Source organism: Phaseolus vulgaris, chromosome 10 (genome assembly GCF_051622355.1).
Source record: "Phaseolus vulgaris cultivar YP4 chromosome 10, ASM5162235v1, whole genome shotgun sequence".
NCBI lineage: Eukaryota > Viridiplantae > Streptophyta > Magnoliopsida > Fabales > Fabaceae > Phaseolus > Phaseolus vulgaris.
In genome coordinates, this window is record NC_143507.1 from 6,019,381 (window position 1) to 6,090,907 (window position 71,527).

Below are 71,527 nucleotides of genomic sequence, written 5' to 3' on the forward strand. Positions count from 1 at the left end.
ACTTCAGGGGTATCCCAATCCTTATACAAACCATCACAATCTAGCCTACCAAAGCTTTAGAAAAACAGGGTAGAGAAAGTACAGATAAGACCCTATAAAACAACTACCCAAACATAAGCTTCTATGTGAAAAAAGGGAACACAACACATATGAAGGAGCAGAAACATATGCCCACTTTCTCACCACAGCAGCATGAAAAACAATCCCACTTCACCACAACCACCATACGGGGTCAACTCTTCACACACCTTGGCACCTTGAACTATCCCATATTACATGAGATAGTCTCATCCTACCCCGGACATCACACCGAACCACCACCTTCAAACCATCAAGGTCCAGTTGTTGTACTGCTGGTGTCAAGTTTGGTGCAGCTCTAACTTCAAATACAATTCTCTCCTTTCCAATTCACTCCTCCAAGACTTCCCTGCTTCGGCACTTACCTCTTAGAAATTCACAGCTTTAAGAAGCACTCAAGAATTAAAATCAGCTCCACGTACAAGCTCACTTTTCATGACATAACCAAATTACTGAACCCAACTTTGGTACCTCAGCAGCTGCATCACACTTCAACAGATTCAAAAAATACGTACTCCAAAGAGTGGCCCCTTCCTAGCAGACAACCCCTGAATTCACCACTAAGAAAGAATAATAGTCTCAGCAGTGCCACCACTTGTCCCCACATTAAAAAGCCAACACACCACCGCTTACTGTCTTAGTCCTAGGTCCATAGATAGAGAGTAACTACATAGGTTCTTTTGACTTCATCAGGACCTCCTTCTTCCTTTTTATACTACTAAACAACAGTGTTTATCTTTCTTCCGCTCTGCTTTCCTTCCCCTGCACCACTGACGCTCCTTTGTTTACATATATTAGACTCCTTGAGCGCCTGATAATCCCATAGTTCCGCTTCAATGGCCCCTGTGAACATCAGAAGACTTGTTGCCCAATATGTTCCTGCACCAAAACTGGTTCTCCGCTGTGCACAAACCATCCGAACCTCCCAGTTTTTAAAAACAATCCATAACCAGGATTCCACTCCAACATATCTTGATTTTCTTCCATTCTAGTTATCCCCTCTCTTCTAAGTCATGTAACAACAATCTACAGTTCAGTTTAGTAACCTTGTAGGCACAGAATGGGGTTAATAATCCAGTCAGAAAAGGATAATTAAAAACACAAGTCCCATGTTTCAGCCTTAACCACACAGATAATTGTGCTGAATGAAATATTTCTTCAACATCCACTACCCCTTGTTTAAACACAATCAGGTTTCTCTGTTCCCATATACTCCTGATAATCGCAACCCATACTCCCTTCCAAGCCTGGTTTTGTTTGTGGTTTAAATGAACTAGGTGAAAGCTCTCAAAATGGTTCAGAAGATCCTTATGTTGAGCAGACAAAATACCTATCCACCTGAGACAGAGAGACCACACTTTTTGTGCAGAACAGTAAGATAGAAAGATATGATGACTTGATTCCTCCGCTGCCTTACAAAAAACACAAAGCGTGGGACTGACGACCATACCTCTCCTAGTAAGATTGTGAAGTCTCCCAATCACAACCCTCCATGCAGTGTACAATGCCTTAGGTAGTGCTTTAGCTTGCCAAAGGAGAGAAAACCCGTTATGTGATATACCAGTGATAGAGTGACATAAATACTGGTATGCAGATTTCACTGCAAAAACTCCATTTGGATCCCCGTTCCACACCATTACATGCTCGGTTTCCTTTGTCAGCCTCTTCCTTGTAATCAGATTCATCAAATCTGCCTCCATAGTACTTTTCCACTCAAATCTAGGCCTTCTCCACCTTAACCTCCATGACCACTCCATATCCTCCCAATAGCCTACCTCACTCACCTTCTTTCCTTGATCTAAAGAAATGGTATGCAACCTGGGAAACAGCTGTTTAAGCTTTTTATTGTCCATCCAGACATCGTCCCAAAAACTGATTTGCTCCCCTGAACCAACTTTCCATGCAACTTGATTATGAAACCAACCCTCACCCTCTTCCTCTCCGCAAGCCTTGGAAAGATCCCTCCACCACCAAGAATGACAGTGGCCATAGTCTTTATTCCTGTTATCTCTACTATAATATTTGGACTCCAAAACCTCTTTCCATAACCCTTTTTCCTCACTCATCAATCTCCACTTCCATTTGGCTAGCAGGGCTCGATTAAACAACCTAACATCCTTAATTCCCAAACCCCCTTCCTCTCTTACTTTGCACACTCTGTCCCACCGAACCCAAGATATATATCTTTGTTCTTTCTCTGCTGCCCAAAGTAACCTTCTCTGAATGCTAGTAATTTTCTTAAAAACTGATATCGGGGCTTTATAGAATGAAAGATAGAACAAGGGTATAGCCGTTAACACTGATTTGATCAAACAAACTCTTCCTGCAAACGATAAACATTTCCCCTTCCAAGCACTAAGTCTAGCTTTAACTTTGTCCACTACCGGTTCCCAAAACTGCACTCTCCTTGGATTGCCCCTAACCCTTTAATTTTGTTTTTTAATAAATCTCAAACCTGCATAAAATTTTCAATTCCAGAAAATAAAAACATTTAAAATCATAATTTAAATGTAAAAATTACATACAACAAATTATAACATTATATAAAAAAGTTTTGCTACTATATGAAAAAATTTGTCATTTTAATGATTTATCTATACTAGAGTGTTATACATGGTTACAAAATACTTTGACCATGTTGTTCTCACATACTCCAATACTCGTTGAACAACTGTGACATTTGAAATTTTTTAAATTAGTGCATGAATAATAAATCTCAAATTTTAAAGTGTTTATTGTATTAACCTTATCCCAACCTTTCTTAATATCAGCTTGCAAAATAGTCAACATCCACTGCATAACATAATAACCGCACTCATAATTTCCACGTTGCCTGTTGGACTGCATGTGAAAATAAATGTATTAAATGAATGAGTGAAACATATTAAATTAAGTGAACAAATATACTTTAAATACCTTAAGGGACATCCAAGTGAGTTTTTGTGCGTTTGAAGTTCTCCTCCCACACAACATATTATATCCAGAGTAAGCACTAAAATAATAAGATTTCATGTTAGAATACATAACATTATATAATATATAAGTAATAATAAATGTTAAATGAAATTGTCGTACCTATCTATAATGTTTTTAAAATAGGTAGGAGGTTTTTTATGCAAGGAGCAAAACCATGTAGCGGTATGATCTTGAACAGACATGATCAATAGTTGCCAATGACTCCTGTATAACAAATAAGTTAATTAGTTTCTCTTATTTCAATAATTTATTAAAACTTATTTAATAAATAAGAACTTACTCATGGATGTACGAGGCAAAATAAATGTGTTTTCCACCATTCTTTAAGGCAGTGGTGATGTATGTTTGTGTTTCCGACTTCATGTTTCCAATTGATTGAGTGATTTGAGGGTTTAAAAACCCATATATATTGTGTTTCCCCTCATCAAAGCATAATCTAAAAAGATACCTAAATTTCAATAAGTTAGTACTAATATATTTAATAAATCAAAAGTATAAGAATTTTAATATTTGAACTTACATCATCCATAATTGCATAATTGTTACGTTAATCTCTTGATCTCTGGCTGCAAGGTCCAACAAATCAGACATGTGAACATACAACGGTAGATTACTATGCCTTCCAAAAACATTGGCATCCCATGGAACCTCTAAGACGATTGTATCTAATTTTGTAGCAACTTCCACCAATGCCGCCACAGGATCATCAATGGATAATATTTTCTTCTTTCGCAGAGGCAATTTTGTCTTAGGTTCCTGCTACTCATCAACAAACAAACAAATACTTAAATTAGTTAGAATGTAATATATCTAATATATAATTCTATTAGAATTAGTGCAAAGATATACCATAGAGTCTATAGGTCTGACGAGATGTCTAGGCAACGAAAGTATGTAATGCCTCTGCTACAATTGTGACCTCTGATGTCGGCACAGGAACTGCAAGATCACCATTAAGGACCTTCTCCATTGTGACCTTCATGAAATTAGAAGGAAGAGACACATTGTGTAACATTTTGACCCCTTCATAACACTTACCCAAGGCAACGAATCGGGTCAAAGAATTACACTCAACATATAACTCGCATTGGCTAGTTGAGCCAAAGTCATCCCCTGATAGATCAACCGCCGAACAACTCCCTTTAGTGTTGACTTTCTTAATAGGAGGCGCAGCTGGTTCATCTTCTACCATAGTAGGTGGTTGCTGAGGGAGTCCTAAACCCTCCTACCGCTTTTTGAACTCCATTTCCATTCGCACATTAAACTCCTCCATGAAACTTTCTTTAAGCTCTTGAGTTACCTCAGCCTTTAACTGCTCACGTAATTGTAGAAAATACTCTTGGCTAGGTTGATTGGACGATTGTTCCTTGCTATGTGATGAAGGTCCAAAGTATGAGTGAATCCCAACCCCATACCCAGCTACACGAACACGTCCAGGGTGCTCATGTCGTCCACGGTGCTCATTAAGAACACGTCAAACACATCAACCCTTTCATTCCACAATAACTTCAAATCTTCAATCAGTGGATTAAGATAAACATCTATGTCATTTCCAGGTTGTTTTGGACCAGAGATCAGCATAGATAACATCATGTATTTGCGCTTCATACACAAAGCAGGAGGTAAGTTGTAAATCACTAACAAAACTGGCCATGAACTATGATTACTACTTAAATTTCCAAAGGGATTCATTCCATCAGTTGCCAATCCAAGTCTTAAGTTTCTTGATTCTTTTCCAAATTCAGGAAATTCTTTATCAATATTCTTCCACTGCAAAGAATCAGCAGGATGACGAAGTAGTCCATCACATTTTCTATTATCTGCATGCCACCTAAGGTTTTTAGCGTTATTTGCATTTGCAAACAAACACTTAAGCCTTAGAATTATTAGAAGATACCAAACAACCTTAGCAGGAGGACCTTCCTTTGTGAATTCATCAATTTCATCATTCTGACCAACTTTAACCTTATAACGTGACAAACCACAACTGGGACATCTTCTTAAATCTTCATACTCATTTCTGTATAAAATACAATCGTTAGGACATGAATGTATTTTTCTATACTCTATACCCATTGGACAAAGTATTTTTTTTGCCTCATAATTTCGATTAGGCAAGGTATTTCCTTATGGAACCATGTCCTTAAGCAATTGAAGCAATTTTGTAAAACTTTTGTCAGTCCATCCATTCATTGCCTTCAAATTCATCAACCTTAACACTGCTGATAATCGTGTGAAGTTAGTTGAATCAGGATACAAAGGAGTCTCTGCATCATTAGACATATTTTCGAAAACTGCATTAGCAAAAGATTCTGCTCCCACATCACGAATCATGTCTTCTAATCTATCATCCATTGAGAAATGAACTTCCTCCGAAGCTCCACGCACACTTGGCAAGTCTAACAATTCACCATGTCACGTCCATGTTGTATAACTTTTCAAAAATCCATCAGACAAAAGATGTTCTCTTATTTCGGAAACACTCAATATCCTTCCATTTAAACAATTGACACAAGGACACCTTATCTGTATTCCATTCTTACAACTAACGGCATTATGTTCTGCAAATTGTATGAATTCTTTCACCCCTTTTTCATAAGTATCACTTATTTGTGGTGTATTAATCCAACTTCGATCCATAGAACTGTTAAACTAAGAACCAATACTTTCAATATGTAATGAAATGGATACTTTTTTTTTTGGTTAATCTTGACACATGGAATATGAGAACTTAGGCCAATTCATCCCTCCATTCCTTGCAATGTTCTCTTGTAATAGAGGACATTCACTGATGCTAAGGAAAGAAAGGGAAAAAGGGAGCAATTCCTTTTGTGGCAACAACTTAAGGTTCAATCAGTTTGCAATATGTAGATTTTCAAGAGAGATCAGATATTGAAGCCCCACACCATTCAAGAAAGAAATGTCTTTGATGCACAGTGACAAAAGAGAAATTGGAAGCAATTGCTTTTTCATCAAGCCATGTACCACATCATCTCCTCCAATGGTTATTGCTCTCGAACGAGGTTGGAACCAAGAGAACTATTCAGGTTCCTCCTTCGGTCGGCCTGTCTGCACCTCACTCCTTTTCGGCCGAACCTTCCCACTCACTATTCCACACCTCCTTGCTTGTTTCGGACTCGGATGATACGTGCAAAATTCACTTCGACCCTCAAGTTAATCTTCAACACTCGACACTCAATATTTAGGATTAGATTAATGCATACCTGATTTCTTGGGATTTGTGCTAATTTATATTATTTTTATGGGCTTATTGTTGTTAATGGGAGTAATAAAAGGAGATTATCCAACGCTAGGTTAGCTAGTCTCGTTGTTGGTCATATCGGTCGTTTTGGACCGGGTGTTGAGTCATAGTCTCGGTCGTGCTGATTGTACCGATACACTTGTCCCCAGGCTCGAGGATGTCTAATCCGAAGAGTCTTTATTTAGGGTCGGTGTAACGGTTGGGATTCCCGAGGTGGGATGTGAAGTTGGTGGCACCAAATGCGTGAGATGATCTGTAATGATGACTTAATATTTTGGCGCCATTCATTGAGGGTCGTTGGATAGGAAGATCTAACGATTGAGATGAAGGTGATGCTCCGTCTCCCATCCCTTGTAAAGGCTATAAATAGTGGTCCCTCACTGTTTTGAGATATTGCTTCCTTGCTTAGAAATTTGAAAACCGAATCCTAGCGCGTTGTTTTCCTTACCCGAGAGGTTAGTCATGTCTTCCTTGTCTTCTTCTTCGCCCTCTTCTCTTTCGTCTTCGTCTCCTTCTTCTTCTGACTCTTCCACGATCGAGCCCCTGTCGGTCGGGGCAATCCAAACATTACCCCCATGGAGGATGTTGTAAGGGTAGATGACCCGAAAGGTGTTGTCGATCAGTCATATCCCTTGGAACAGTCGTCCCATCTCTTGGGGCTCGACTGGGTAGACCCTAAGGTGACTGGGTTTGCTTCCACTTTCCTGGACCGACGTTCTGTCTCTTCTTTTATAGAGAAGTATACCATTATGAAGCCAGACGCCAGTGATGGTATCTTGGCTGCTGATTATTTTCGAACGACTGATACCATATGTATGGGTCGGTCTCCTACAGAGGGTCCTTTTTCTTTGTTTATTGATGAATTTATACGGCAAGTGCACCGCATTGTCAGAAGTAATAATGTGTCCCTAAGGAAGAATATCGATTCCACAAGGAACAATTGACTAATCAAGTAAAATATTCGTTAAATATAAAACAAAACAATAAAAAGTGTGTTGAAAGTGGTTGTGTTGGCAATGATTAATAAGAAAACATGCAAAGAATTGGTTGCTTCAAGTTGGAAAAATAGGGATTAGGTTTCATCTTTCTCACTCTCATGTATTTTGATTAGCATGGTAAAATTATGTTCTTTGATGATGTCGATATAAAATTCATTTATATCATATAAAATTCATTTATATTGATTCCTCGCATATTTATTAAAACAACTTAGAGTCAATCTCAGACGTTGACAATTAACATTTCAAGTTTATTCCTAACACTCAAATATGTTAAGTATTATTGTTTAGGTCAGAACCATAAAAATACTTTCCAGTCACATTTAAGATTCTAGATCAAGAGTTAGAAACAAAACAACAATACCAATAATCAATCAAGAACAAAACATTATACTATATTTAAATATCACCTCAATACGTAAGAGTTGGAACAAATTACTCCTAATCCTAAAGGGTGAAATTAGCCACTCATGATGACTAGTACACGCAAGGATGACATGAAAAGAAGATTTAGGATGTTTCTCCTTAACGGTTGCCTCCTCCAATATTTCCTACACCTCCTATTCTCCAATTAGATTACAAGTCACTCAATGGTGTTTTCCTCTTGATCTGGCACACTAGAGTTGTGCCTCAAGCCCCTATTTAACCTAATTTGCTAGGGTGAAGTGACTTCTTGCATCGCGCCGATGGACTTGCTGCTTAAAACATAAAATGGCTCAATGTTTCTGACACTTTCTCGCTCAAGCGACATGTAGCTCACTCAAGCGAGAAAGGCATCAATTTTTTATAATGCCACTGGAGCATTCTCGCTCAAGCGAGAATGAGCTCGCTTAAGCGAGTTGCTCTGCTGTTGAGTTGGACTTTTTGTGCTTTTTGTGTGTTCTAAACCTTCTAACTTTATCTTTTTAACTTATATTATTCCTGTTTTGCCCCGTCATCTCCATTCTTCCCTATAAACCTGAAATTAACACCAAAGTTGGGAATAAAATTTCAATTTCCAAAGGGAAGAATTAACCACTCATGTTGGTCATTACAAGCATGGGAAGCAATAAAAGAAGATTCCAGATGTTTCTCCTTAACGGTTGCCTCTTTTAAGGTTTTTTATCTCTTTCTATTTTCTCAATGATGTCTAGGATTATGCCTCACGCCTTATACTTAGCCTAATTGGGCTTGGGTTAAGTGAAATCTCGCTTATGCAAGATATTACTTGCTCAAGCGAGTTATGCGATAAAAAGTCCAACTTCACTGGAGTGAACTCGCTTAAGCGAGCTTTGGGCGAGTATTGGGTGAGTTTGTGGAGAAAAAAAACAAACTTTGTTTTCAAACTCACTCAAGATAGATATTACTTGCTCAAGCGATTTTCACGGAAATAAAAAATAACTTCGTTGTCAAACTCGCTTAAGCGAGCCTGTGCGAGTTTGAGGAAGTTTTGACGAGTTTTCAATTTCCAACTTTCTTTTTTCATGTTGTTCATTCTCATTTTTTCCCTTTTATCCCCATTTTCCCTTAGAATCTTGAAATTAACACAGATTTGAGAATATATCGTCACATTCATCATATAATAAAAAATATTTAAAATGGTTCATATTTTTTTACGAGTTTGGGGGAGTTTTGACGAGTTTTCATTGTTCCAACTTTATCTTTTGATCTTGTCCATTTTCCTTTCACCCTTTTATCTCTATTTTCTCCTAGAATCTTAAAATTAACATAGATTTAGGAATAAATTGTTCACATTCATCTTATAATAATAGAAAATATGTAAAATAATTCATATTCTTAAGTGTATATCTTTTTATATGTAATATTACACTTATCAGTAAATTACATTAAATTACATTAAAAGGTTAAGTTGGCAATTAAAAGTAGCTGGTTAGTAATTGACAACAGTAAACTTCGGTAAAAATAGTTTACTTACTAATATCAAATCCTTAAATCTTCATATAATCTTGTCTGAATACTGCATTTGTGCTCTCCATCATACATTTAAGTGTAACTTACACTAATTTTTATCGGGACACACTAATAAATAAATTGTATTGTTGCATTATTCTTCTTACATTCTTTTTGTTTCAAGGCGCAGTGACCAATAAATTGCACCATTGTGCATTTTATGCTTTATCTTTCTTCAAGACACACCGATCAATAACCTATACACACATCATAAATCTCACAACCATCAATGTTTTCATAACACATACATTATTTCATTGCCTAGAATCTAGTATACGCCTATTATGGTAGATCTCATCTATACCAATCATTTAAATTTACCACTCATGCTTACGTATCACCTAATTATTTTTCTTTTGTAAATTCAACCTACTATCAAATTACAACCATTGAGTAAAAAACCACAATCCACACTCTTTGACATTTATCAAAGATGAACTTGAACAAAAACCTAGTGAAGAAAAATGAAAGCAGAGCACGTGAATAGAAGGAGAGAAATTTATGAATTGAATTGTTTAATATTATTTACATTATGCAAACGTTGTATATGCAACCTTACATACATGCAAAGAGAAAATAGAAGATGGCCACGTATAATGGGATGGCCCAAAAGAGGTACAAACACAGAAAATGGCAAACACAGAAACAAAGCAAAATGCAAAACCTTTTCTCAAGATGGAGTGTAAATACTTAACACTCGAAGCTTAGAAACAAGCTTATGAAACACATCATTATCCAAATATTTTGTAAACACATCAACGGGCTATTCAACAGATCTTATGGGAAGAAGGTGGAATAATTGTTGTTGAAGCTTTTCTCTAACCACATGTTGTTGTGTGCAATGTGTCTTGCTAATTGATTGTTGCAAAAGAAGCTTGCAATACGCAGGGAGTATACACAGATCCTCAAGTAAGTAGACCAATCCTTGTATCTCATGGTAGGTGGAGACTAAGGCCTGATAGGAAGACCTGGATCTTGGTTCTCTAGGATATAAAAGGATCACAATTGAACCAACAAACACTTTGACTTACTTTCTTTTGCAATCATAACAAACTTTATTATTTTGTTTTCTATTTAGTAAATCTTTTACTTAATTATTCAACGGTTCCTTGTGGGTTGAATATTCGTCCTTAGGGACAAATTATTACTTTTGACAACAAGTGCACTTTTCGTAAGCATTCATCACTTGGCCAAATAACAATGGGTACAAATGTTACTCCTATAATAATGTATATTAATACAATTTTTGGAAAAAACATTTGATGACTATTTTACGTCAAGTGTACCATGTCAAAAATAATAATTTGTCCCTAAAGATGAATAATGAACCCACAAGGAAAAGTTGAACTATCAAGTATAAGATTCACTAAATAGAAAACAATAAGTAAAAGTTTGTGGGATGTTTGGTGTGTATGAATGCAAGAATTGTAAATAAAGCAAAGTAAAGAGTTGTTGATTCAATTGGAAAAATTGGGATTGGGATTCATCCTTCTCAGTCTTTTGTATTTTGAAAAGCATAATAATATTCTATCCTTTGAATTAAATTGATGCCCATATAAAATTTATTTATATCGATTTCTCTTAAATAAAATTATTAAGATAGTCTCCTAAATATCGATTCATCGCATATTTATAGAAACTTTTTATCCTTAGAATTAGATGTTGATAGCAATTAACATTTCAAATCTATTCCTAACATTTCAACATATTAAGCATTATCATTTAGGTTAGAAACTTAGAAATTACTTTCAATCAAATCTTACGTCATAGTAAACAAGCCTTACGAATAAAATGACAATATCAATCATCAATTAAGAACAAAATATTATAATTAAATATCACCTAAATACAGAATTTGAATAGATTACTCTCAATACCAAAGGATAGAATTAGCCACTCATGTTGGCCACTACAAGAATGGAAAGAAAGAAAAGAAGATCCATGATGTTTCTCCTTGACGCCTGCTTCCTCTAATGTTTTCTATCACCTCCTATTCTCCCAATGATCTCTAGGATTGTGCTTCATGCCTCATATTTAAACTAGTTGGGCTTAGAATAAGTGACTTCTCGTCTGGGCAAGTTGGACGAGAAAAAGTACAACTTCTCTGGAGTCATCTCGCTTGGGCGAGATTGAGATTGGGCTCGCTTGGGCTAGTTCTTCTAGAATGCTTCTGGCTTAGGCGAGTTTTTGGGCGAGTTTTGAGCGTTCCAACCTTCTCTTTTCATCTTGTTTATTCTTCTTTAGCTCTTTCATCTCCATTTTCTTCTAGAATCCTAAAATTAACACAAATTTGGGAATAAATCATTCTTATTCACATTATAATCACAAAATATGTAAAAAAGGTTCAAATTCATAAATTAGGAGTTAAATTATAGTTATTTTATCAATAAATATTCATAAGTGTCTACCTTTTAATGTGAAATATGACACTTGTCAACCTCTCATTTGAGAGGATCATGAGCATGAAAAATGTGATGTCACTTGTCACCTTGCCAATGAAGAAATTTTAGGTTGAAATTCCCATTTTAGACTGCATTTCTCTTGTAATTTTTAACTTTGATTTGAGTAATGAAATATTGTTTGAGACCCTTCTATTTGTTAAAGTTCACACTATGTTATCACATCTTGTAGTGACTTATTGCTGAAGAAAAAAAAAATCTTCTTGTGACTAACCTAGGTACCTCTTGAAGTTGACCTCACCTCTTCTAGAATTCTTTCTCCACTATTTTCACCTCATTCTTTTGCTCGAATTACAATTCTTTATAGCTTGTGCAAGTCATCTTCCACCTTCATCCAAAGACTAAATTCGAATTTAAAACCGTTACTAACTAAATCTTGATAGCTAATGTTAGATATCAATTTAAAAACTAGTTTATAATTTTTTATTAATAATAGAAACTATTTTAGATATCAACAATTGTTTAGTTTATAAAATAATATCTAACTTAGTCAATATATATAGTAACTAATTATTTTTTGTCCTTAAAATTATTTTTTATTTAAATATTTGTTTGTAATGTATGATACCAAAGATTTTTGTTCAACTGAGAATGTTTTACGAGATTGAGCCTAATAGAATAAAAAATTATTTAATAAAAATAAAATCCACAATTTAAAATTTTATTTCTATTCTTATAAACTTCTAGTAATGATGTAACATAACAGGTATTATTTCTTTGCGGTTGGAAATTTTCAGTTGTACCATTTGAGTCCTCAGTTTGACCCTTCAGCACAGACGTTGACTTCAATTATGGAATGTGTGGTTTCAGCTTCTGCTGCTGCTTCTTCTTCTTCTTCATCATCAAAATCCAAAACCCATTGGAGATACGATGTGTTTTTGAACTTCAGAGGAGGAGACACTCGTAGCACCTTCGTATCTCATCTCCACAGTGCCCTCTCAAACGCAGGAGTCCACACTTTCATCGATGCGGGACTTGACAAGGGGCAGAACCTGGGGCCAGAACTACTGCGAGCAATTGAAGGGTCTCAGATAGCAATAGTTGTTTTCTCCAAAAACTACGCTGAATCAGGCTGGTGCCTTGACGAGTTGGCAAAAATTGCAGAATGTCACAGAAGTCAAGGGCAGGTGGTTGTGCCCATATTTTACGACGTCGCTCCATCGGTTGTTCGTAAACAAACAGGTGCTTTTGGAAAAGCCATGGAAGCAGTTGCTGTGAGAACATTCCCGAGTAAGATCTTGCTAGATTCGTTGGTGAGATGGAGCGATGCACTCTACCAGGTTGCAAATTTTACTGGTTGGGATATGAGGCAATGCAGGTAATAGCTCAGTTTTCTTCCATTTCTTTACAGAGATCTCACATTAGTTAAGATCATGTCAAATTATAACATATTAATCACTGTAATTCTGATTTTAGAACACTTTTGCTGAAGTAAAGATAAGTTTAAAATTTATTTTGTGAGATCAATTTAGATTTAAATCTAACTTTTTAAAATTTTTTTTTTTATCTAACTTGTTCACTTAAAAGTCTAAAAAATGTGAAAAAACGTATATGAGGACTTTTTTTTATATTTTTATGTATGAGTTTATTTTTTATTTTATTTTTATTTTTTTATCAGCATGACTTTATTTCTTTGTCATATTGTTTTAAATTGTTTTGGAACTCACTCTAAGAAATATCATTTTTTTTAATGACTATCATTTTTACTTTTAGAAGATTTAAATTTTTCGATTCACATCTTTTTATGCAAACTTAAATTTGAATATATATTGTTGCTTTTTTGTTTAATGACAGTAGAGTTAAACTAATTCTAAAATCTTGGAGAGAAAAAAAATACAGCTTATCTTTTTACCTTTTAGAGGGAATTTTATTTTAATTACTAACAAAATTCTAATTATATATACATATATATATATATATAACCCTAAACCCTAAATTAAAAAGTTTAATTAATCTTTTATGGAACTAATGTCGTAATAAATAATTATTTTTTGATTTAATTTTTTCAGTGGTTAATGAGCTAAACTCTTTCTTTTTTATATATAATTTAAAAAATGTTTATAATTATTTAATATATTATAACAAAATAAAATCGTGGCTTATTTTAAACAAATGAAAGTCATGTTTTAATTTACGAATTTAGTTAAAAGTAAACTACAGTGGTAAATTAAAACACGATTTCAATAAAGTTAATATATAAATTATAAAACATATATGAAGAGATATTTTAGAAAAAGGTAATGTTTGTGAAACACAACTTAACCATTTATTTGATTACATGTTTTAAATAAAAAGAAAATTATCGTTGTTCTAAACAAAATCCAGACATATATAGTCACTTGTATCAGATTTCTACGGTTAATTAATTTTTCTTGTGATTTTCAACTGTGACTTGGTTTCCTTATTTGTTTAATGAAGTGACACAAACATCATATTTTGATTAACTAAGTGATACTAACTCCTGCTATATAACGAGGTTTAATTACTATTTTTGTACTTGAATTTATTATTAAAGTTTCATTTAGTCTTCTATATTTTAAAGATACTTCAATTAGATTCAAAGTTTCAATTATTGGACCCCTTATTATTAAAAAGAATTCTATTTCGTCTCATTTAAAACCAAATTTAATCTTAATTTTCAAAAAAATTGATGAAAGAAAAATGGTATCAAAATTGAACTTATTTAAGAAAGAGGAACAATTTTATCAAAATGGAGCTTTTTATATAAGGACTTGTTGAAGCATTTTAACCATAAGAACATCTAATTGAACTTTTTAATAAAGAGGAACAATTTGAACATTATAACTAAATTAAAGGATCCAAATATATTGTAATTAAACCATACCACAAACATTACTCTATTAACAAAGCCATCCAAAGGAGTTTTTTCACAACTCTACCCTACAATTCACAGAACAAAAATGTTTGATACACATCCCATCATCTTTTTGAGATACAGAAATATATACATGATTGGTGGTACATGTGATAAGAGGAAAGAAAAAAAGAAATGGTATATTGAAGTATATAAATTATGTAAAAGAAAAAGTAGTATTTGAAATGAAGAAGTGCTTATGGAGCTCAAAATCAGTGCTAATGTTTTTAAGATACACAGCACCATATTCTGTGCCAGCAAAATTCTCAACCGTTCTGCTATAAGTACTTGTTCTTTCTTTCTGCTTCTTCATTTATCTTTCCACTGCGTGGTCTTTCGTGAATCCGGGAGAGTGATTTGTTTATGGATAAAGAGAACAAGTGAAGAACCTGCGATTTTCCCACAATCTTTTGTATATAGAGATTTTTGGGTGGTCACTGCAATTTTCTGAAAATCTTTTTTGTGTTCATTCTGTCTGATGAAGGGATGAAGCTGAAGAAGTGAAGAAAATTGTAAAGGGAGTTTTGGCAGAGCTAGACAACACATTACTATCTATTACCCAATTTCCAGTTGGCTTAGAATCTCGTGTGAAAGAAGTGATTATGTTTATTGAAAATCAATCAAACAAAGGTTGTAAAATAGGGATATGGGGGATGGGAGGATTGGGTAAAACAACAACAGCAAAAGCCATCTACAATCAAATTCGTCGTAAATATGTCCATAGAAGTTTCATTGAAAGTATTAGACAAGTTTGTGAACAGGAGAGTAAAGGGTATATTCATTTGCAAGAACAACTTCTTTTAGATGTTCTAAAAACAGAAATGAAGGTAAATAGTACCGCAGCAGGGACCACTTTGATTGAGGAAAGACTTCGTGGAAAAAGCACACTCCTTGTACTTGATGATGTGACTAAGTTTGAGCAAGTCCATGCCCTATGTGGAAATTGTAAATGGATAAGCTCAGGAAGTGTGTTTATGGTTACATCTAGAGACATACGATTACTTCATTTGCTTGAAGTTGATTACATTTATAAAGTGGAGGAAATGAATGAAAATGAGTCTCTTGAGCTTTTCAGTTGGCATGCTTTTAGGGAAGTAACTCCGACACAAGACTTCATTGAGCTTTCAAGAAATGTAGTTTCTTACTGTGGAGAACTACCACTAGCACTTGAAGTGCTTGGATCTTACTTACACAAGAGAACCAAACAGGACTGGAAAAGTGTATTATCAAAGCTAAGAATAATTCCCAATGATCACGTTCAGGAGAAATTGAGAATAAGCTTTGATGGTCTACAGGATGAGATGGAAAGGGATATATTTCTTGACATTTGCTGTTTCTTTATAGGAAAAGAGAGAGGCTATGTTACGGAGATACTGAATAGCTGTGGACTGCATGCTGATATTGGAATAACAGTTCTTATAGAGCGTAGTCTGGTGAGAATTGAAGAGAATAATAAACTTGGAATGCATGATTTGGTACGAGACATGGGAAGAGAGATTATTCGTCACAGTTCACCAAAGGATCCTGGGAAACGCAGCCGATTGTGGTTTCATGAGGATGTTCTTGATGTATTGACAAATAACACTGTAAGAACGTTCTCTATAAACACTTTTGAAACTTTTCTTTAGAGAGTTTTCCTTTCATTTCATAAGAACGTTGTACTTCATTTTCTTGTAAACAAACAAAAGTGGTTTACTTTTTTCTGCGCTTATTCATTTCAGGGGAGAGACACCATTGAGGGATTGGCATTGAAATTGCATGGAACTGGTAGAGATTGCTTTGAAGCAAGTGCTTTTAAGGAAATGAAAAGGTTGAAACTGTTGAAACTTGATTCTGTACAACTCACTGGATCTTTTGCGCATCTTTCTAAGCAGCTGAGATGGATCTGTTGGCGAGGATTTCCTTTGAAATATATACCTGTAAACTTTTATCAAAGAAGTGTTGTTGCCATAAACTTAAAACACAGTAATCTGAAACTAGTCTGGAAGGAAACTCAGGTATATATATATTACATGCCAATAATTATTATTTGTTGCCACTTGCCACCACAGTTCATTTTCCATTTTCTTTCTCTAACTTCTGTATGAAAATATTTGTCTTCTGTAGCTGCTGGAGTGCCTAAAAATCCTCAATCTTAGTCATTCCAAAAACTTGACCACCACCCCAGACTTTTCTAAACTACCTAATCTTGAAAAGCTCATTCTCAAAGATTGCCCAAATTTGTGCAAGCTTGACAAGTCCATTGGAGATCTCTGCAAACTTCTGCTGATAAATTTGAAGGACTGCACAAGTCTTAGCAATCTGCCAAGGAGAACCTACAAGTTGAAATCTGTGAAAACTCTAATCCTTTCTGGTTGTTTGAAGATGGACAGGTTGGATGAAGACATAGTGCAGATGGAATCCTTGACAACTTTAATAGCGGAAAATATTGCTGTGAAACAAGTTCCCTTTTCGATAGTAAGATCAAAAAGCATCGGATATATATCTCTGTGTGGACATGAAGGATTATCACGTAATGTTTTTCCATCCATCATTTGGTCTTGGATGTCACCAAAATTAAATCCCTTATCTGGTATTTACCTATGTTCGAGCATGTCATCGACTCTAACCTCCATAGATGTGCAGAGTAACAATATGGGTGATCTAGCATCAACCCTTAGAAGCCTTTCAAAACTTCGTAGTGTTTTGTTGCATTGCGACACGGAGTTTCAGCTATCTAAAGAATTAAGAACAATTCTGGATGATGTACATGACGTAAGTTCTATTAAATTAGAAACAAGGTCGAATAAATCACAGATAACAATGCATTCCTTGAGGCCTTATTTGATTGGAATAGGAAGCTACCATGAAGTCTTCAATACTCTCAACAAGAGCATATCAGAGGTTCCTTCTGTCAACTTTCTTTTGATCATTAGTATTAATCTTGGTAAAAAATATCTATAGGAGATCCTTTGCATGCTTTCTTCTAGAGTCATTCCCCTTCTATAATCACATGGCTCCCTGAAGTTAACTTATTTCAATAAATTGAAAGATCTGCATGACAAACAAGCCTGCACCTAGCGTTATATTGTTTGATACCATGAGAATACTGAGATTGTTTATCTTTAGCATTAAATGAGTGATTAGACATTGAAATTGTTTGTACAATTGGGTAAAGGGACAGATTACATAGTAGGGGAGTTTAAAAGTTTTTGTAAACAAGCAGAATTCAACATCAATTGATTGTTTCTTACACTCAACAACAAAAAGGAGTTAGTGAAAGGAAAAAGAACCAATTATGGAGATGACAAGGTGTTTGCTCTTTGAAAAAAGTCTTCCTAAAACCTTTCAAGCAACAGTTAACACCTCAACATACTTGTTGAATATGTTACCTACCAATGCCTTGCGAAGTAAAATACCTTTTGAAGCATGATATGGAAGGAAACATTTGGTGAGCATCTCAATATTTTTGTCCTAGTCAAGCTCATTACCGTGTAGCAAATCGAGTATTAAGAACACAAGAGGCATAACTAATTATGATTTACAATATTTATAGAATAAAAGTGAAGGTCATCAAGGATACACAAATAATGCCTTGGCTTAGATAATTCCAAGAAGGGTAATGGTATTTTCTCTAGGAATTCAAAGAGACAAGACTGGTTGGCTCAATCCATAGTTGAACTCGAGTATATCTTAATTACAAATCAATACATCTAGCTTAGAAAAGATTTACATGATATGGGGCAGCTACGTGATGAATTTAGTGTTCTATAGGTTGATAATATGTCATGCATTGCAATTGTAAAGAATCATGTCTAACATGATAAAACTAAGCACATCAAGGTGAAAAATATCATTTTTACTGTGGATGCATACTGTTTGATTCTATATTCCAACTAAGTGTTATATCTTTTTCCAGAAGCAATATTGTACCAGATAAGTAACAAAATTGTAATATGAATTAGTTTCACTTAGTTATCATGGTTACACAAAAAATTCCTATTTATGAGATTGTTCTCTACGTACTACATAAAGCTTTTCTCTATGTAATTTGGAATGACATATTGATAAGTCCATTTGAATTGCATGATCAGGTAATGACTTTGCTTTTTGTATATGGTACAGGGATTGAGTACCATTGAGTCTTGTGATGTTTTTCTCCCGGGTGACAACTATCCATTTTGGTTGACTCATACAGGTGAAGGACATTCAGTGTTTTTCAAAGTGCCTCAGGATCATAATTGTCTCATGAAGGGAATGTTAGTGTGTGTTGTTTATTTATCACCCCCTGAAAAAGTGGCAAAGAAATGCCTTCTTAGTGTATTGATAGTTAATTACACAAAGTGCACCATTCAAATCTACAAGCGAGACACAGTAATTTCCTTCAATGAAGAAGATTGGAAAGGCATAATATCACAGCTAGGATTTGGTGACCAAGTAGAGATTTTCGTAACTTTTGGGCATGGATTGATTGTCATGAAGATGGCTATCTATCTATTATTTACTGAATCAACTGACATGCAAATGAATCCTTCTCTCGAACCAAAGGAAAATACCCTTCTTAGATTCCTAAAGAGAATTGTAATGTGTGACTACTGGTAAATCTGTTATGAAATTGAATCGTAGTTTCCTTCGCTGCAATTTATTTACTTCTATGTTTCTTAATTTTTGTTTTGACTAATTGTAAGAAGGAAATACCTTACGAAGAATGATATGGAAGGAAACCTTTGGTGATCATCTCAATATTTGGTTGTATATGTTACACTCTTGTAACAGATGTAAAGAGAGACAAGTCTAAAATTGGTATTTTCTTGGGGTACAGTTTCCAAAGTCTAAAGGCTTTGTTGTTTCAGACTGTGAAAACAAAGTCTATAAGCTTTAAAAAGATCCATATGGATTGAAATGGGCACCAATGACCTAATATAATAGAATTGACAATTATCTTTTTAAATTATGAGTTTACACGAAGTGAAAATGAAGCATACCATAACGACCTCAAAAATCACTTGTTACAGTTCTACCTTTTCCAGTTCAACTTGAAACAGAACAGAGTTTGGAAGAGTGTTTGGGTGGCAGTTTTATGGAGTATTTGGAGTCATAGGAACGGAGTTGTGTTTAAAGAAGGGAAGGTAGATGCAGAAGAAATCTTTAATATAGCACAATTGCAAGCGTGATCTTGGATGAAGAGGAAAATATCTACTTTTAACTTTTCTTTTTCTGATTGGGCTTTATACCCCCTGAATTGCCTGCATTCTTTAAGCTAGCTGTCAATTATCTATGATAGAAGAGATGACAAAGGGACAAAGGTTGATTAAATAGGTTCAAAGTAAATAAATGCTTCACAAGGGTATAGTTTTAATGCTTGCAGGGGACTCAACATTAGAGAAACAAGACAGCCAGGAGGAAGATGCAGAGAAGGGAAGAGGTTGCAGATCCGGAAGAAGATGGCACAAAGGAGTAGGTTCCTGACCAAGCACATCAGCCTTTCAGCACAGAGGGCTTCAAATAGGAAGTTTTATAGGCCATGGAGAAAGGTGCAAGAACGAAATGCAGAGGAAGGAGGACAATCAGTGTGGTAAAATTCAGAGGACAATGGAGCAGCCAAAGGCAAGTTAGCCTAGGAGGAGGAAGCATTATGTTGACTGTGATGCCGGCAAAGGAAGAAGGAAATTGAGATTTTGTTGATTGTGCAGTAATTATGCAGAGATTTTTTCACTGAGGCAGCAGAAGATCAATGTGGTAATTCTGTTGAAAATGCAGAGGAGGAAGAAACTGCAGGGCTATCAACGGGAAAGCTATTGTTATTGCAAATGAGATGCTTAAATTACGAGGTCTGCTGCAAGTTCTGGAGTCTGGTTAAATGCAAATGTAATTTAGTCGATAGAACTGCTTCAGTAAAATCTTTTGCTTTCTTTTTTCATCTTCGAAGCAGTTGTATTCTTGGAGGGCCTAAAGAATGGATTCTAGTCAACTTTAAATAGGTTTAGGGTTTAGGATTGTAGTTTTCCATATGATTTTCTTATTTTGTTTGGTGTAATTTATTGCTTATAAAAAAACTAAGTGAAAATGAAGCTACCTTGTATGTAAAAAAGGTCAAGCAATCAAGTACAACTCATTGTGTCATTGTATGTTGATCATTTACTGGATATTGGAACATGTTATGCTAATGAAAAAGTAGGTGCTTCTGTTTATAGAAAGCTTAGTTGAAAGTTTATTGTATCTTTCAACCATTAGGTCAAACATGATGTTAGTTGCAAGTTTTTTTTCCATATTGTCCTGGTCAAGCTCATTATATCGAGTTTTAAGAACATAAGAGGCATAACTTTTACAAATTTTAAAGAATAAAAGTGAAGATCTTCATGGATACACAAGTGCCTCGACTTAGATGATTCTATAAGTATTGCAGGTTATTTTTTAATTTGGTAATGGAATTTTCAAAAATCTAAAACTAATGTTCCGAATCAGATATAGATTCAAAAACAACAAAAAGAAAAAGTCCAAAAAGAAGAACAAAAGCTATAACTTGCAGCATATCTCCTAAAAAGGCCTCTAAAACATAACCAAAGACCTGCATAAAAGTGTCATCACCAAAAACCTCCTAGTATAAAATATTTAAACTACTCCCCAAGGATCTGCATACACCACTCAAAGAATCTTGCAACCTTCATAAGAGAGCGATAAAAACTTCAAAATTAGCTATAAATAAGGATCAAGCTAAAATTTTTAGCGTCATATAGGTTGATAATATGTCATGGGAATCGATTGATTATCATGAAGATGGCTATCTATCTATTATATACTAAATCAACTAACATGCAATTGAATCCTCTCTCAAACCAAACCAAAGTCTTAGAAACGTTGGTCGAATTTAAGAGGGGAGAGGGAGTGAATCGAACTTTCAAAGTTTTTTTCAAAAGATCTGAGTTAGAATAATATTTTTACAAAATCAACCAATTAGAATATTGAAAAAACAAACTTAAAATAGTTAACAAAAATAAACTAGAAAAATTTGATCAGTTAAATTTGGTCAAATCAATTAGTTTTTTTTTTTTATAAAAAGTTTTCATGTTAGGCATCATTATGCAACTTGACATCTCAACAAGACTGACACCTCAAGTAACAACAATCATCTGCCATCACATGAAAAAAAATATTATTAAAACAAAAAAAATACAAAAATATGGGGGGACTAGACCAAAACTCATATGTTAACAAAACGATACATAGGTAGACTATACCTATTCATAAAGAATTCTAAGAACAGACTAGATGGAAGTCTATTATACCAATGAAATGATTCTCTATGAATAAATCATAAATTAGCCAACTTATGAGCACACGCATTCCCTTCACGAAAAATATGAGTAACCCTAAACTTATTTGTCCCACAGAAATTAAGACAAGTGGTCAAATCAATTAGTTAAATTTATAGATGTTCACAAAAAATACATGAAATATGCATGTAGAAATGTAAAGAGAAGGAGAAAGAGGACCATACTATTGGGTTTAATAGTGTCAAAGTTCAAGAGGGGGTGAATTGATCTTTTAAAAGTTTCTCGCAGAATCAGTATTTAACACAGTATACAGAAAATAAATCAATTTATTTGGAAATGAACAGATTTATTTTGGCACTGTTTGTGTTTGAAAACGTTTATACAGTCAAGTCAATCACGAGATTATGCAGATTGATTTTCCAGATACACACACTAATATTAGGAAGAAGAACAGTGAACCACAAAACTGCAAACTTCAATTTTAAGCAAGTGATTAAGGTTCAATTGATAGCTTGACACTTAATTGAGTAACCTATCACAATCAACCTGTTCCAGTGGCTTTTAACAAATTATAGATGTTCTTTTCAGAATCAAACAGTTTTTCCAGAAATTAAGAACAATATGAAACAAGCCCAGAAAGAACAAATTTATTATTGATTGAACAGATTTATTTATTGACAGTTTAACAGATGTGCAGAAAATTAAGTGCAGAGATTAAGGAAGAGTGAATACAAGGCAATTATACTAGTTCACTCAACTAAGCTACATCCAGTCTTCACCTAAATCAAGGTGAAATTTACTAAAACACAATTCAAACAAACACAAATCCCATTGTTCTTGAACCCTACAAGAACTTAGGTACACTAGCTGAAAAACTTTATTTCAGCATACACACTCTTCAAGAAACCCTATCAAGAAGAGTTTACAAACACACTTTTACAATAAATGAAATGTGAAACGAATACACCTGATAGAGGATGCAGAAATCTGCTTTAAACCAGTAGAACAGATTGCTAAAACTGTAGCAGCACCTCTCACCAAGCTTCGGAACCAAACAAGAACAAGCACACTTATGATTTTTGAAATCTTTCAACAACACATGCTAATTCTTTGTAAATCCTTAATACTCTGATGCAAAAGTATGATCGATGTTTAAACTCATAAACAAGTTTTCTTTTTATAGAAAACCAACTTATAACAAATTTTTGAAAAACAGTTAAAGTTGTTATAAAAAGAACAGATTGAAAATAAAATGAACAAATTTATTTTCAAAAGCAGTTAGAGAATCTGTTATGTGAGGAGACTTAGTCAACCATTCTGGTGCAGGGACAAAACTGAAAACCGTTTAAGATAGACATGGCACCAGAGTTAAACAGAATTTATTCATTTACAGATGAACAGATTTATTTTTCAAAACGATAACAGAAAAAGCTTAACTATTAGAAAACATTCGTTTTGAAAGGTAGAAGACTTAGTCAAAATGCTTGATGCACAAAATCTAATTTTCACAAGACTTAGCCAATGCATCAGTTTAAAAATGAATCTGTTTATTTAGAAAAGAACAGATTTATTTTTATGCAGTAAACGTGTTTTTTGTAAAACATGTGAAAAACAGTTTAAGAAATTTTGTGCTTGCTCTTATCACATGGTCAATGGTTAGGAGGTGAGTTACTCAGCAAAAATCCTACTCTTAAACAACCTCTAAACACTACCTAAGACATACTTAAAGCAAAAAGAAATATACAAGAGTTGTACATAAAAGTCTTCATCAAACACATGTCTTGAAGGGGCAACAACCATCTTCAACAATCTCCCCCTGTTTGATGGAGACAAATCCCCATAGCTCTGTTGCTTTAAGAACCTGTACTGCACCAAATACTAAACCAAAAAATTGAAACATTGCATAACATATGAAATGGTTTTAAGGTGCAGAATGTAACTTCTTGTTTCAGCTAGCTTCACCTAGCATGGTGAGCTATTTTTCTCCCCCTTTGGATTCATCAAACAACATTTAAGCATAGAGAAAGATAAAACAGAAACATAACCATAACAGTCCAGAAAATAAAGACAAATTGTTCAGCATTACAAAATTTTAACAAACTGATAAAAGAAAGCATGGAAAGCAAGATACTTCTAATCCTTGTAGTATAGCTCTGCAAGCTGCACCTGAACTCTTTCAATTTGATCATCAAGGTGCTGAAACCTTGCTTGAGTTGTCTCAAAATATGCCCTCTGTTCTGCAGTCATGACATCAAGGCGGTATAGAACTTGCCTTTCAAACATGGATAATGGTTCACCTCGGTATTCTAGAGTTTGATAAGCAACAATGGTATTCTGATGGGTTGCAACAGCCTCTTCATGCACTGATTGGGGAACAGGTGAGTCTCCTCTGATTTCTACAGATGGAGAGCTTGTCCTTTGATTTCCAGCATGTTCAGCAGATTGCTCTTGACCATAGGAGTGATGGATAACATAACATGAGTGTTCTGCAGCTTGAACCGTGTCATCTTCCATGGGAACAACCTCATCTCCATCTTCATTGTTGAGGTTTGAGGCTCCACGTTCTTCTTGAGGATCCTTACCTTTGAGAATCACCCAACTATCCTCTACTTTGTGAAATCCCATTTTTGTGAGAGTTGAGTTATCAATCTCACTCACAGCTTTGATGGTTTCGTTTCTCTCATTTGAAGCATCAATACCAAAGAAATCAATCAATTTTGAAACAAGTATAGCATAAGGAAAGCAATAATCAGCCAACCTTTTGGATTTCAGCATATGTTCATTGATGATAAAAACCCAGTTTACCTTAATCTGGTTCATGATGCAATATAGAAGGATTAAATCCTCTTCATGTAAAACAGCATGATTTGTACCTCTTGGGATGAGTTGTCATGCTATAATGTAGGCAACAAGACGTGGTGTAAGGTTCAAATGGCCTGCATGGAATATGCTTATGCTCTGGGTAGGGGTCCTCATACAGCTCTTGTAATATTGCAGTTTATTGAATTCTTGGATCCCACTGGTGTTTCCTTTTCCCACTTTCAGTCCAGCATACTTGATTCCAGCCACAGAGTTCCAAACATCACTTGTGATCTTCATTTTGATCCCTTTCACATAGGAGACAATGTTCTTTCCATCCAAGGTTAGATTTGTGTAAAACACCTTAAGTAAATCAGGATATACATTACCCGTTAATTCCAACAGCTTTTTCAGTTTCTGGTGCTTCAATACAGCCCTTGTTTCTGCCAATTTTTCTGATTTCAGCCAGTTGAAATCCAGCACCGTGGGTATATTAATCTGCTTTCTGCTTGTCTCGTGATGTAGGCATTGATGCCTTCTTCATTTCCAGCAAACCAACCTTCTAGCACACCTTGAAAGGTGCTTTGCTTGCCCTTATTTTTCTGTTTCTGTCTTGAAGAAGAAGCCATGGTTGAACCAGAATTTTCTCTTGTTTCAAGTGGTGAGAACCGAAAATGGATAGCCAATGTGGGTAGCAGATTTTCACACAGGTTTATATTGAGAAATGAATAGGTTGATATGGCAGTTATGAATGGATATGCATGAAGACTTTATGCTCTGAAATTGTGCAGAGAATCTTTGAAAATATGCAGCAAATATTTAGGGCCACGATGCACACAACTCATACCTTCATTGAGCACCCAAACCATCAAATCGGTTACATAACCATGACCAAAACCGTCAAAGGTACAGAGGTTAATGCCCACTAAGTCAGTCAAGCAGTCAAAGATTAGAATTTCTTTTTCCTAGACATCAATGTATATTAGTACCAAAAATAAACACATTCAATTACGAATAAACAGATTCAATTTTTCACTGTTAGGCACAATTGACATTTTTAATACCCAATTCATTAAGCAGGAAATTAAACCTATCTTTAGCCAATGGTTTTGTGAACAAATCAGCAAGCTGTAAATCTGTACCAATGAATTTAATATCACATGATCCATTTGAAATGTGTTCCCTTAGGAAATGATGCCTAATTTCAATGTGTTTGGTTCTTGAATGCATGACAGGATTTTTGGTTTAGGGTTTAGGGTTTAGGGTTTAGGGTTTAGGGTTTAGGGTTTAGTTCCTTGCAAATACTTCAAAATCCTTTTGACAGCATTGTAGTGTGATTCTTTAGGAGCAGATTGAAATCGAGCACACATGCACACTGCAAACATTATGTCAGGCCTGCTGGCAGTGAGATACAGTAGTGATCCTATGAGTCCTCTGTATTTGGTTTCATCAACAGGAATTTCAGCTTCATCATGATCCAAGTGACAGCTAGTTGAGAAGGGTGTGCTGATTGGTTTGCACTTGTCCATTTCAAATTTCCTCAGCAGATCTTTGCAATACTTAGCTTGATTTAAGAAAATGTCATCCTTGAGTTGTTTGACCTGCAAGCCTAGAAAATAGTTCAACTCACTCATCATTGACATTTCAAACTCACTTTTCATGATTTCCACAAAAGTTTCACACAATTGTTCATTGTTTGATCCAAAAATGATGTCATCCACATATACTTGTACTAGAATTGTGTCATCTCCTTTCTTCTTAATGAACAAGGTCTTATCAGATGTGCCTCTGTCATAGCCTTGTGAGGTGAGGAAATCACTTAGCTTCTCATACCATTGCCTAGGAGCTTGCTTGAGCCCATAGAGAGCCTTTTTGAGTTTGAATACGTATTCTGGATGTTGATGGTATTCAAAACCTCTTCATTTATATAACCATTCAAGAAGGCAAGCAATAATCTCACAGCTTCCAGCCGAGCCACTGGTGCATATGTCTCATCATAGTCTATCCCTTCTTCTTGATTGTACTCTTTAGCTACTAGCCTAGCCTTGTTTTTGGTAATCACTCCATGCTCATCCATCTTGTTTCTGAATACCCATTTTGTTCCAATTATATTCATCTCAGGTATTCTAGGAACAAGAGTCCAGACCTCATTAAGAGCAAATTGATTCAGTTCCTCTTGCATGGCTAAAATCCAGTTGTTGTCCTTGAGAGCTTCATTTAAATTCTTGGGTTCCACTTGAGATACAAAGGTCATTGCTTCACAAAAGTTGTTCAAGGATTTCCTAGTTGATACTCCTTTCTCAATGTTCCCAATGACATTATCAAGGGTTAGGTCTCTAGGGGTTTTCCACTCTTTTGGAAAACCTGCAGACACAGTAGATTCTTGCATAGCATGTGTATCAGCAGTATCAAAATGAATCGATTCATTTTGATTTAAAACAGATTTAAATTCATTACTGTCAAGGTCATCAGCAACAGTTTTAGATATGTTATGATCAGCTTCATCAAATACAACATGCATTGATTCTTCTACTATGAGCAACCTTTTATTAAAGACTTTATATGCATGACCATTCAAAGCATAACCAATGTGCACACCTTCATCAGATTTAGCATCAAATTTACCTAGATTTTCTTTGCCATTATTCAATACAAAGCATTTACACCCAAATGCCCTAAGGTGACTCACACCAGGTTTTCTGTCCTTATACAATTCATATGGAGTTTTCTTAAGAATGGGTCTAATTAAGGTTCTATTTAACACATAAGCTGTAGTATAGACTGCATCTGCCCAAAAATACTTAGGAAGCTTAGATTCATTTAACATGGTTCTAGCTAGTTCCTCTTATGATCTATATTTCCTTTCAACTACACCGTTTTATTGGGGAGTCCTAGGGACTGAAAAGGTATGTGATATCCCATGCTTCTCACAGAACCTCTCAAATCTAGCATTCTGAAACTCTCTCATAGTGATGACAAGCTTTACCTTAATTATTTCTCAAAATAAAGTAAATATAACACAATGAAGTGATAACAAACATCTATATATACTTTGTTGTTGTCCTTGATCAAACTTATAAAACTCAAATATAGTATAAAATGAGTTTTATCCTAATTTTTTTAATCATATACTATCAATTGTCGTCTTTGTCAATGTCATATATTCCTTCCTTCATTCTATACAAACTAATTTTAACTTATGAAAAAAATAATTTTATAAAAAATAAAATAATTAATATTTTTTTTGTTAAATTTTTTCATAGAGAAGATCTTTCTAATCATTATATTATTTATTATCGTATATTAAGCTTTAGGATGACTTCTATAGCTTTCGGAGAATATTCTGTAGTATATTATATTTTTTAAAGAAAAATAATATCTTTGTTAAGTAACAGACATATGCAATTATTGTAATTTTAGTGGTGTTCCACAAATTATGGCGAAATATATTCCGTCACAAAATCAAATAGTGAAAAAAAAAAGTGTTTGCTTTTTCCACGGGCGATTATTCGCTACGGAAAATATCCTCTCTCACCAGTTGAAGAAATACTAGTTTACGTTAATTGGTACAATTTTATTCTCTCTAAGCAGCAAGGAGACGATATTTTCTATTTCACTTTGTCTATGTTTTAATCTCTTACCAAATTATAACTATGAAATATAGCTAGCAATTTTATCAATAAATTAAGAAACCCGATTCTTCAAATCATATTTTTTTATATGTATATATATATTCGTTCGAGTCATAAAAGCACTATGAAAATATATAAAACAATTTCTAAATAGCAATGGAATTAATAATCCAACTCATTATAATTTTCTTGCTGATAAAAAAAATATTCAATATTATTTTATTAATTATCATGATCTAATATTAGTGGCAGCAGTCTATCATATAGGTGTAAACTTGCAGGAAATTTTTTCAAACCTATCTATCTAACAGAAAAGTCCAATTTGAACTCTTTGAATATATAGTAGCCAGTTCTTCTTTATTTGCTAATAAAAAGTCCAATTTGAAATTGTGTGTGGGTCAGTTTTTTCTCATTTGAATCTTTATAGCAATAGGTACTTGATGACCAATACCTCACTTCTCTTAACACAGATATATGTGGAAAAGGCTATACTTTTGGTGATTAGAAGGTACAGGTTGCAATTCTTAGACTATTAGAGGCACGGTGCTTGATGTCGCAGGTTTTATGCTTTTTATGTAGTAAACAACATTCTCATTTTTCTCCTCGGTGTGATTATTGATTCGGAAAAATTAGAGTTGGGATACTTTAAATTTTTTTTATAATTTATTTTTATTTTATGCTGATAAAAAAAATGTGAAAAAGACTATAGTGCAATTTATATAATCATATATATATATATATATATATATATATATATATTAACATGAATTTATTAAAAAAAAATTATGACCTTAAGTGTAAATAGTAAAAATTATAATGTGGTTCTGCAATCAAAAAAATTAAAAAAATTAAGGTAATTCTCGAGTGATTAAATAAAATTTTTTACTAATAAAATATATCAAGATTAAAATTTAAAAATAGAATTGTATAACTAATTTACAAGAAAATTATATATAAAAAGATGGCAAGAAAAATGATAACTCTTTATTTTCTGTGTATTTACACCCCTCCATAAAAAAAATATATAAGTGTAGAAAGATTTTCTATTCAAATTACAAATTAATTATGTGATGATCTACTAATAACAAGATTCTATCATTATCAAATTAATTACATTAATTATATATATAATTTTATAATCATTATTTCCTTAATATAATTTATGTTTAATAAAATATATTAATGATATGGTTTGACAAAACCTAACAGATAAGTTAGTTTCTAGGTAGTAATTTTTATTTTATAAGTTCACAGCTGATAAAGTACCTTATATTACTTTTTAGCTAATAATTTTTTATTTTTATAATTTCACAGCTGATAAAATACCTCGTTCGTTTCTAGTTTAATAAGTTTTTATCTTCTAAGTTCATAGCTGATAAAGTATCTCATTGATTTTTGCCGATTAATAAAATACCTTATTGATTTAAGACTGTTTACTCAAACTAACTGATAAATTTAGGGTCAGAAAAAAATCAAAATTTTCAAATTTAATTAATAATCATCCAAAATCACACTACATTAAGTTCATTTTAATAGATTTATCACCCTAAATTCATATTTTTAGATTTTAAGTTCAATTAATTTAATTAAATTTTGATCAAATAATTTATTTTTATGTTTTAAAATCTAAAATCAAGTTGAGTTTTAGTTTAAGTTATGAAATATTATATCGGGTCAGATCCATGTAAGATATAATTGAGTGGTGTTTGACCTAGCTAATGTTAGATCAAGTCGAGTTGAACACATCTCATGCAAGGTTAGGTTGTATGGGCTAGACTAGAGTTAGGTCAAGTTGAGTCAGATTTATGCCAAACATATCCGAGTTAGGTTGTGTCAGGCTTAAGCTCAATTTGGACTAGGTCAAACCTTGGTTATTCTTTGATAGATCCGATCCAATTCAAGTTAGTTTGGACCAGAATCATGTTAAGTTGGTAAAGTTGAGTTTATGTTAGGCTGGGATAAACTAAGCCAAACCAATGTCAGACCAAGTAATGTCAAGTAAACTTTAGACAAAATCGAGATGAAGCCACATAACACAGAATTAGAGATAGATTCCTTTAAGTCAAAATTATAAATATAAGTATTTTTTTTATCGATAATAAGCAATAAAATTAAATAGGTCCAGTTAGGGTTTCTCCAACGTTTCAATGTGTAGAACACCTATCTTAAAATAGATGGACTTATTTTTAAAAGTTTTTTAAGTTGAATAAACTACGTAAATTCAGCAATGTAATAAACTTTTTTACTAATATTATTTATTTTAAATATTATATATATATATATATATATATTATTTGTGTATCATTCACTTCTCTTCTCTTGTATAATAGTTATACTTGTATTACTACAAATATTAATTAAATAAATTTTAAATAAAATTAAAGATCCTAATAGATATTTTTTCAAGAATTTAATATTAGAAGAATAATTTTTTTCTTCTATATAAGTATAAAAATATAAAGAAAAATAGTAAATAAATTAATATTATTTTAATAATTTAAAAATAATAGGTAAAGAGATACAAGATTAATATGTAGATATTGATACTAATTTAAATATCCAATACTCGTCTTTAATTAATCCAAATACTTCCCACCAAAACAGTTGGAACAATATTTATTCAGGTGGAGGAGTTTATTTATCACCTACTTTATAATAAGTGTAGTTAAACAGACTACTAAAAGTACCCTAATTAACTCCATAGTTACGTTGAGATTTAAGCGTCAGTTACGCTAATTTTGTTGACCAGACCTCAGAATAGAGCTAAAACTTGTGCGCACAATTGAAGGAGAACAAAATTGAAAGTTAGATTTTTTCATTTTTATTTTATTTTACACGAAAAAATGTTAGATAAAACTTTGAATAGTGAAATAAATTTATTATAATATTTTTAAGAAAAACGAAATAAAAATAATTATTAGAAACCAAAAACTCAAAATAACTATTGGAGATTAAAACAGATAATAATTCTCATGTACTAAAATCATATTTATTTTTTTATTTTATTTTAAAGGTTTGATTTTTTTAAATATGTTCACATTTTTTTTTATTTCGGTTTTTTTTTACTCCCGAAAATATTTTTTTATTTTGGTAAAGTAATTCTTGAAATATTTAGAAAGTTTTCTCTTTTTGGTCTTTAAAATATATTTAAAGTTTTTATCTTGAATATTTTTTTATTATTTGTTTTTCTTTTGTGAAGTTAATAAAATCAATGTAACATTGGAGATAAAATACAAAATCATATTTAAAACTCGTTTGAATATTATGAATAATAATTATATTTTTGTGATTTTCTATTTCTTTTTTATGCATTAATTAGTTTCATGAAAATAACCCATCAGGCTTTCGTCTATATAATGTAACACACCCTTTTACACTTCAGATCAAATTTTCCATTCACATGAATTGAAAGTCGTCGTGTTTTAACATGTTCCGCACTCTCCCTCTTCTCTTTCTTTTCTCTGCAACACTTCTTCTTCCAAGTTGCACTAGTCAAGTCAATTTTAACACTTTATCCATCTCATCACCAGAATCATTACCACCATCACAAGCAACAAAAGTTTCATCACCAGTAACATTTCTATCACAAACTCCTACACCTATAATTTTATCGTCTAACCCTTCTTTGCCACCATCAACAATACCAAAACCAACACCATCACCCATTACTTTATCTCCTAGACCTTCCTTGTTGCCACCATCGATACCTAGATCAGTATTAGCACCATCTTTTTTATCACCACTACCACGACGATTATTACCATTGTCATCTTCATTATCATTTTTATCAGAAACTCCTATACCTAGAATTCTTTTGTCTAGCCCTTCTTTGTCACCATCATCAATACCAAAACCAACACCATCACCCACTATTTTATCACCTAGCCCTTCTTTTTCGCCATCACCAATACATAAACTAGCACCAACACCCATAAGTTTCTCACCTACCCCTTCTTCCTTGTCACCATTATCACCATCATTGCCACCAATACCAAAATCAACACCTCCTAGATCACTTTTATCACCATCATCAATATCAAAATCATTACCAAAAGGTAAGTTTTGTCTTCCTTTTCAAGTTTTTTATTTCTAGACTAGATTAAGTTCTCACATTGATAACATTATATATACTTTGCCACATAACTTACATTCAAGTGGTAGGTAAGAGAATTTCATTTCATGTTTGCTTGTGTATAATGGTATGGGATTAAAATATATATTTGATCTAGTTCATTAATCTCTACTAAAGTTTTACTAAGAGATTAAAGTATGAAAAGATGTATGATAAGTAAATATGACTATGTATACAATTTTTGTCACCCATTTTCGATGTCAAGTTATTCTTATCAAATACCATATTTTCCAGCAAGACTTATGTCAGAATAATGTGATGACTTTCGTCTTCTCTCCCAACTTATTAATGCAGGTAGCCACCGATTTTGGAAAAGGAACGTCATTATAGGTAATATTGTCCTTTTATATCTCTAAATTTCACGATTATACTACAAATATATAATACATTTTAAAACGAAAGAAATTGTGGAATTAACAATATTAGATCATGTCTTCCTTTATTGTTGAATCAACACATATATTAATTTTTTAATTAAATTAAATAACTAGAAAAAATTGCATCTTTTAGATCTTTGAGATAACATCTAAGATCCAAGATATTGTCCATTTCAAAGTTCAGATTCCGTCACGGTTTTGTTCTTGAAATGTATCTTAATGATCATGAAATGCATCTTAATGATCAGAGATGGAAGAAATATATAAATTGTGATTGGTCTCGACTTCTGAAAGACGTGTTTCGAAAAGATGTGTGACTATATTGGACGCACAGGAAATTTTGTTAAAATAGTTTTCAAAAACTGTTTTCTTTTCTTTCTTTTTCAGTTTTCTTTTTCTCAACCTGTGGACTAAACTTGCTCTATTCCTCTCCAAATTCGAAGAACCAGACAAAATTCTCCTCTCATTTACATCTATTTTTCACCTTTTTCCTCTCTAAAGCAGTTTTTAAATTAGTTATCATACAAAAAAGTTCCACCTTATTCTCACAAACAATTCTTCAAAATTGATTACTGAAATTGTTTTTAAAAACTAAATAACAAAATAAAATCAAACAAGCCCTTAATAGTTGTAATTTTATTCCTAACTTATCAATAGTTAAATTGTAACAAAAATATTTGTTGTGAAACAAGCAATGCAAAAGCTATTGCGTTACCGGTTAAAAGAATAGGCATAATTTATAGTTAAACACACTCACAAAAATCTTTAGTCCTTAAAGCACAAACAACTCATTATACCTTTTAATTATAAAATTTGTCATATATATATTATCGGATGGCCGAGAAGCCAACTAGACGATAAGAGGAACAACTAAACGCGTAATTAGACATAAATAAACCAACTTAGGTAATAAACACGGTTAAGGCACAATTGGGCCTTCGCTTGGACCCTAAAGCATGCCCATAACAGTCAGAGTCCATCTAGAACAGTATAAATAGCAAAAAGGGGCACAACATCCAAGGTAACTATTCACTCTCTACTCCTTTGGTACCTAACTCTCAAACTAACTTGATCGTCAGAGTGTCTTCGCATGCACACCCCCTATCATGTTCAGACCAAAGGAAATTCAGCCGAGAGAAAGCCTAACTGAGAGACGAGAAGATTGCAACAAGAAGTGTTTTGCAGGGTTCTAGTCTTGTTGTTGCAATCTTCTCGTCTTTCTGGTCTCTCAGTTGGGCTTTCTCTCGGCTGGATTTCCTTTGGTCTGAACACGATGGGAGGTGTGCCTGCAAAGACACTCCGACGATCAAGTCAGTTCGAGAGTTAGGTACCAAAGGAGTAGGGAGTGAATGGTTACCTTGGATGTTGTGCCCCTTATGCTATTTATACGGTTCTAGATGGGCTCTGTCTGTTATGGACCTGCTTTAGGATCCAAGTGAAGGCCCAATTGTGCCTTAATCGTGTTTATCACCTAAGTTGGTTTATTTATGCCTAATTATGCGTTTAGTTGTTCCTCTTGTCATCTAGTCGGCTTCTCGACCATCCAGTAGTATATATATATATATATATATATATATATATATATATATATATATAAAGGAACTAAGTATTAAAATTTAGTTTCATAGGTTACATAGGCATATTATAAATTATCCTCACAATAGTAATTGAAGGAGGGTACATAAACTATTTTTTATCTAAAAGTTTGGACTTTTCTCAAGCAATTTTGGAGGGGGTTGCAAAAGGATTTTTTTTTTATCATGAGAGAAAACGAATTAGTTCATAACAAATAGCCTAATGTTATCCCTCTAACTTATTTGGGTTTAGAATCTTGGATGCATATTAAACTAGTAAAAAGTGATTTTCCAAAATGAAAGAAAGTTGATTATTTCTTATCTCCTAAATCTCCTTCTTTATATGTTAACAGGTGTTACATGTGCAATATTGGGAGGATTCATTATAAGCATTATAATTTGTTATTTTAGATATAACTCATTAACTTTAATGGTCAAATTTTGTTTGACAACAAAGAGTGACGTAAATATTGAAGAATTCTTAAAAGATCACGGATCGGTAGCATTGAAAAGATATACATTTTCAGAAATAAAGAAAATGACCAATTCTTTTAAAGTTAAACTTGGTCAAGGTGGTTTTGGTGCAGTATATAAAGGAAAACCAACAACCGGATGCCCAGTGGCTGTGAAGTTATTAAATGTGTCTAAAAGAAATGGTGAAGAGTTTATCAATGAGGTTGCTAGCATCAGTAGAACCTCTCATGTTAATATTGTCACACTTTTAGGATTTTGTTTAGAAGGTCGCAAGAAAGCTCTCATCTATGAGTTCATGGCTAACGGTTCCTTAGACAAGTTTATCTACAATAGAGGGCCAGAATCCATTGCATCTTTGAGTTGGGAGAATTTGTATCAGATCTCAATAGGGACAGCTCGAGGGTTGGAGTACTTGCACAGGGGATGCAATACTCGAATTTTACATTTTGACATAAAACCACATAATATTCTTTTGGATGAGAACTTTTGCCCTAAGATATCAGATTTTGGGCTAGCAAAGCTTTGTCCAAGGAAAGAAAGCATTATTTCCTTGTCAGATACTAGAGGGACAATGGGGTATGTGGCTCCAGAAATGTGCAATAGACATTTCGGTGGAATTTCAAATAAGTCTGATGTTTATAGCTATGGGATGATGTTGCTTGAAATGGTAGGAGGGAGGAAGAATATTAATGCTGAAGCCAGTGATACAAGTGAGATATATTTCCCATATTTGGTATATAGGAGGCTTGAGGAGGACAACAATTTAAGACCAGATCAAGTGATGACCATGGAAGAAAATGATATTGTTAGGAGAATGACCATGGTGGGATTATGGTGCATTCAAACATTTCCCAATGATAGACCTACAATGAGTGGAGTGGTAGAAATGTTGGAAGGCAACATTAATTCCTTGGAAATGCCCCCAAAACCTTTGTTTTCGTCTCCTACTAGATCAGTAACATGTTCTTTCTCTTGAATTTGATTTCATTGTATTTTGGTAAAAAAAATTCTATATTTACTGTAAAAGGGATCACTCAACGTATGTGTTTAGTTATTTTTAATCATTCTCAAAACCAAATGCTTCTTGTAGGTATGTTTTAATCTTCTACCATATTGATTGCAAAACTAGATCAATTGTGTATGATAACTTTCTTGTATTCAACTAAATTGAAGTGGATTACTCTTATAAAAACATTCCAACCTAAGGACAAGTGAAATATTGAAAAGAGAAAATGTTATATTTTGAATAAATGAAGTTATCTTTTGATTATATTTATATTATTCAATTATTATATTTATCTAGTTTAATTATATTATAAAACTAGTTTATGTTAGGATTTAATTATATTACGAAGTTTTAATTATATTATGAAATTTAATTGTTTACTAAAATTTAATTATAATATAAAATTATATTATATTATAAATTATTATAAAAACAGAATTGAATAAAATATTAAAAATTATAAAAATAAAATTAAATATTTAATACTCAAATTACGACAGTTATATTGATTATTATAAACGTCATTCTATATCATATTAAGTGGTGTTTAAAAATGTCATCTGAAGCATGAAAGTTAGTTTCTTCTTCTTTAACTTTCCTCACAATCACAATGAAAGGGATTTGGGAAGATATTTCAGAGGTGGGGACGAATTAAGGATATCTTCATTTCAAGCATATTAGATATCAAACATCATAGGGTTAGCTTTTTAAGATTTCAAGAGGTGGTAGATGTTAATGTGTTGGAAAGAAGATTAAGTGTCATCTGGAGTGGGACTTGGAAGTTGAGGGTGAACAAGCCAAAATATAGGAGATCACAAGGGACAAGGCAGGAGTGGAATGAAAATCATATACCAACACAACTGAAAAGAGAATGGAGACAAAAGGAACCTCCACTAGCGCAGAAATGCTAATCAAGTGCGGCTATTTTACATTTACAAATGCGGCTATAGAGCCGCATTTGATCAGCACACATTCGTAAATCAGAGAGATACAAATGTGACTATATAGCCGCATTTGTAAATCACATTTACGAATGCAGTTATTTCAAATAGCCGTATTTGTATATTCTTCTGAATGAGGTGAGGGGTTTAGGATTTACAAATGCGGCTTTGGTAATAGCCGCATTCGTAAATCATGTTTTTTGATTTACAAATGCGACTTTGGTAAATAACCGCACTTGTAAATAGTGTTTTTTTAGTGCAATCTGTATTGTCCCTAAACCATATAAATTAACCTGCATATTGATCAAAATATACCCAGCCAGACAAATACATAAATATAGAGATAAATTGAGAGAATCAAAATGTACATTACAAGTAATCAAATTACATATAAAACTTACACTATTAATCAGCTATCCTAGAGTTATAAAAATTTATGAAATATGTGGACCAAGAATCTCTAACATATGACATGGCTTCCGAATTCATTGGTGTTTCTTCCGTGAATAACTGCATTGCAAAATATAGTTGACATAAATTAGTTTTTAGATATATATATATATATATATATGTTCAAGAATTATAAAAATGATTTAACATATCATGTTATTACCTCTTTCCAACTAGTTTTAACACCTAGTCTTATAATGGTAATCATCCATTGCATAATGTAATAGCCGTAAGTCCTTCTCCTGTGAGAGACTCCGAAGTGGGCTGCTTTCCAGGGCTATAATTTCCCTGTTTCGACGTGAGATTGGCTTAGATTGGTCTTTCTGTGTACCTAGAGTAAGTCACTCATAGCTTCATGGTTGTTTATTACACTATAATTCAATAAAAAGTAAAAGTTAGTATATTTATAAACAATGATAAGAGAAAGAAAAAAATTACAAACCTTTATTCTTATCCAGTTCAAATTATTTGAACTGGATCGACCTTTTAGGATGTTATATCCACGCCATGAACTGGTTAATACAAAAAACCTCGTTAGTAGATGATTAATTAGTAACATACAAAGTTAAGTTTATACTGTACTTACGTATCAATGATATCCTTAAATTTTATGGGTATCTTCTTGTGAAGGGAACAAAACCACACAACAGCCTTATCAACCATTGATAAGACAAGTAACAGCCAATGATGCCTATATCATCCATGAAAAGAGTTAGTAAATATTTAAAACATGAAATAGTAATAATTGATGACATATAATTAAACTTACTCATTAATATAAAGGCATAAATAAATTTGTTTTCCCTATTTTTCCAGGGTGTTAGTGATGTATGCTTGAGTCTCATATGACCTTGGTCCAACGGGATTAGTATATGCAGGATCTAAGAATCCATACACATTTTCCTTCCCCTCAGTGAGACAGACTCCATGCAAAAACCTACAAGTTATTAGTTAAAGCATAATCAATAATAATTTAACATAAAGTAAATTTAATAATAGGTAAAGATACTTACATCATAAAAAATTGAATTATATTTATATTGAGCTCCTGATTCTCAGATACAAATTCTAATAAATCTGTGTTGTACATTATTAGTGGCAGTTCAGTGTTTATTTAAAAAAATGTATCATCCCACGGAACTGCAAAAGGTTCATTACCAATTTGACTAGCAATGAGACCTGAGGAAGCTTTAGGATTGTCAACTGGAACCTCACGCTTCTTCTCCGGACTTGGTTTCCGAAAAGGTTTCTACAAGATAAAGAACATTTATATTAAATTATATGTAATATATAAATATAATTAAAAATTATTATAATGAAATGAAATTATTACATGAGGTTGGGGCATAAATCGAATAAGGTCTCTGGGCCAGACAATGAATGTTTGAAATGCATCGGCCACAGTGGTTACCTCTTCTGAAGGTAGTGGAACACAAGCATCAGGTACTTGTACTTTTTCAACCGTTACCTTCGCCACATCAGAGGAGAGAGGAACGTTATGTAAGGTGGTGGCCTCTTCGTAGACTTTTCCAAGGGCCACCACCCGAGGAAGTTTGCCGCCCACTACCAGTAGCTCACAATCCTTCGTTTGCCCAATGATATCATCCTCTCATGTTGGAGGAGTCGCACAACTCCCCTTTGTGCTCTTGGGAGTGAGACTAATAAGGGGTTGAATCGGCTCAGCACAAAGTTGTTGCGATAGAAACTCTTGTCGCATTCGATAATTCTCCTTTTTCATCTCTAGCCGCATCAAATCAGTCTCCTTTCTCATCTCCTCCATTAATTCTTCACATATCTTAGTCTTCATTTGAGTTTCATTCTTTTTGGAGGAGGAGAATGATTGTCGTTCTGAAACTCCAAAATATAGTTTAATTCCAACCCCTTGTCCAGCTGCACGAACACGACCATAGTGCTCAGGTCATCCAATTGCTTCAACCAGGATATCGTGACGACCTTCAGCAACAAATTTACCGTCAGATTTCAAGGAATCCTGCAAGAGTAGACAAAAATCATATCAATTTTTAATATAATTAATTCTTTAAAATAAATGAAAATAACAAAAATAGCTTACAATTTTTTCGATAATAACCTCGGATTGTTCAGAACTTGGTGCACCTGACTTTTTAATTCGGGCCCTCTTCCATTTTAAATGGCGAAAAGGTGGTGATGGAGGAGAAGTGACCCTGTTTCCACATTCTCAGACAACGTCCCCTGTTTAGATTGCTCCTTTTGCACCATCAGTGCTTGCTCAAGTTTTTGATACCCTGAACGAGACATTACGTGCGGGGTAACATTCTTCAAAGTTATCTCTTGAGCTTTCTTCCGACGATCCTGTCATAATTGAAATAAACAAAGTGAAGTAAATAAGATAAACTTATTAATGTTATATAAACAAAAAAAAAGTTAAGTTACTTCACTTACCATCCAAGCCTCATTTTGACTGCTTTCTTTAAAAAGACGCCATGTCTCTTCATCGTACTTTAAACATGAATTTTCGTCTTTAAGGTTGCCAAAAACGTATCTCGAAGTCAGTCTTGACTTAAAGGTACGAAATTTAAGGAATGGTTTGTGTGGGTTGAAAGATAAGGGTCACTGGTATGAAGATTAGGGTGTGGTGAAGGAGAAGGTTAGAGATTTCTACGAAGAAAAGTGTAATGGTGAAGTATGTTAACGAGTCAGGGTAGATAACGCAAAGTTCAACAAAATTACAAACGAAGATAATGTCTTGTTGGTAGGAAGGATAACCGAAGAGGAAGTTAAAAGGGCAGTTTGGAGCTGTGATAGCGACAAAAGCCCAGGCCTCCTGATGGTTTCAATTTTGGGTTTATCTAGTTTGGTTGGGAAGAGATTATAAGGAGCACATTATAAGAGTAGTTCATAATTTTGAGGATGACGAAAGATGGCTAAGGGGGACGAATGCCTCTTTTATTTCTTTGATTCCTAAAGTCGATAATCCATAACACCTGAATTATTTTAAACATATTTCTCTGGTTGAATGTTTATACAAAATTGTGGCAAAAATTCTGTCTATGAGGATGATGAAAGTGTTGCATAAGGTGATAAGTGTTAGACATTTCGCGTTCTTGGAGGGCAGAGGGATTCTGGATAGTGTTCTTGTAGCAAATGAAGTGATGAAGGAAGTCAAGAGGAGAAGCAACAGTTCCGTGCTTTTCAAGGTTGACTACGAGAAGGCGTATGACTGAGTTGTTTGGGAGTTTATTTACTACATACTGGAGAGGCTAGGCTTCTGTGGCAAGTGGATTGGTAGGATAAGAGCCTTCCTTGTGTCGTCCTCGCTGTCCGTGCTAGTAAATGAGAGTCCTACTAAGGAGTTCAAACCAAGGAAGGGGTTGAGACAAAGAGATCCCCTAGCTTTATTTCTTTTCCTCATTGTGGCTGAAGGTTTAGCCAGAGCTATAAGGGAGAGGATCGAGAAAGATTTGGTAGAAAGTGTGGAGATCAGAGGCAGGTTCATAAAAGTTAATATGATTCAGTATGTGGATGACACGTTGTTTTTCTACAAGGCGAAAGCACAAAGTGTGTTTGTTATCAAGGCCATTTTAAATTGCTTCGAATTAGCATCTGGCCTAAAGGGTAATTTTCAGAAGAGCAAAGTCGAAGGGGTAGGATGCAGGTCTCTATTAGTACAATAGTTCGCGGCTATTTTGAATTGCAAGACGATGAAGACTCCGTTTAAATACCTAGGATTGTCGGTATGAGGATGTCACAAAAGAAGTACATTCTAGGAAGAGGTGGTGGATAAGGTGAGAAGAGGGTTAAACAAATGGAAAGGTAAGTTTATCTCTATGACAGCTAGACTTTGCCTAATTAAATTGGTGTTGTCCGCACTTTCTCTGTTTTTGTTGTCTTTGTATAAAATACCGATTATGGTGATGAAGGAAATAGTGAGGTTGTAGAGGAACTTTTTGTGGGGATGGGGATCGGAAGGCTGGAAAATAGCATGAGCTTCATGGAAAAAGGTTTGTGAGCCAAAAGAGGAGAGAGGGCTCGGTATGATAGATTTAAGGCGTTTTAATATTGCCTTGTTGGGAAAGTGGATTTGGCGTCTAGGCTTTGAAAAGATGGGTCTGTGTAAAGAGGTGCTAGATTCAAAGTATGGAGGTTGGAGGGAACTCTGGAGTCAAAGAAAAAGAAGTACTGATTGTCTTTGGTGAAGGGATCTGAAGGAAGTTTGGTCACTTGACGAGTGGAAAGATAAATTTGAAGATACTTTTTCATGGGAGGTAGATAAGGTTATGGGAGGATGGATGGGTAGACAACATGAACCTCAAGGATGCCTTTCCGAGACTCTCCACTATCTGCTCCACCAAGGACTCATCCATTTGGCATGTGGGGGAGAGGTCACAAAATTTAGAGTGGATTTGGAAGATCGAATGGAGAATGAATTTGTTTGAATGGGAGCGGAATTAGGAACAACAATTGATGTGAATTTTGGGGAACAAAGGGTAATGTTGGAAAAGGAGGATTCTTGGGCTTGGAAAGACAAAGGGACAACAATGTTCACAGTCAATCCACGTGCAAAATCCTTAAAGAAGACGTTCAGGGGGTTGAGAGAGAGCTCTATGGTGATTTTCGGAGGATGAAGGAACAACCATCTTCACATCTCACAATATATGGAGGGTTCTGGAAGACAAAGTAGCATCTAAAAAAAACCTGGTTAGAAGGGGGTTAAGTATGACTTCCATTATGTGTTGTTTGTGCGGGGAGGAAGAGGAAACCACCTCCCATCTTTTTTGTACTTGTAGAGTTCCCTGGCTCGTGTGGTCTAAATGCTATGAGTGGATGAGATTGGTAGCGACGTATCACAGGGTGCCTAAAAAACATTTCGAAAGCTTCAGGATAAGTGGGGTGAAGGAAATTGTTAATTGGATATGGAGTGGTGTGTGGATAGCAGTTGTAGGTGAGTTGTGGTTCCATAGGAACAAGAGGATTTTCAGAGGTGACAAGATAAATCACTTTGAAATCTTCACTCTGGCTCAAATGAAGGCTTGGTCATGGGTTCAGTCTAAAGAGCGTGGTAGAAGTTTTTCGTATTCAGACGGGTGCCTTGAAATTTTGATTTGCATGAAGTCTGTTAATACTGCTAGGAGATAGTTAGCTCGAGTTTAAGGTGTCTGCTTTCAGGTTTCCAGTGGTTGTATGGAGGTTAGAAGTTATTAGCCTCAGACAAGTCTTTTGTATAAGAGTTGAGGTATCCCTGAAATACTTCTTATTTATTCATTCATTTTTTCTTGATAAAAAAACCCTACTTAGTATTTTTTTTTTTAAAACCAAGCCTATTTTAATAAAAAACGAGGCAAAATTACTCAAGTTTAGTAAAAAAAACCTTAACATGGCTTCTAGGGTAGCAGTTTGTTATCTAATAGAGGTAGTTTTTAACGTAATTAAATAAATGATAAACTCCTTGTCACTGCGTTACAAGAAACCTAAACAAAAAATGTATGAAAAATGACCTAACAAACCGCAGATAAACCTTCTATTAAAAAATGAATGTCTTCTGGAAATATATTTTTGCTTGAGCTAAGCACTTTAATCAGTAAAAGATATATGGAATTTAATATAGAGTGACTTATTTATTTATTCCTTTTTTCTGATAAAAAAAACTGTGCGTGGGTCATAGGCACTTCGAGATTACATATAAAAAATATTAATCTTTGCAGCAATAACCTAGTTTTTTTAATGTATTTCAACTTTGTTTTCATCAACACTTTTTGTTTTATTTTAGCTTATAATTTGTTATGTAAATTTTGATACAAAATATTTATATAGGTGCCGACCAAAAAAACAATTATGTAGGTTATTTTATCATGAAAATTCTTTCTAGACTCAAGTGAGATGATAAGTCCATAAACAACTGAAATTTTAACATCTTTAACATTACTGCTTTACATTTGAAGAGTTGACTTCAATTCTTTGATGGAGTTCTCTTCTTCGTCGTCATCATCTTCATCCTTCTTAAAATCAGAACCCCAGTTCATATACGATGTGTTCATTAACTCTTGGGGAAAAGAAATCGGTAGAAAGTTGGTTTCTCATCTCCATTCTGTCCTTTTACAAGCTCAAGTCAAAACTTTGATTAAGGAGGAGAATCTGCAGGAGGGAATGGACCTGGATGAACACACGCGAGAAATAGCAGCCTCTAAGATTGCAATAATCGTTTTCTCTAAATCATACACTGAATCTACCTACTGTCTTCTTCAGCTTGAAAAAATCATTGAATGCTACGAAACTTTTGGGCAAATAGTTCTGCCCATATTTTACGAGATTGGCCCATTGGACGTACGCGATCAGAAGGATGATTTGGGAAAAGCGTTGAAAGAAGCTGCACACAAAAGCTATTCAGGAGAGCAACTGGAGCATGCATTATCCAGGTGGAGCCGTGCACTCACCACAGCTGCAGGTATCAGTGGTTGGGATGTCAGAAATTTCAGGTAAACTGATAAATCCTTCGTACTTTCTTCTGTTTGAGACTGAATGAAGCATATGCTAAGGTTGTGATTTATTTTTCGTGATACATTACCCTTCATCTTCAAGGCATGATGCTGAACTTGTGGAGCGAATTGTTAGCCGCGTTCGTGAATTGCTGGACTATAAAGACTTGTCCATTACCCAATTTCCTGTTGGATTAGAGTCGCACGTGGAAAAGGTGATTGGATATATTGAAAATCATTCCTCCAAAGTGTGTATGATAGGGATATGGGGAATGGGAGGATCAGGAAAAACTACCATAGCTAAAGCCATCTATAATCGAATTTATCGTCCATTCATTGGTAAGAGTCTTACTCAAAGTATTAGAGAATTTTGGGATCCTAAAACAAGGCCTATTGATTTGCAAGAAAGTCTTCTCTGTGATGTCCTAAAACCCAAGCCCGACATGAAATTCTTTGGGATTGGAAGAACTAGGATCAAGGATAAACTTTCTCGAAAAAAGTTGCTGATTGTGCTTGATGATATGAATGAGTTTGACTACTTAGAAAACGTATGCGGGAATCGTGAATGGTTCGGTCAAGGAACTGTGATAATCATTACAACTAGAGATGTTAATGTACTGAACCTACTCAAAGTTGATTATGTTTATAAAATGGATCATATGAACGAAAATGAGTCCCTTGAGCTTTTTAGTTGGCATGCCTTTGGAGAAGCAAAACCAAGAAAAGACTTTAATGAACTTGCAAGACACACAGTTGCTTATTGTGGAGGACTACCACAAGCTCTTACTATCCTTGGTTCCTTTTTATGTGATAAGACAATGAAAGAGTGGGAAAGTGCATCGTCAAAACTAAAAAGAATTCCCATGGATCAAGTTCAAAACATATTGAAAATAATATTTGACGGTTTACGCAATCACATGGAAAAGGATGTATTTCTTGATATATGTTTTTCCTTTTCGTCAGAGAGAGGCTATGTCACAGATACTAAATGACTGTGGACTACATGCTGATATTGGAACAGTTCTCATAGAACGTGGTTTTATAAAAGTTGAAAGGAACAACAAACTTGAAATGTATCCTTTGTTACGAGACATGGGAAGATAAATTATTCGTCAAAGTTGGTCAAAGGGAGTCGATTATTGTTTCAGGATCATATAAAAGATGCACTGAAAGAGAATACTGTAAGAACATTCTTTATAAGATTTTTAAATTGAAAGTGTTTTATTTTTTAAAGTGCAATGGATGTCTTGGTTTTCTGTTATGCTCAGCGTTAAGTATTTGACAAAGAAACACTTTGAAATCCAAAGTGGACTTTGACTGGATACACTTTTGACAAACATAATTTCAAATAAATATATGGATAAGGGCAACATGAGAGGAAGTACATCATTTTGGTCAGTTCTATTTAATAAACTTTTAAATGTTAGTTTGTGGGTTTTAAAATTAGAAGTTACTAAAAAAATAAAAGAATGAGAGTTTTGATAGATGAAAGGTCAAAAGTTGTGAGTGAGATTTTATTATGTTATTAGTGGGGTTTTAAGACCATAATGAGATTTTATTATTTTCTCTTCTAGAAGAGCTTTCTAAAGCCTATAAATAGGATGTACTCTCAGTTGTAAGATGAACCACAAAAAAGAAATACAATAGAGACAAGAAGAAGAGTGTCTCTTTAGAGAAAACAGAGTGTGAGTGTTAACTTTAGCATTTGGTTGTTTTTACAATTTGGTATATCTAGAGCCAATGGAAAATGTGACAGGTCAAATATCGCTACCACGATTAATGAAGGCGACCAAATATGATAACTGGATAATGCAAATGAAAGCGCTTCTATGTTCTCAAGATGCATGGGAGGTGGTTGAAGAAGATTTCGAAGAACCAACAGATACGACGGCTCAAACCAAGGCGTTGAAAGAGACACGATCAAAGGATAAAGCGACACTATACATGTTGTTTTGAGCGCTTGATGAGTCGGGCTTTGAGAAGATTGTCAATGCAACTACTTCAAAAGAAGTGTGGGACATCTTAAAAAAGGTTTTCAAAGGAGCCGAGCAAGTTAAGCAAGTGTGTCTACAAACTCTTCGTGGCTAGTTGGAGAGCATCAATATGGTGGAGTCAGAAATTGTATCTGACTACATCACGCGTGTACAAATTGTGGGGAATCAACTCAATCGAAACGGTGAAAAGTTGACCGATGCACGAGTTGTGGAGAAGATTTTGAGAACATTAATCGACAATTTTGAGAGTATTGTGTGCACAATAGAATAGTCAACTGACTTAACGACGCTCACAAATGTCACAAATATGGTCACTATGCGAAGGATTGCAACTGCGACAAATGTTATAATTGTGGTAAAGTGGGGCATTTTGCAAAATATTATCGAGCCGATATAAAGATAGAAGAGACAACCAACCTAGCCTTGGAAGACAAAACGAATGAAGGTGTTCTCTTGATGGCTCAAAATGAAGTCAACATTAATAGTGACACTCTGTGGTACCTTGACCTGGGAGCAAGCAACCATATGTGCGGTCACGGGTACCTATTCAAAGATATACAAAGGATTGAAGATGGTCATGTGTCGTTTGGAGATGCATCAAAGGTGGAGGTCAAAAGTTGAGGGACGGTTTGCTACTTACAAAATGATGGCTTAATTGGGTCACTCTGATATAACCCAAATAGTAAAAAAGATGACCAAGGACACAAGAGACAATTCACATTGTGAGCAGTCATCTCAGCAATCAAGTCAAGGCTTCACCAAATATTAGATGAACCTTGCTAAAAGAAGAACTTTGCATAGACCAGAACATCAATTGTTCCTTCTTCTGGTCTTCTTAAAGGACAACACACATGTTTGTAAATAAATTGGGCACACTTTGGAGGCCCAAATAGCAAAATAGGCTAGAGTAGGTTCACATAGCATAAAATGGAGTGTACTTGGCGAAATGAACTTGTACCTAGAATTAGGGCTTTTAACCTATCTTCTAGAAGCTATGTCTAAAGGTGTGGTTTTGACCATGGTCAACACCCTAGGCAGCTCCTCTCCCTTGCCTTTTCTACCCTTAACCCATCTTGCCCACCAAGGCACCACATCCGTAAATAGGGTGTCTTTCCTCATGTATTTTGACATAGAATTTGAATAGTAAAGAAAATCTGTTTGAGTGATTAGTGAGCTTTGTCTCCTAAATATTTTGGTTCTTATCTTGAATGTGTGAGCATTTCAAGTGGCAGATCTTCCTCACTTATCTTGGAGTTCCCACACCTCCAAGTGGCGTGTTCATTCATTCCCTTCACCATAAGCTTTCCTATCCTTAAAATATGAAACTATAGAATATTCAACAACATTTTTTTCTTAAAAAAACTCCTTATCAAATAACCAAATCAAAATATTACATAACTTATTACCCATCAATGCACAATTTTGGATCAAATTAAACTATACTTAAATAATTAATTAAATATTACTATTTACGTAAACTAGTATCATATATGTTAAAAAAACTTATTTAATCCATGTATGGAATTAAAATAATAACTTACAAAGAATTCGGGTTAAGTTGACACGACTTTAATTTAAAACTAATTACAAATAAGTCATGTTAGGGTGACACAATTTTAATGTAATCAATTTCGGTGTAAACTGAAGTCGTAACACCTAAACGTGACTTTACTTAATTTAAAAAAAAATAAAAAATTCGTAATTAAAGTAGAATGTCATCGTAGCATAACTTCATCTTTAGAACTAAAGTCACATCACCTTAACACAGCATCTCTTAAACATGACATTGCATGACTTTTTCACATCTTAAACATACATTGCATGACTTTTTCGCGGACACGATTTATCCTACGTCGTATTTTTTTTAAAACCAAGCCTATTTTAATAAAATAACGAGGCAACATTACTCAACTTTAATATAAAAACCTTAAAATGGGTAGCAGTCTGTTAGCTAACAGAAGTAGTTTTTCACGTAATGAAATCAATGATAAACTCCTTGTCACCGCGTTACAAGAAACCTAAACAAAAAAATGTATGAAAAAATGACCTAACAAACGAAGATAAACCTTCTAATAAAAAATTAATGTCTTCTGGAAATATATTTTTACTTGAGCTAAGCACTTTAATCAATAAAAGATATTTATGGAATTTAATGTAGAGTGAACGTGGGTGGGTCGTACGGCACTTCAAGACTACATATAAAAAATATTAATCTTTGCAGCACTAACCTGTTTTTTTTTTTAATATAATTCTCTTTTCTCCAACTCTTTTTTATTCTTAAAACAAAAGTTAAGTGTTTTATGGTACTTGAACTTTGTTTTCATCAACACTTTTTGTTTTATTTTAGCTTATAATTTGTTATGTAAATTTTGATACAAAATATTTATATAGGTGTCAGACTAAAAACTCTTATATAGGTTTTTTTATCATGAAATTTCTTTATTTTAGAATCGAGATGAGATGATAAGTCCATAAACAACTGTAATTTTAACATCTTTAACATTGTTGCTTTACCTTTGAAGAGTTTACTTCAATTCCTTTGATGCAGATCTCTTCTTCGTCTTCATCATCTTCATCCTTCTTAAAATCAGAACCCCAGTTCAGATACGATGTGTTCATCAACTTTTGGGGAGCAGACATCGGTAGAAAGTTGGTTTCTCATCTCCATTCTGTCCTTTTACAAGCTCAAGTCAAAACTTTGATTAAGGAGGAGAATCTGCAGGAGGGAATGGAGCTGGAAGAACACATGCGAGCAATAGCAGCCACTAAGATTGCAATAATCGTTTTCTCCAAATCATACACTGAATCTACCTGCTGTCTTTTTCAGCTTGAAAAAATCATTGAATGCTTCGAAACATTTGGTCAAATAATTCTTCCCATATTTTACGAGGTTGACCCATTGAATTTAAGTTATCAGGTTGATTTCGGTTTCGGAAATGCGTGTGAAGAATTAATTGACCACAAAAGCTATCCATTAATGTTCAGGTGGAGACGTGCACTCAACACAGCGGCAGGTATCAGTGGTTTGGATGTCAGAGATTTCAGGTAAACAAAAGAATTCTTGGTACTTTTTTCTGTTTGAGACTGAATGAAGCATATGTTAAGAATGTGATTTACTTTTGGTAACCCTTCATTTTCAAGGCATGATGCTGAACTTGTGGAGAAAGTTGTTTTCCGCGTTTTTGAATTGCTGGACTATAAAGACTTCTCTATTACCCAATTTCCTGTTGGATTAGAGTGGCACGTGGAAAAGGTGATTGGATGTATTGAAAATCATTCCACCAAAGTGTGTATGATAGGGATATGGGGAATGGGAGGGTCAGGTAAAACTACCTTAGCCAAAGCCATCTATAATCGAATTTATCCTCCATTCATTGGTAAGAGTTTTATGGAAAATATTAGAGAAGTTTGGGATCCAGCAGGGCATGTTGATTTGCAGACCATGCAACTCAAGGTCGAGGTGGGAAGCGTTGGGATGGGAAAAACTATGCTCGAGAATGGACTTTCTAGAAAAAGGGTGCTGATTGTGCTTGATGATGTGAATAAGTTTGACCAATTAGAAAAACTAAGCTGGAATCGTGATTGGTTCGGTCAAGGAACTGTGATAATCATTACAACTAGAGATGTTCATCTACTGAACCGACTCAAAGTTGATTATGTTTATAAAATGGATGTTATGAATGAAAATGAGTCCCTTGAGCTTTTTAGTTGGCATGCCTTTAGAAAAGCAAAACCAAGAGAAGATTTTAATGAACTTGCAAGAAACATGGTTGCTTATTGTAGAGGACTACCACTAGCTCTTGAGGTTCTTGGTTCCTTTTTATGTGATAAGACAATGGAAGAGTGGGAAAGTGTATTGCCAAAAGCAAAAGTAATTCCCATTCATCAAATTCAAGAGAAATTGAGAAAAAGTTATGACGGTTTAAGCAATATGGAAAAGGACATATTTCTTGATGTATGTTGTTTCTTTGTTGGTAAAGACCGAGGTTATGTCACAGATATATTAAATGGATGTGAACTACATGCTGATATTGGAATAACAGTTCTCATAGAACGTGGTCTTATAAAAGTTGAAAGGAACAACAAACTTGAAATGCATCCTTTGTTTCGAGACATGGGAAGAGAAATTATTCGTCAGAGTTGGCCAAACGAACCAGGGAAAAGGAGTCGATTGTGGTTTCAGGATGATGTACAACATGTACTGAAAAAGATGACTGTAAGAACCTTCTTTATATTATTTTGAAACTTATTTTCTGAAAAAGATGACTGTAAGAACCTTCTTTATATTATTTTGAAACTTATTTTCTAAGTGTTTTCATTTCCAAGTTGAATGCATGTGTTGTTACCTTGTTAGACTCAGCATTCAGTTTCAATGATCAAAAGAAATTGAGAGATTTCTCAATTGTATCTCTATGCTATATTCATCACAGGGGACAGAAGCTACCCAGGGATTGTCCCTGAAACTGCATTCGACAAGCACAGATTGTTTCAAAGCTCGTGCTTTCAAGAAAATGAAGAGATTAAGACTGCTACAACTGGATCATGTAAAACTTACTGGAGATTATGGGTACCTTTCTAAACAATTGAGATGGATTTGTTGGCAAGGGTTTCCTTCCAAGTACATACCAAATAACTTTCATATGGAAAATGTAATTGCAATTGATTTAAAACATAGTCATCTTCAACTCGTCTGGAAACAACCCCAGGTATTTATTACATGCTTTTATTCTTTTAAAACTCACAGGTTAAATAAAATAGATATAGTATAATTGGTTCAGGTTATAACTATTGCATCCTTCTATTTTCTTCTCTAATCTTTTCCAAAATTACTATCTTTGTAGGTTTTAAAGTGGCTAAAATTCCTTAATCTTAGTCACTCCAAGTTTTTGAGAGAAACACCTGACTTTTCAGGACTACCAAGTCTTGAAAAGCTCATTCTAAAAGATTGCCCAAGTTTGTGCACGGTACACCAATCCATTGGAGATCTCCACAATCTACTTCTGTTAAATTTGAAAGACTGCACAAGTCTAAGCAATCTCCCCATAGAGATATATAAGTTGAAATCTTTAAGAACTTTCATCCTCTCTGGTTGTTTCAAGGTTAATATATTGGAAGAAGATATAGCGCAGATGAAATCCTTGATAACTCTTGTTGCTGAAAATACAGCTGTGAAAACAAGTGTCTTGTAAGTGTGCTCATTGTAATTGTCTTGGTCACATTATTGAAACTTTCTATAAGAAATATGGATATCCTCTCACATGCAGAATTCTCATTTTGCTCTTAATGTTCGATCACTCGGAGATATTGATGAAGGTGATGATACTACAACTGATCTTTCTCGAGTAGTAGTGTCTTCTACTAGAAATATGACTCTGACTCCTGAGATACATTGTTGATTTAATATTTCTAGGTAACTGTTCATAAAATTAGTTAAGAGTTTGTTACTGCAGTTACTATAAATGTAATTGTTAGCAAAGATAATAAAATATCTTCCTCTGTATTATTCTAAAAAACCAACAATTGGTATCAGAGCTATCTTCTTGAGGGATCTGTGAGGTTAGTAGAGTGCATCAATGGAAGGAGGTTTCAATTTTTCAGCAATGGCACCACCTGTCTTTGATGGAGACAACTATCAAATGTGGGCTGTTCGTATGGAGACCTACCTAGAAGCATTGGATTTATGGGAAGCTGTAGAAGAGGAAATTCAGTCCCTTCCAGAAAACCCTACTGTGGCACAAATAAAATCACAGAAGGAAAAGAAGATGAAAAGATCAAAGGCAAAAGCATGTCTATTTGCAGCTGTATCTCCTATGGTATTCACAAGGATAATGTCCTTGAAGTCAGCAAAAGAAATCTGGGATTACCTCAAGGCCGAATATGAAGGTGATGAGAGGATTCGTGGAATGCAAGTGCTGAATCTAATCAAGGAGTTTGAACTGCAGAGAATGGAGGAGTCAGAAACCGTAAAAGAGTATTCTGACAGACTTCTAAGCATTGCCAACAAAGTGGGATTGCTTGGATCTGTGTTAAAAGATTCAATAATTGTGAAAAAACTGCTTGTAACGGTTCCAGAGAGGTTTGAAGCCACCATAACAACCCTAGAGAACACAAAGGACCTATCAAAATTTTTTCTTGCAGAGCTCTTAAATGCTTTACAAGCACAAGAACAAAGAAGAGCTATGAGACAAGATGGAGCAATAGAAGGAGCCTTAACAGCCAATCATAAAGGTGGTTGGAGAAACAAAGGTAGCCAGATCAAGCAGAACCAGCAAGAAAATGAAGAAGTTGTTGCACACAATAACCACAAAAGGAGAAATTACCCTCCTTGTAAGCATTGCAACAAGTTAGGTCATCCACCGTTTAAGTGCTGCAGAAGACCTGATGCTAAGTGCAACAAGTGCAATCAACTTGGGCATGAAGAAGTCATTTGTAGAAACCAAAGTGAGCAACAAGATGTAAACCAAAGTGAGCAAAAAGACATAGATGCTCAATTTGCAAATGAGGAGGAGGATGTACTTTTCGTTGCAACTGGTTTCTCCAACAATATTTCAAGTGCATCGTGGTTAATTGATAGTGGATGCACAAATCACATGACTTATGACAAACAACTTTTCAAGGAGTTGAAGCCTTCAAAAATTTCAAAGGTCAAGATAGGCCATGGGGGTCACATTTCAGAAAAAGGAATAGGAACCATTGTTGTAGCAACACATTCAGGTACTAAAACTATTACTGATGTGTTATATGTACCTAACATAGACCAAAATTTATTAAGTGTTGGTCGGTTGCTGCAAAAAAGGATTCAAGGTGTTTTTTGAAGATAACCACGGTTTGATCAAGGATGCTACAGGACAAGATTTGTTCAAGGTACAAATGAGAGGCAAAAGTTTCTCATTAGATCTATTTCAGGAGGAGCCGTCTGATTAAGGACTTATGAAGATGCAAAAATCTGAAATAGAAGATGATCCACCAATTAAAGGCAATCGATTACTCTCTGACATATATCATAGATGTAACATTGCAATATGTGAACCTGTGGATCACAAAGAAGCTGCGGATCACAAAGAACCTGTTGATCATAAAGAAGTTATCAATGACCCAAAGGCGGAAAAGGCAATGGAGGAAGAGGTAGATATGAGTGAGAAGAACAAAACTCGGGATCTTGTTGACATACTTCGAGATAGAAAGGTACATCAAATGGATGTCAAGTCAACATTCCTAAATAGATTTCTTGAAGAGAAAATTTCTGTTGAGCAACCTAAAGGTCTCATTGTGGAAGGAAAAGAAGACAAAGGTTATCTTATCAGCTTAGGCTTTGACAAAAGTCTTTTAGAATCTGCACCTTATTGAAAAAAATAAAAATTGCAGATTTGTTTACCAAGCCACTTCCAACCAACAAGTTTGAGTTCTCAAGACAGAAGATTGGAATTTGCAGTTCAAAAAATCAAGGAGGAGTGTTGGAAATTCTGTTTTTTTAACTGTTCGTTATTCTGTTTTAATTCTGTTTTAATTGTTGATTTAATATTTCTAGGTAACTGCTCATAAAATTAGTTAAGAGTTTGTTACTGCAGTTACTATAAATGTAATTGTTAGCAAAGATAATAAAATATCTTCCTCTGAATTATTCTAAGAAACCAACAAACATCTTCACATTATTGCTTTTGAAGACTTGACTCCAATAATTCCTTTGATGGAGTTCGCTTCTTCTTCATCATCATCGTCTTCATCCTTCTTAAGATCAGAACCCCAGTTCACATACGACGTGTTCATCAACTCTTGGGGAGAAGAAATCGGTAGAAAGTTGGTTTCTCATCTTCATTCTTTCCTTTTACAAGCTAAAGTAAAAACTTTGATTAAGGAGGAGAATCTGCAGGAGGGAATGGGGCTGGAAGAACACATGCGAGAAATAGCAGCCTCTAAGATTGCAATAATCGTTTTCTCCAAATCATACACTGAATCTTACCAAAGTGTGTATGATAGGGATATGGGAAATGGGAGGAACAGGTAAACCTACCTTAGCCAAAGCCATCTATTCATTGGTAAGAGTTTAATTGAAAATATTAGAGATGTTTGGGATCGAGTAGATGGAAGCCATGTTGATGTGCAAGAAAATCTTCTATATAATGTCCTAAAATCCAAGCTTGAGGTGGAAAGCGTTGGGATGGGAAGAACTATGATCGAGAATGGACTTTCTCGGAAAAAGTTGATGATTGTGCTTGATGATGTGAATGTGAACTCTAATAATCATTACAAATAGACATTTTCATGTACTGGACCTACTCAAACTTTATTTTGTTTATACAATGGATTATATGAACGAAAATGAGTCCATTGAGCTTTTTAGTTGGCATGCCTTTGGAGCAGCAAAACCAAGAGAAGACTTTAATGAACTTGCAAGAAACATGGTTGCTTATTGTAGAGGACTACAACTAGATCTTGAGGTCCTTGGTTCCTTTTTAAGTCATAAGACAATGAAAAAGTGGGAAAGTGTATCCTCAAAAGCAAAAGTAATTCCCATTCATAAAATTCAAGAGAGCTTGAGAATAAGTTTTGATGATTTAAGCAATGTGGAAAAGCATATATTTCTTGATGTATGTTGTTTCTTTGTTGGTAAAGACAAAGGCTATGTCACAGATATACTAAATGGATGTGAACTGTATGCTGATATTGGAATAACAGTTCTCATAGAACCTGGTCTTATAAAAGTTGAACGGAACAATAAACTTGAAATGCCTTCTTTGTTACGAGACATGGGAAGAGAAATTATTCGTCAGAGTTGGCCAAAGGAACCGGGGAAAAGGAGTCGATTATGGGTTCAGGATGATGTCAAAGATGTACTGAAAGAGAATACTGTAAGAACATTCCTTTTATGATTTTGAAACTTCGATTCAAAGTATTTTTTTTTTTCAAGTGCAATGCATGTGTCGTTAACCGATTAGGCCCAGCATTAAGTATCGATGATCAACAGATATTGATATATTTCTCAATTGTATCTCTTCGCTATATTCATCACAGGGGACAGAAGCTATCCAGGGATTGTCTCTGAAACTGCATTCAACCAGCAGAGATTGCTTCAAAGCTCATGCTTTCAGGGAAATGAAGGGATTAAGACTGCTACAACTGGATCATGTACAACTTACTGGAGATTATGGGTACATTTCTAAACAATTGAGATGGATTTCTTGGCAAGGGTTTCGTTCTAAGTACATACCAAACAACTTTCGTATGGAAAATGTAATTGCAATTGATTTAAAACATAGTCATCTTCAACTCGTCTGGAAACAACCCCAGGTATTTTATTACATGTTTTTTTCTTTTAAAGCTCACAGGTTAATTAAAATAGATATAGTATAATTGGTTCAGGTTATAACTATTGCATTCTTCTATTTTCTTCTCTAATATTTTCCAAAATTACAATCTTTGTAGGTTTTAAAGTGGCTAAAATTCCTTAATCTTAGTCACTCCAAGTTCTTGAGAGAAACACCTGACTTTTCAGGACTACCAAGTCTTGAAAAGCTCATTCTAAAAGATTGCCCAAGTTTGTGCAAGGAACACCAAACCATTGGAGATCTCCGAAATCTAATACTGATAAATTTGAAAGACTGCACAAGTCTAAGAAATCTCCCCAGAGAGATATATAAGTTGAAATCTTTAAGAACTTTCATCCTCTCTGGTTGTTTCAAGATTAAAATTTTGGAAGAAGATATAGCGCTGATGAAATCCTTGATAACTCTCGTTGCTGAAAATACAGCTGTGAAACAAGTGTCTTAATGGTTAATTTACACAATGTGCACATTACAGATACACAAGCATGGCACAATAATTTTCTTTAATGATGAAGATTGGCATGGCATAGTGTCAAATTTAGGATATGGAGACAAGGTGGCGATTTTTGTGAGTTTTGATCCGTCGTCAAGATCATAGCTCTCTATTTGATATGTGGTGGATCAAATGACTTAGTAAAAGAACCTTTTGAGTAGTAATTTATAGTTAAGAAAATCAATGTTTATTTTGCCCTGATTCTCACTTCTCACGTTATACCTTCTTGGCTGTGCTTGAGGCTAAATAATACATAGTGGAACGTTTGAATGATATCGTTGAGGCCCTGAGTTCTATCTATGTCACAGTAGAATGTGATATCAACGAGTTGTCTGATTCTCTTATTACGAAGTGGATTTTAAGCTTAACTCAATCTCATTAAACCGATTCATGAGGTGAGGTTTGCATCCACTTATATACAATGAAATGCCATAATCTCTAGTCGATGTGGGATCTCCAACATCTCTTGAAAAGTTTATTCATTTGAGATATTTGGATCTCCCCTTACACTAAAATCAAGAAGTTACCTGAATGGACATGCAAGCTGTAGAATTTACAAACCTTGCTGCTATCGTGTTGTACATATCTACTTGAATTGCCTCAAGACATAGACAAATTGATTAATCTGCGCCATATGGATCTAAGTAGAACCAAGTTGAAGAAGATGCCCACAAATTAATTAAAATGTCTCAAGACTTTGACTTCCTTTGTTTTCAGAAAATAGGAGGGCAAATTAACGGTTGGAGCATTGAAATTTTTTCCACATCTACTAGGAAAGTTTTCCAATTAAACCTGCAACATGTTGTAGTATTCAATGATGTTTTTCAAGCTAATTTGAAAATAAGGAGATAATTGAGGTGTTAAAATTGGAATTGGCCTACATTTTGAAGATAAGAAGTAATGTACCAGTTCGAATTCACATATTGAGAAAGAAGTAATGTACCAGTTCGAATTCACATATTGAGAAAGAAGTACTTCATTTTGAAGATTCTAATTCATTGTTAATTCATTGTGGTGGGTATTTGTGAGTGGTTATTGGCGGTTGTGGTTGGAGATAGCTGTTGGAGGCAGTGAAGGTTACTTGGTGAAGTGAATTCTGCGTTTTTTTTAATGGTTTCCTATTAGCGTTTTTTTTTTTTACGTTTTCTTCTTGTATATCAAATTGCGTAAGGCGGAACATCTCCATTGTTGAAATCAAGGGTGGGCAAAAAATCCAAATTACAAAATCCAATCCATAATTATCTAAATCCATATTAGTTTTAATCAATTGAAATGGATTTATCTCAAATCCAAATCTATATTTTTGGATTTTAAATCCAATCCATTTAATTGGATATGGATTAGATATAGATTGGATACATTTTTGGATTATCCAAATTGTATTTTGGGTTGGATTTTGACTTGGTCCAATCCAGGTTGAGCCAAGACAATTGGGGCCCAAGTTGAGCAAAGTCGGCCCAAGTCCACATTGAGCCGAGTCGTCCGGACCCAAGTCAAATCGAGTCGGTATGGGCCAAAGTCGAGCCAAGTCATTTCGGGCCAAAGTCGAGCCGAGTCAACCCTGGTTCAAGTCGAGTTGAGTGGTCGATATTGAGTCGACTCGGCCGATATCGAGCCCAGTTGACCCATGCCAATGTCTAGTCAAGTCAGTCCAAGCCCATGTCGAGTTGATTCTTTCGGGTCCGATATTGAATCGAGCAGGCCCGAGCCGATATCAAGACGACCAGGACAGGGCTGATGTCGAGCCGAGCAAGCCCAGGCTGATGTCGAGCCGAGCAGGTCCGGGTCGATGTTGAGTCGAGCAGGCCCGAGCCCATGTTGAGTCGAGCGGGCTCGAGCCCATGTCGAGATGAGCGAGCTCGAGCCCATGTCGAGCTGAGTAGGCTCGGGTCCATGCCAAGCCGAGCAGTCTCAGACCCATGTCAAGCCGAGCAAGCCCGGGCAGAAGTCGAGGAGAGCAAGCACGGGCCAATGTCGAGTAGTCCGAGTCAAGGCCGATATCGAGTCGCTCAGGCCAATATCAAGTCGCTCAGGACGATGCCGAGCCGATGCCGAGCCGAGCAGGCCCTGGCTGATGTCGAGCCGAGCGGGCCTGGACCGATGTCGACCCGAGTAGGTCCGGACCGATGTCGAGTCGTTCGGGCCCGGGTCGATGTCGAGTTGTCCAGGACAGGGTCGATGTCGAGTCGTCTGGGCCCAGGCTGATGTCGAGTTGTTCGGGCCCGGGCTGATGTTTAGTCGAGTGGGCCCAAACCGATGTCGAGCCAAGCGGGCCTGGGAAGATGTCGAGACGAGCGGGCCTAGGACGATGTCGAGCCAAGCGGGCCTGGGATGATGTCGAGCCGAGCGAACCGGGGCCGATGTCAAGCCGAGTGGGTCGAGGTCGATGTCGAGTCTTTCTGGCCAGGGCCGATGTCGAGTTGAGCAGGCCCAGACTGATGTGGAGCCGAGCGGACCAGGGCCGATGTGGAGTCATCCGGGCCCAAGCCGATGTAAAGTCGTTCGTGCATGTCGAGTCGTCTGGGCCTAGGCCGATGTCGAGTTGTTCGAGTCTGGGCCGATGTCGAGTCGTCCATGCCTGGGTCTATGTCGAGTCGATGTAGAGTCGTTTGGGCATGTCTAGTCTTCCGAGCCCGGGCCGATGCCGAGTCGCCCGTGCCCGGGCCGATGTCGAGTCGTCTGGGTCCGGGCCCATGTCAAGTCGTCCAGGCCCAGACTCATGTTGAGTCATATGGGCTTGGGCCCATGTCAAGTCGTACGGGCCCGGGCCAATGCCGAGTCGTCTGGCCGGCCAATGTCGAGCCGTTTGGGTCTGTGTCGATGTAGAGCCGAGTTGGTCTGCGTCCAGGTTGAGTCGGCTTAGGCCCAGTTCGAGTCAAGTTAGTTTGTGTCCATATCAAAATGGATTTAATGTAATTGATAAAGTGATTTTAATCTAATTAACAAAGTGGATTTAATCTAGATTTAATCCACTTTAAATGGATTTAAAAAAAAATCTAAATATATTTAATCTAGTTAAAATAGATATGGATTTTAAATCCAATCAATTTATTTGGATTTTTTATTGGAATCCATGAAAAAAATGCATACCAAAATTGTAAACAGAATTTTACAAGCCGGTTTACAAACCAATTTGCGGATTCCAGTATACAATATTGGATCCGTTTGTCCTTTCAAGTTGAAGAATCTAGTATGCAATTTATAAAAATGTAAAGAATTCCGCTTTCTAAGATCCTATATACAATATAATTAAATTACTTCTATGTTTTTTTATTAAGTTAAGTGAATATATTTTATTGTTTTGCTATTTATAAATTTGAATAATATGTAGGTCACTCATTGTTTAATTATGGCTAGGGAGTCAGAAATGTGGACGAATAATTTTGAAGTAGAAAGAAATTATGATATGGATAACTTAATAAATTATGAAGTTAGTAAATATGAATTGTTCGAAGTAGATTATGGTAGTCATTTTACAACTAATGAGGTAAAACTTAAACATTTGGACTTGGCTTTGTAGTAGTCATTGTTAGATCTAACACGACAAATTGAGGATAAGGTAGAAAGATATTTGTGTTGTTAGGTTATGAGAAGGGTGGTAAGTATATAAAATATAAGCATGAAGTGGATAAGTGTTAGAGGTACAAGAAAATGTAACTTTCCATTTCAAATCGAGGTAAACCTTTTGGAAAAGGTGCAAGTTGGGTATTGAAGGTATTGTGTTGTACTCAGGATTGATCATGTTTTCTTGCTCCTAATCCATTAGGAACGTCATTTTGGTGTACTTGTTGATGATCCTCATACTTTAACTTACTTTCCTTCCTTAACATGAGGATGTGGTGGTTCTGGTGTTCGGTCTTAATCTTCCTCAATTTTCGATAGGGGTCGTGGTCGTAGTTCTCAAGTGTGTCGTCATTGTGATTGTTCTGGTCACACTATTGAAACTTTCTATAAGAATTGTGGATATCCTCCTCACATGCAGAATTCTCATTTTCCTAGGATTTGTTAAGATTATGCGAAAATTGATAGAAACTCTTACATGTGAGAATATGAAAAGAAATTCATTGATAAATTGTCATTTCATTGTTTCAGTTGTTATCCTGGAAGTTGATTGTATTTATATTTTGTTGTATTTGAAGTTGGAATCACCATAAGTTTCTAATTTAACATGTTATTTAGTCAATAAAGTTGTTTTGATTTTTTTTTGCACCTAAATATGATTTATTTATATTCATTTACTATGCTTGAGGACAAGCAAGATTCTAGACTGGGAGGAGTTGATAAGTGTCATAATTCAGTAATATTTCATGCAAAAAGATAAGCACTTATAGACTTTAATTCTTAATAAAGTTATAATTCCATCTCTAATTTAGCAATTTGAGTTTTTTTTTTACATATTTTTGGATTATAAGATGAATAAAAACAATTTATTCCCAATTTTGTACTAATTTTAGAAATCTAAGGGAAGATGGAGATAAAAGGGCTAAAATAGAATGGACAAGTTAAAGATAAGATGAAAGGACAAAGTTGGAAACCTGTCAAAACTCGCCCAAGACTCTCACAAGCCTTACTTAAGTGAGTTCACTCCAGTGAAGTTGGGCTTTTGCTCGTGAAAATCGCTTAAGCAAGCAATATTTTGCTTAAGCAAAATGTCACTTAAACCAAACCCAATTAGGTTAAATTGAAGGCGTGAGACAAAACCTTAGACATCATTGGGAGGACAATCAGAGATAGAAAGAGGAGGCAACCATCAAAGAGGAAAACTCTGGATCTTCTTTTATTGCTTTCCATTCTTGTAATGGCCAATATTGGTAACTAAGTGTTTCATTTGGGATTGGAAGTAATTTGTTCAAACTATGATGTATTAAGGTGATATTTATTTATAATATTATGTTCTTGATTGATGATTGGTTTTATCATTCATTCTCAAAGTTTGAATCTTTATTCATAATTTTGATCCTTGGATTTGACAGGAAAGTACTTCTAAACATATGACTTAAATGATAATGCTTAGTATATTTGAATGTTAGGAATAAATTTGAAATGTTAATTGCTTTACAACATTTGTTTGTAATGATAAAAATTTTATAAATATGTGAGAAATCGATATTTAAGAAACAATCTTAATAATTTTGTATGTGAATAATCGATATGAATGATTTGTGTATGTGCATCAATGTCAATCAAGATGAAATGTTATATGTTTTTATGCATTGAAATACAAATGAGAGAGAAAGATTAACCTCAATCCCAATTTTTTCAATTGAATAATCCAAATCATTTACTTTATTTTTATTTAATTTCTTACAAATTCATGATGCAAACAAACTTTTACACATCTTTTTATACTTATTGAATATTATGCTTGAAATTTTAGAACTGTTTCTTGTGGGTTCGATAATCATCCTTGGGAACAATTTATTACTTTTGACTTTGTACACTTGTCAAATAAGAAAGTCATCACTTAGAAGAGGAGGTTTATATGAAATCACTTACTGGATTGAATCTTTCTTATCTTGCCCTTGTTTGCAAGTTAATCAAATCTTTATATGGCCTTCAACAAGCTAGTAGTCAATGGAATTTCAAACTTTTTACTACTCTTGTTGTTGTTGGTTTTGTCTAGTCAAAATCTAAATATTTCTTATTCGCTATGCGTTTTGGTCATTCTACATTTTGTAGTTGATCATGAATAGCACAGTTTAAATTTTTTAACTGAACTTGTGGGGTATCGGTAACTATAGTTTTATAAGATTGCTTTGTGCTCTTTCCGGTGGAGTATGTGATCAGTTACTGAGCAAGTCAGAAGATTTAGAAGATAACCTTTTCTAAAACCTATTAAGCAATGCTAATAGAGTATAGATCATCTAGCTCACTTTATTATTGCTTCTGAAATATATTGAGACAGTGAAATCTGTATTTTGGCCATAAATCTATATAGCAGATCTGGAAGTTTATAATTAATGAAACCATAATCAAGAAAGATTTTTGGTTTCTCACAATCGAACTGTCTTATATTTAGCTTATGAGTCACCCTAATAGAAAGTTGGGAACATTTTTTGGCCGGGGAGAACCAAATTAGAAAAGATAAATCCAAACTTTTCATGTTGCGTATTGACCTACAATTCAAACGACCTGGTACATATCATGTCTATCCAACAACTTCCCTTTCCATAATTTGTTACATTCACCTAAAAATTGTCCTCCTATATTTTACATTAATATAATGCTTGTAAAAGCATAATCCAACAAGAAAACTATTGTTGGAAATTCTGTTTTTCAACTGCAAATAAATGCACATAAGTGCAAGTGATATTTTATTATTCTGTTTTAATTGTTGATTTAATATTTCTAGATAACTGTTCATAAAATTAGTTAAAGAGTTTGTTACTGCAAGTACTATAAATGTAATTGTCAGCAAAGATAATAAAATATCTTCCTTTGAATTATTATAAAAAACCAACAATTGGTATCAGAGCAATCTTCTCGAGGGATCCGAGGTTAGTAGAGTGCATCAATGGAAGGAGGTTTCAATTTTTCAGCAATGGCACAACCTGTCTTTGATGGAGACAATTATCAAATGTGGGTTGTTCGTATGGAGACCTACCTAGAAGCATTGAATTTATGGGAAGCTGTAGAAGAAGAAATTCAGTCCCTTCCAGAAAACCCTACTGTGGCACAAATAAAATCACAGAAGGAAAAGAAGATGAAAAGATCAAAGACAAAAGCATGTCTATTTGCAGTTGTATCTCCTATGGTATTCACAAGGATAATGTCCTTGAAGTCAGCAAAAGAAATCTGGGATTACCTCAAGGCAGAATATGAAGGTGATGAGAGGATTCGTGGAATGCAAGTGCTAAATCTAATCAAGGAGTTTGAACTGCAGAGAATGGAGGAGTCAGAATCCGTAAAAGAGTACTCTGACAGACTTCTAAGCATTGCCAACAAAGTGAGGTTGCTTGGATCTGTGTTAAAAGATTCAATAATTGTGAAAAAACTGCTTGTAATGGTTCCAGAGAGGTTTGAAGTCACCATAACAACCCTAGAGAACACAAAGGACCTATAAAAAGTTTCTCTTGCAGAGCTCTTAAATTCTTTACAAGCACAAGAACAAAGAAGAGCCATGAGACAAGATGGAACAATAGAAGGAGCCTTAACAGCCAAACATGAAGGTGGCTGGAGAAACAAAGGTAGCCAGATCAAGCAGAACCATCAAGAAAATGGAGAAGTTGCTGCACACAATAACAACAAAAGGAGAAATTACCCTCCTTGTAAGCATTGCAACAAGTTAGGTCATCCACCGTTTAATGCTGGAGAAGACCTGATGCTAAGTGCAACAAGTGCAATCAACTTGGGCATGAAGCTGTCATTTGTAGAAACCAAAGTGAGCAACAAGAGGTAAACCAAAGTGAGCAACAAGATGTAAATGCTCAATTTGCAAATGAGGAGGAGGATGTACTTTTCGTTGCAACTGGTTTCTCCAACAATATTTCAAGTGCATCTTGGCTAATTGACAGTGGATGCACAAATCACATGACTTATGACAAAATACTTTTTAAGGAGTTAAAGCCTTCACAAATCACAAAGGTCAAGATAGGCCATGGGGGTCACATTTCAGTAAATGGAATAGGAACCATTGTTGTAGCAACACATTCAGGTACTAAAACTATTACTGATGTGTTATATGTACCTAACATAGACCAAAATTTATTGAGTGTTGGCTAGCTACTCGATAAAGGCTTCAAGGTGTTGTTTGAAGATAACCACTGTTTGATCAAGGATGCTACATAACAAGATTTGTTCAAGGTACAAATGAGAGGCAAAAGTTTCTCATTAGATCTATTTCAGGAGGAGCTGACTAGTCAAAGGCTTCTCAAGATGCAAAAATCTGAAATGGAAGATGATCCACCAATTAAAGGCAATCGATTACTCTCTGACATATATCATAGATGTAACGTTGCAATATGTGAACAACATGTGGATCACAAAGAACCTGTTGATCACAAAGAAGTTATCAATAACCCAAGGCGGAAAAGACAATGGAGGAAGAGGTGTATATGATTGCGAAGAACAAAACTCGGGAGCTTGTTAACATACCTCGAAATAGAAAGGTACATCAAATGGATGTCAAATCAACATTCATAAATGGATTTTTTGAAGGGGGAAATTTCTGTTGTGCAACCTAAAGGTCTCATTGTGGAAGGAAAAGAAGACAAATGTTATTAGATCAGCTTAGGCTTTGACAATAGTCTTTTAGAATCTGCACCTTATGTCAAATCAAAAGGTGTTGAATGGAGATTAAGCAGAGCGATGATGAAAAAAAATAAAAATTGCAGATTTGTTTACCAAGCCACTTCCAACCAACAAGTTTGAGTTCTCAAGACAGAAGATTGGAATTTGCAGTTCAAAAAATCAAAGAGGAGTGTTGGAAATTCTGTTTTTCAACTGCAAATAAATGCACATAAGTGAAAATGATATTTTATTATTCTGTTTTAATTGTGTTTTAATTGTTGATTTAATATATTTTTATATAACTGCTCATAAAATTAGTTAAAGAGTTTGTTACTACAAGTACTACAAATGTAATTGTCAACCAAGATAATAAAATATCTTCCTTTGAATTATTCTAAAAAACCAACAACTATGTCTATTATTTTCAAAATTTTAATTTCTTTCGCTCTTTCAGCATGTTACCCACTTAAAATTTATTTGTTCCCTAAAGAAACAAAAGACTTAATGTCTCTGGATATGCGAACTACCTTAAATCTATGTGTGCATTTGCTTCTTTTTTTTGTAACAAAGAATTCAGCAATTGGAAAGGCTCAGGATTGTCTTCTCTTTCATTTTGTTTATGTAATTCCGGATTTATGTATTGTACTTTATTTAAGTACAAAATTAGAATAGGTTGACTTGTTTAGTTGCAATTCTGAACATAATACCGTAATTTAAAGTAGGGGAGTCTGAGGGAAGTAATGATGAGATGATTGATGAAGCAAATCCCTGCAATATTGAACATTTGGATGACAAAGCCTTGTTTGTTATATTCGTTGATAATGATGTTCCAGGACATTGATGGTTTATATTGATGAAGGTGGTAACTGGAAGGCAAGGCACGAGTGAGCTTGGTCGTTGATGGGGGCACAAACATGGTCCTTTCTGCTCGTGTCATCGGGACTGAACCAATAGTTTCAAATATCACATGAAAAAAGAAAAGTTTTGTTACCACTATAATCGGTTATGCGAAACTATTTGAATATAATAAGACTAGTGCAATTTTACCGTTAATATGTTAACCAATTTTCGTTGTCCTATAATCCACCAAGACAAGTCGACTGAGGTTTAGTTACTTTACATCGATTATTTTGACTTGAACTAAATTACTTTTTAGCAACTTCGAGTAGTATTTGGATAATTGTGAAACTGATTCTGGAGGCTGAATAATTTTGAAAAAGGTGATTAAAGTTCGTATAATTTGTAAAACGAAATATCGGACGAAAGATATTGTTGACAAGATGAAAAGCATGGCATCGGATATCAGAAGCAATTAAAGAAGGGTGCCAAAAGCATGGTGTCAGCACCATTCACCTAAAGTAATAAGAATCATATAACTTTAAACGAAGGTGGAAAGCATACAACTCCAATAGCATCTTTACGTGACTTTTTATGCTTTCTTTTGGCAATGCCCCGTGTCTTTTAGTAACTGCAGAGAAAATAAATAATTTGTAAGCCAGAACAAATCTCGAGTAGTTAAAAACAACACTCACGTAGGGATGCTAAAATGGCCAGATAGCAAACAATTTGTTTAAGTAGATCTTCAAAGACTTCATACGACATAAATGGAATAGTTATGAGGTGCATGGTAGCAGGGTGTTTATTTTTAAAGAAAAAATGAAAAAACTAAAATCTGATTTAAAAATCTTGAACAAAGAAGTCTTTGGAAATGTTAATCAGTTAGGGGGAGAACTACAAAAGTAAATTCAAAAGTTAGATGCAAGAGATGACGAGAGCAAGTTAGATGAGGAAAGAAGAGAGGAAAGGAGGTTTTTGTTAGTTAAGCAGAGTAGAAATAATTTTAAACAAGAAGCTATAATGCAACAGAAAGCCCGTCACAGGTGGTTGAAGCAAGGTGATTTTAATACCAATTTTTTTTCACTCTATAATTAAATGGAGAAGGTCAAGAAATGGGATTAATGGTTTGCTAGAGAATGGTCAATGGTGTGAGGATCAGGTGCTCGTTAAGAAAAAGGTTAGAGAATTTTTATAAGGACATGTTCAATGGGGGAGAATGGAAACATGTTAGGTTAGATAATACAATTTTTAATACTATTTATGGAGAATATAATGAAATCTTGGTAGGAATTATAACAGAAAATGAAATGTTGTGATGACTTTAATTTTGGTTTTATAAAATTTTGTTGGGAAGAGATCAAGAAGAACATAGTTACATAAAGTTATTGATCTTAGGCAGTCAGCGTTCTTAGAAGGTAGGGAATTAATGGATAGTGTGATTGTGGCCAATGAAGTTCTAGAGGAACTAAACAGAAAAAACAATAGTTGCATATTTTTTAAAGTTGATTACAAGAACGCCTATTGTTGAACCTTGTGATGTTCAATGTTTTGAAGAATCCAAATCCTTTGAAGGATGTTGAAGCCTCTGCTTTGCTTGATGTTGCTGTGCTTGTTTAAGCTTTGTTTTGGGGTAGTTTATATGTTGTAATCCACCCTTGTAATAAATCTCAAGCAATTAGCATCTCAATCTTTATAAAAGTAAAATGTTTTTCAAACTAAGTTGAAACAACCGATTGTTTTGTCGAAACAACCGATTGTTTATACTTAGGTGTTTTGAGAAAGATTGAAAACTATTTTTAAATAGTTGAAACTATTAAGTACCAAAACAACCGATTGATTCGAGGAAACAACCGATTGTTTGTTTTATAACAGAAAAACTGTTTTCTTTGACTGAGCTTTAAATGCTTTAACTGTATACGCTCCAGTCATTAAATGCTTTGACCAATCTTTTAATGCAATTTAAGAGTTTGTTAAGATTTGATAACAAACTATATCTTTGAATATATTCAGAAAAACAGTTTTAAGAATTAAGAATCTTTGACAAAGTTTTTCTAAGAGAGTTTTCAAAATGCTGAGATTGCTTAAGAGTTTTGTGATTGATCAAGGTGTTGGAATAGGATTCTACTTGTATTGATTTCAGATATTCATTTGTAACAAGTGCAATCTTTGTAATATGTTGAACAATTCGTTTCTGTGTTTGCTGAGATTGGCTGTGTGTCCTTGAGGTGTTCAAGATCAACAATCTTAGTGTTGGCCAAGGAGAGTATGTTTCTTGAGGTGTTTCAAGGTCATTCTCTTGGTTGTGGTGTAAGTGATCAAGTGGTGATTGCTTAGTGGATATCCTCAGGGTTTCTGAGAAGACTGGATGTAGCTCTAGTTTGGAGTGAACCAGTATAAACAATTGTGTACAATCTCTCTATCTCTAACTCTTTAAATTCAATTTATTTGTTGTTTGCTGATATAAACAACCGATTGTTTCTACGAAATAATCAATTGTTTTTCTGGTGCTACAGCTTTTGCTTGCTGTTTTGGCTAACTGAATTGCTGAATCAATTGGTTTCTGAAATAAGTTCATTCTAGTTTTGAAAAGTTTGCGAAAACCCCTTTAAACAATTCACCCTCCCTCTAGTTTAAAGCCATCTTTTCTAACACCTATGACTCGGTAAGATGGGAGTTCATCTACTATATGTTAGAAAGATTTTTGTGAAAGATGGATAGCATGGGTAAAAGCATGTTTAGAATAATCTTCAGTGTTAGTATTAGTGAATGGGAGTCCAACTTAGGAATTTAAACCATAGAAGGGGCTGAGATAAGGAGACCTCTTAGCATATTTCTTGTTTCTTATAGCAGTAGAAGGATTAGCAGGGGTTGTAAGAATAACAGTTGAGAAAAATATGATAGAAAATATGGAGATTGGGGATAAGTTGGTTAAGGTGAATATGTTACAACACGCGCATGATACACTATTTTTCTATAAAGTCAATACCCAAAGTGTGTTTATTATAAAGGTAATCCTAAACTGGTTTGAATTAGCATCTGGCCTTAAGATAAATTTTTTGAAGAGTAAAATTGGAGGGGTGGGAGTTAATCACAATCTGATTCAATGTTTTGTAGCAATTCTTAATTGTGATGTGGCGAAAACCCATTTAAATATCTGTGAATGTTATTTGGGGGTGCCACAAAAGAGATAAATTTGAGGAGGGTGTGGTGGAAAGAATGAGGAATAGATTAGGTAGATGGAAAGGTAAATTTGTATCTATGGCAGGTAGGATATGCTTAATTAAAAGTTCTTTCATCTCTCCCTCTGTTTTATTTATCTTTCTATAGAATGCCAATACTGGGAACGAAGGAGATAGTCAAATTACAGAGAATTTTTTTATATGATTGGGGTTCAGAGGGTAGGAAAATAGCATGGGTTTCATGAAAAAAGTTTGTGAATCAAGAGAAGTTGGAGGACTCAGAATTATAGATATAAGATTGTTTAATGTCACTCTCTTGGGAAAATGGATTTGGCAAGGGTGAGTACCGATAAGGGTGACTTGTGGAAAGAGATTTTAGAATCAAAGTATGGAGGTTGGAGGAATTTAAAGGTCTAAGGGAAGGATATATAGTAAGGATTTACTTTGGTGGAGGGATCTGAATGAGTTATGGAAATCAGAGGAACGGGGATGTAAATTTGATGATAATATAACTTGGGAGGTAGGAAATGGATGGAGATTAGTTTTTGGAAAGATAAATGGACGGATAATGAAGAACTAAAAGATAAGTTCTCTAGATTATTTTCTCTAAGCACAAACAAAGATTCTAAGTTGTATCAAGTTAGGGAGTGGAATAATGACAATTAGTTATAGAAGTTAGAATGGAGATGGAATTTATTCAAGTGGGGAAAGAACCAGGCACATCAATTGGCACAAGTTTTGGAAGACACGAGTTTAAACATGAAAAAAGACTGAAAAAAGACGATAAGTGAGTTTGGAAGAAAGGAGAGACGTCAAATTATACTATTAAATCATTATATAGAATCTTAAAGGGCGAAGTAGAGGGGGAAGGCATGTCCATGTACGAGAATTTTTAAAGGATTAAGGCACTGCTTTCAACACAAACACAACATGGAGGATTTTAGAAAATAAAATTGCTACAAAGGTCAATTTGAAAAGATGTAGGATAATTATGATGAGTAATATTTTCAGTATATAAGGGAAAGAAGATGAGAGAACATGTAATATGTAGAGTGGTTTGACTAGTACGGGGTGGTATGTTATTAATACGAGTTGTGAAATATAATGGGCAATGGTTTATTGGATTATGAAGGAAAGAAGAATTATGGTTATGGTTATATAACTTCTCTTCTTGGAAACATCCATTTGTTATGGAGGGAGCGGGGAGCAGCGGAGCGTGGGGAGTAGATCGGAACAGTAAGGTGTTTTCTTTTGATGGGCAGGGTGAGCAGAGATCTCGCCGGAAACCAAACCTCCAACCTAGTAAGGCTAGTAAATCTACAACCTTTTTCTTTTCAAATTTTCCCAACGGGTTTGGAGAGAAAGACATGCTTAAAATCTTTCAAAGGTGGGCGAGGGTGCAAGATGTTTTTATTTCACGAAGGCTTAATAAGTGGGGCAAAAGATTTGGGTTTGTGAGGCTGTTTGATGTGAAGAATGTGGGAAAACTAGAGCGGGAACTTGACCAAATATACATTGGGAGTACAAAACTCTTTGTGAACATACCGAAGTACCACCGTGTGGATGTGTCAAGGGAGGAAGGAAGGAACAAAAGCTCAGTGGGGACGGGGAGGCTAGAGCATGGGGTGATGGAGCGGGTTGAAACGGAAGTAAATAAGTCATACAAAGGGAAGGAGGTCTGGGTGGAGAAGGGGGAGAAGAAATCTTTTGCTGATGCAGTTAGACGTCAGGAAAGGTGGGCATGGAAGGGACCAGTCTTTACCGCAAAGCAACAGTCATTGCCGTGGATGGAAGGAAGTGTGGTAGGGCGTTTTAATACTGATTTGGATTTTGAACAGTTAGGAGAAGAATTCGTTAGAGGAGGTATGAGCATGCTCAGAGTAAGAGCGATGGGGGATAACCTTGCTCTTTTAACATCAAGAGGTGGAAAGAAGATGGAGGAGATTATAAACCTTAACAAAGAATGGTTTAATAGTGTTTTGGTCAAGATGCAGCCGTGGTCACCATCGTTCACAGTGAGTCATAGAGTGGTTTGGGTAAGGTGTCTTGGTCTGCCAATAACCTTATGGAACAGAGAGAGCTTCGCTAGAGTGGTTGGAGACATAGCTACGCTGATTGATATTGATGATGCCACGTTGATGTGGGAAAATCTAGAGTTCGCACGTCTGAAAGTGAGAATCGAGAATAATCGGCTCTTAAGGGTGGCAAGGAAGTTCAGGATCAATGATCAAAATATAAGTGTTTTTATTGAGGAGGAACACCCAGTGGTATTAGCAGGACAGTGCAAAGACTCACATCGTATCTATGATTCTTCAGACAGTATCACCTCAACCGAAACCTACGTGGAGGAATCGGCTTTCTCGGTGAAAAGCTACGAGGAGGGGGGAGTCGGAAGGACTATAGAACGGAGTCAGATGAAGGGGAAGGTGGTCGGAGGTGGAGAAGAGGACGAAGGCCAGGCGCAACGATTGAATGCCCGTTTAGGGGAGCTCTCTGCAGGGTTCAGTTCGTGTCAGGAAAAAGGTGGTAATCCTTTCACTGATGAGGAAAGTCAACGACAAAAGCTAGTTGAGGAACCTGACTTTGGAAACGCTGCTATCCAGGTCGGCAAGCGTTCTTTTTGTAGCTTTTCTGCACATGCTGAGCTGGCCAGATTAGTGGTGGACGTTGAAAGCATGTATAACCAAGACATATTCGTGCTAGGTTTGGGCCAGGGTAGAAAGGAAGCCCAAGAAGACGTGCTGCAGACGGGTATGGGAGTGGGCTATTCCGGGTCAAGGCCTGGTAATGCTCTGTCGGACCTTGGATCCGAGATGGAGACGAGATTTCGAACTGGAGGAAGACAGGGGGGAGCACGAGGAGAGGGAACATATGCTTTTCAAGAGCAGGAGAACAATATGAACGTTGAGAAGGAAGGTAGCAGAAACATATATCTGGAGTTGGAGAGTGCGAAGAAGAAGACACCGATGGAGCACGATGGGACACATGCTGGCAACATCTCTTCCAAAAACCAGGACGCTGTTCTTGGGATCGGAACTCACCGCAGAAGAGGAGGGATGCTGTTGGGGTGCAGAGAAGGTGGTGGGCATGAGGAAAGGGGAGTCACAACCACACAGCGTCGGCGGAAAATCAAAGGCCTTGTTGATCTGGAAGGCTCCAAGTCACACCCAAGGCGATCTGTTAGAATCAGAAACAAATGCCCGTAGAATGCTCTATCCTTTCTCTCTAGACAAGGTATGCCCACAGTCTCTCTTTCAGATGGAGATATTGATAACTGCAATCTTAGGCTGCGTGAGTTTGACTCACCAGAGGAACCAATTAAGCTGTGGGAGATTAGTAGGAAAGTTGGGATAAGGTGTCATAAGGACGAACAGGAGGTTATCCAGGAGTTCTCGAGTCTGGAGGAAAGGGATTTGAAGACCATGAGTTGTGTAGAGGAAGGGAAGAAGAGAGGTTTTTTATGATTATTGTTAGCTTCAATATAAGAGGTCTGGGGGGTGGTACCAAGTCAAGGTACATGAGGCACTTAATAGGAAGGGAGGAGGTGGACTTTGTTTGTATACAAGAAACAAAGGCTAAGGACATCTCGGATGCTAGGTGCTTTGCTTTGTGGGGTGATAACAATGTAGGCTGGATACACAATAAAGGGGAGGAGGGGAGTGGAAGCCTTTTGTCCATGTGGCACAAAGAAGGTTTTAGTTATGAATACCACTTGATGGGGAAAGGTTTTATTGTGGTTGTTGGTCAACATGTAAAATCGTCCGTTAGGTGTGTTGTTGCCAAC

General features: G+C 35.1%; 7 protein-coding genes and 1 pseudogene across 7 annotated transcripts; 7 read left to right on the forward strand and 1 right to left on the reverse strand.

Annotated features, from left to right (window-relative positions):
* Positions 1-1,257: 1,257 nt before the first annotated feature.
* Positions 1,258-5,193, reverse strand: LOC137819195 (uncharacterized; annotated as a pseudogene).
* Positions 5,194-12,440: 7,247 nt separating this feature from the next.
* Positions 12,441-19,320, forward strand: LOC137818103 (disease resistance protein RUN1). The gene is made up of 5 exons (XM_068621329.2): positions 12,441-13,041; positions 15,083-16,184; positions 16,320-16,595; positions 16,705-17,481; positions 18,703-19,320. Exons 1-5 carry the CDS (start codon positions 12,515-12,517, stop codon positions 19,177-19,179), a joined length of 3,159 nt encoding a protein of 1,052 aa, XP_068477430.1. The 5' UTR covers positions 12,441-12,514; the 3' UTR covers positions 19,180-19,320.
* Positions 19,321-31,662: 12,342 nt separating this feature from the next.
* On the forward strand, positions 31,663-35,861 carry LOC137818105 (LEAF RUST 10 DISEASE-RESISTANCE LOCUS RECEPTOR-LIKE PROTEIN KINASE-like 2.4). Its single transcript, XM_090296603.1, has 3 exons — positions 31,663-32,337; positions 32,709-32,744; positions 34,650-35,861. Exons 1-3 carry the CDS (start codon positions 31,710-31,712, stop codon positions 35,813-35,815), a joined length of 1,830 nt encoding a protein of 609 aa, XP_090152729.1. The 5' UTR covers positions 31,663-31,709; the 3' UTR covers positions 35,816-35,861.
* A 7,266-nt stretch (positions 35,862-43,127) lies between these two features.
* LOC137818106 (disease resistance protein RUN1) lies at positions 43,128-44,885 on the forward strand. Its single transcript, XM_068621334.2, is given in 3 exon segments — positions 43,128-43,688; positions 43,792-44,667; positions 44,669-44,885. Coding segments are annotated over 3 exon segments (1,515 nt in total). The 5' UTR covers positions 43,128-43,173; the 3' UTR covers positions 44,793-44,885.
* A 2,958-nt stretch (positions 44,886-47,843) lies between these two features.
* LOC137818104 (disease resistance protein RUN1) lies at positions 47,844-50,954 on the forward strand. The gene is made up of 4 exons (XM_068621332.2): positions 47,844-48,727; positions 48,824-49,898; positions 50,113-50,388; positions 50,524-50,954. Exons 1-4 carry the CDS (start codon positions 48,225-48,227, stop codon positions 50,869-50,871), a joined length of 2,202 nt encoding a protein of 733 aa, XP_068477433.1. The 5' UTR covers positions 47,844-48,224; the 3' UTR covers positions 50,872-50,954.
* A 328-nt stretch (positions 50,955-51,282) lies between these two features.
* On the forward strand, positions 51,283-52,606 carry LOC150024172 (uncharacterized). The gene is made up of 2 exons (XM_090296604.1): positions 51,283-52,396; positions 52,479-52,606. Exons 1-2 carry the CDS (start codon positions 51,283-51,285, stop codon positions 52,604-52,606), a joined length of 1,242 nt encoding a protein of 413 aa, XP_090152730.1.
* Positions 52,607-53,527: 921 nt separating this feature from the next.
* Positions 53,528-55,705, forward strand: LOC137818107 (disease resistance protein RUN1). The gene is given in 5 exon segments (XM_068621335.2): positions 53,528-53,710; positions 53,713-53,911; positions 53,913-54,531; positions 54,695-54,970; positions 55,106-55,705. Coding segments are annotated over 5 exon segments (1,497 nt in total). The 5' UTR covers positions 53,528-53,652; the 3' UTR covers positions 55,451-55,705.
* A 6,334-nt stretch (positions 55,706-62,039) lies between these two features.
* Positions 62,040-64,568, forward strand: LOC137819199 (uncharacterized). Its single transcript, XM_068622973.1, has 3 exons — positions 62,040-62,515; positions 62,872-63,152; positions 64,450-64,568. Exons 1-3 carry the CDS (start codon positions 62,040-62,042, stop codon positions 64,566-64,568), a joined length of 876 nt encoding a protein of 291 aa, XP_068479074.1.
* Positions 64,569-71,527: the final 6,959 nt, after the last annotated feature.

What these genes read in the sequence shown, in the direction of transcription:
- LOC137818103 (XM_068621329.2), top strand. Translation starts at nt 12,515, where the DNA reads ATGGAATGTGTGGTTTCAGCTTCTGCTGCTGCTTCTTCTTCTTCTTCA. An exon ending in TGGGATATGAGGCAATGCAG is followed by an intron (nt 13,042 to 15,082) that starts GTAATAGCTCAG and finishes TGTCTGATGAAG; the next exon opens with GGATGAAGCTGAAGAAGTGA. An exon ending in TCAACAAGAGCATATCAGAG is followed by an intron (nt 17,482 to 18,702) that starts GTTCCTTCTGTC and finishes TATATGGTACAG; the next exon opens with GGATTGAGTACCATTGAGTC.
- LOC137818105 (XM_090296603.1), top strand. Translation starts at nt 31,710, where the DNA reads ATGTTCCGCACTCTCCCTCTTCTCTTTCTTTTCTCTGCAACACTTCTT. An exon ending in ATCAAAATCATTACCAAAAG is followed by an intron (nt 32,338 to 32,708) that starts GTAAGTTTTGTC and finishes TTATTAATGCAG; the next exon opens with GTAGCCACCGATTTTGGAAA. An exon ending in GAAAAGGAACGTCATTATAG is followed by an intron (nt 32,745 to 34,649) that starts GTAATATTGTCC and finishes ACTAGTAAAAAG; the next exon opens with TGATTTTCCAAAATGAAAGA.
- LOC137818104 (XM_068621332.2), top strand. Translation starts at nt 48,225, where the DNA reads ATGCAGATCTCTTCTTCGTCTTCATCATCTTCATCCTTCTTAAAATCA. An exon ending in TTGGATGTCAGAGATTTCAG is followed by an intron (nt 48,728 to 48,823) that starts GTAAACAAAAGA and finishes TTCATTTTCAAG; the next exon opens with GCATGATGCTGAACTTGTGG. An exon ending in ATGTACTGAAAAAGATGACT is followed by an intron (nt 49,899 to 50,112) that starts GTAAGAACCTTC and finishes TATTCATCACAG; the next exon opens with GGGACAGAAGCTACCCAGGG.
- LOC150024172 (XM_090296604.1), top strand. Translation starts at nt 51,283, where the DNA reads ATGGCACCACCTGTCTTTGATGGAGACAACTATCAAATGTGGGCTGTT. An exon ending in TGTTGTAGCAACACATTCAG is followed by an intron (nt 52,397 to 52,478) that starts GTACTAAAACTA and finishes GCTGCAAAAAAG; the next exon opens with GATTCAAGGTGTTTTTTGAA.
- LOC137819199 (XM_068622973.1), top strand. Translation starts at nt 62,040, where the DNA reads ATGGCACAACCTGTCTTTGATGGAGACAATTATCAAATGTGGGTTGTT. An exon ending in CTTGTAATGGTTCCAGAGAG is followed by an intron (nt 62,516 to 62,871) that starts GTTTGAAGTCAC and finishes TGTCATTTGTAG; the next exon opens with AAACCAAAGTGAGCAACAAG. An exon ending in TGTTGTAGCAACACATTCAG is followed by an intron (nt 63,153 to 64,449) that starts GTACTAAAACTA and finishes AATTTAAAGTAG; the next exon opens with GGGAGTCTGAGGGAAGTAAT.